Source organism: Scyliorhinus canicula, chromosome 2 (assembly GCF_902713615.1).
Source record: "Scyliorhinus canicula chromosome 2, sScyCan1.1, whole genome shotgun sequence".
NCBI classification, from domain to species: domain Eukaryota; kingdom Metazoa; phylum Chordata; class Chondrichthyes; order Carcharhiniformes; family Scyliorhinidae; genus Scyliorhinus; species Scyliorhinus canicula.
In genome coordinates, this window is record NC_052147.1 from 97613332 (window position 1) to 97685420 (window position 72089).

Consider the following 72089-nt stretch of genomic DNA (forward strand, 5'->3'; position numbering starts at 1 on the left):
TGGTTTGCTGGGTGGCACGTTTGTGTTCCAGTCGTGTCCTGGCATTCTGCGTGGATGGGTCCACCGTGCGGCGCGTTCGGGTCCTCGTGCGGTGTCTCCTCCATTTCGGGGATCTTGAATCCGGGATTGGTTCACAGGCAGGAGCTTCCTGGGTGAGGTTGGGCCAGGTCCCGTGTTCTGTTCCAGCGTTGGTGTTCTGGTCGGGCGCTCCTGGGATCGGGCCTTGGAGTAGGCCTGGTCAGGTCGCCACATGGATTCTTCCATCCATCCTCTGGCCATTTGGGTCACTGGGCGTCTCTGGGTCGGTCAGAGGGTGGGCCTCTCGGGTCGGGCCGGGTCTCGTGGTCGGGGGCCTGATCAGGTACTCTGCGGCTGGATTAGGCGGTCCGGGGGCTGCCGCTGGGTCGGGCGCTCTGAGGGCTAGGTCAGGTCCTATGCGAGGTCGGGGTCAGACTTCTGGTTTGGGCCTCTTCAACTTCCAGGTCGGGTCGTTGGAGTTCCGTCGGGTTGGGTCATCTGGGGCGGGATTCTCCGACCCCCCGCCGGGTCAGAGAATCGCTGGGGGCCGGCGTCAATCCCGCCCCTGCCATGTCCCGAAGTCTCGGGCACCGGAGATTCGGTGGGGGAGGGAATTGCGCCGCGCCGGTCAGCAGCCCCCCCCCCCCCCCCCCCCCCCCCCGGCGATTCTCCGGCCCACGATGGGCCGAAGTCCCGCCGCTGTCATGCTGGTCCCGCCGCCGTGGATCAAACCACCTACCTTACCGGCGGGACCAGGTGGCGCGAGCGGGCTCCAGGGTCCTGGGGGGCGGGGGGGGGGGGGGCGCGTGGGGCGATCATGACGCTCCGGCGCATGCGCGGACTTCCGCCAGCCAGCGAAGTCCCTTCAGCCCCGGCTGGCATGGCACCAAAGGCTGTTCCCGCCAACCGGCGGAGCGCCAACCACTCTGGCGCGGGCCTAGCCCCTCAATGTTAGGGCTTGGCCCCTTAAGATGCGGAGACTACCGCACCTTTGGGGCGGCCCGACGCCAGAGTGGTTCACGCCACTGCATCATGCCGGGACCCCCCTGCCCCGCCAGGTAGTGGTGTACCGCAAGGATCTGTTTTGGGGCCACTGCTGTTTGTCATTTTTATAAATGACCTGGAAGAGGGTGTAGAAGGATGGGTTAGTAAATTTGCAGATGACACGAAGGTCGGTGGAGTTGTGGATAGTGCTGAAGGATGTTATAGGATACAGAGGGACATAGATAAGCTGCAGAGCTGGGCTGAGAGGTGGCAGATGGAGTTTAATGCGGAAAAGTGTGAGGTGGTTCACTTTGGAAGGAGTAACAGGAATGCAGAGTACTGGGCTAATGGCAAGATTCTTGGTAGTGTAGATGAACAGAGAGATCTCGGCATCCAGGTACATAAATCCTTGAAAGTTGCCACCCAGGTTAATAGGGCTGTTAAGAAGGCATATGGTGTGCTAGCCTTTATAAGCAGGGGGATTGAGTTTCGGAACCACAGGGTCATGCTGCAGCTGTACATAACTCTGGTGCGGCCACACCTGGAGTACTGCGTGCAGTTCTGGTCACCACATTATAGGAAGGATGTGGAAGCTTTGGAAAGGGTTCAGAGGAGATTTACTAGGATGTTGCCTGGTATGGAGGGAAGGTCTTACGAGGAAAGGCTCAGGGAATTGAGGTTGTTTTCGTTAGAGAGGAGAAGGCTGAGAGGTGACTTAATAGAGACATATAAGATAGTCAGAGGGTTAGATAGAGTGGACAGTGAGAGTCTTTTTCCTCGGATGGTGATGACCAACACGAGGGGACATAGCTTTAAATTGAGGGGTGAGAGATATAGGACTGATGTCAGAGGCAGTTTCTTTACTCAGAGAGTAGTAGGGGTGTGGAACGCCCTGCCTGCAACAGTAGTAGACTCGCCAACTTTAAGGGCATTTAAGTGGTCACTGGATAGACATATGGATGAAAATGGAATAGTGTAGGTCAGATAGGCTTCAGATGGTTTCACAGGTCGGCGCAACATCGAGGGCCGAAGGGCCCGTACTGCGCTGTAGTGTTCTATGTTCTATGTTCTATGATCTTCAAACCTGCAAGAGAACATAAAAGAGAAAGGTTAGTGATAGTGTTAGTGTTAGAATTAAGTTTTAAGAGATTAGTACGGTTATAGGAGATGTAGGACGAGGATCTGTGTGAGAGCTCACAGAGAGTCACCACTCTCCGGCGCCATCTTGCTTGGAGTCCCACCATTGGCCTGCAGGGGGATCTTCTGGTCCCACTGTTGTCAATGGGGTTTCCCACTGAATGCATCCCTCGTCACCAGGAAACCCGCAGCGGAGGTGCGCCATCGGCGGGACCGGGACATCTCACCAGCGTAAACGACCGGAAAGCTCCGGCCTCTGTTACTCTCTCCACAGGTGCTTTCGGTGGGGGGTTCAGATTTCTAACATCTGCAGCATTTTGCTTTAATATGAATCTATTTGCTTGTCCTGTTGACTCGGGTGCCCAATGCCACATCCCTTATTGCGCCAGTGTCCCTTCAGCAAATTGATAGGCAAAACATTCAATGGCCCAAACTTACAAAGGTAAATCTGGTTAATGGCCAAGGCCATCAGGTGCCTTGCTGCACCAAAACCTGACCTAGTCAAAACTGAGATGTTCCGGCCTCTGTTTACTGGCTGCTGAGTCAGCTTGCCATTGGCTGCCGGCAGGATCTCCCAGTCCCACCAAGGTCTATGCCATTTTGTGTAGCTCGCCTATCCCACCGGGAACACTGGGGGGGATTGGCTTCATTGGGACCAAAAGATTCCGCCGGTGGGAAGGGCCAGGAAATCCCGCCCAATATCTACATCACTGCACAAACACTTCTTGGCAAAATCCCATCTTCCATCTGTGCCGTTAATGTAGGCTGAATTAGATAAGTTCCTGCATCCCATTCAAATCGGAGCTCAGCTTCCCATTCATAGAACCATAGAATTCAAACAGTGCAGAAGGAAGCCATTCGGCCCATCATGTCTGCGTGACCCTCTGAACGAGCACCCTACCAAGACGCACTCCACCACCCCACCCCCACAACACCACCTAACCTGCACACTAAAGGACAATTTAGCATGGCCAAGCCACCTAACCTTCACTTCTTTGGACAGTAGGAGGAAACCGGAGGAAATCTACGCAGACACGGGGAGAATGTGCAAACTCCACACAGTCACCCAGGCCGTAATCGAACCCGGGTCCCTGGTGCTGGGAGACAGCAGTTCTAACCACTGTGCCACCTTGCCGCCCCTTAGAGTGACAGTCCCTTAGAATACATATCCTCAGACACACACAGTCGTGCCAACTTCCAAGTATGTTAGATCTCCCTTCACTGTTAGTGCCTCAGCCCATCTTCTATTAAAACCTTCACCTATACCTTTGTCAGCTGCAGACCTGACTTCAGAAGCACAGAATGGTTACAGCACAGAGGGAGGCCAAACAGCCCATCGTGTTTGTGCTGGTTCTCCAGAGGACCATTTAATCTCATGCCTTTTTCCCACAACCCTGCATATTCATTATTTTCAGATAATAAACTAATTCCCACTTAAATTAATCAACTGAACCTGCCTTTACTACGCCCTCAGGTAATGCATTCCAGATCACAACTTCTCACTGTGGAAAATGTTCCTCCTCATGTCTCCAATTCTTCTTTTGCCAATAACCTTAAATCTGTGATCCTCCTGTTCTCAATTCCACCACCAATGGGATCAGAGTTTCCCTATCTGCCCTCTCCAGACCCCTCTTGATCTTGGATATCCCTTTCAGATATTCTGTCACCCTACTCTTCGTCAAGGATAACAGTGCCAACTTCTCCAATTTATGTACATAACTGAAGCACCTCACCCCGGAACCATTTTCATGAATGATTCCATTCTTCGATCTATGTCAACTTTACTCATCCAAAGTTATGCTGCCCATATCTTACCCCGCAGTAAGTGTCTTCTGTCCATTCTCATCATCCTTGCTGAACTCCTGGTACCTAAGTGCCTTAAGCTTAAATTTTGCATCTGTAAATCCCTTAAATATTGCTTACTTTGAATTCACATTCATTTATTGAGTACACTGTTGGAATGGATTTCTATACCGCTGACCTAACTTATCTGAACTCATTGTTTTTAATCATAGAGCCATTACCACACAGGACACCATTAAACCCATCAAGTCTATACCATATTCCTGTAGAGAAATCCCGTCAGTCCCATGCCCCTGCTCCATCTCCGCAGCCCTTGTAAGTTTACTTCCCTCAATTGCCCATCCAATTTCTTTTTGAACTTACTGAATGAAGTACTTTTAAACAACAAACATTCTTTTTCTAAATCCTTTCTGTGCAAACCGTTGCCAGAAATATGACATTGATCTGGCAATTGTATCCTCCAGTGGCTCAAAAAGATCCAATAGCATTTTAAGTTCAGTGATGTGGTCACCTTCACTCCTCTGGGAAGAGCTGTCCCTACTCCCAGATGTTTTGCGTAGACCAGCCTGCAGCAGATGTGACAGAACTCCGAGGGAGCCTCACTTGGGAAGTGAAGCCAGCACATAAAAGCATTCCCTGGTACATCCATGCACTATGTCTGGATCTATAAACATGCGTCATTCCCATAATGCTGGGTCTTTTTCACCGTCATGGCCTGGGTGGTAACCAAGCCATGCAGATCACCTGCCCATCATAGAAATCATGGGCGGAATTCTCTCACGCTCCCACTGGCGTGTTTGATGGCTGGCATGATGGGAGAATGTGATGGGTGGCCCAGAAATTGGTTTCACACGCCGTGATTTTACAGCGGAATTTTCCGCTGGTGCCTGTCATGGCGGGTCGGAAAACCTGCCAGAGGACGGCATGAACCTCTTTTGCATCCCGTTAATGGGATCTATGCAATCTAATAGAGATGTTCCAAATCACGCAGGATTTTAATTGGGAAAGCGAGGAGAACCCCGTTTCCAAGGGCTGAAGGGCCAATTGGCAAAAGAGTAGGCGGGCGCAGGGGGGGGAGTGGGGTGGGGGGGGGGGGTGCTGTGGGGAGATGAGGAGAAATAGTGGCTGGGAATCTTCGGCCGCTGTGATTCGCCTTTTCCGTCGGCAGTGTATCACCACCCGTGGATTTCCCAGCGGTGTGGTTTGACTTTAGTGGGAAATCCCATTGACAAGTACGGGAAGAGGGAATCCCGCTGCCAGTGAACAGCGCGCTGTCAAGAAACACGTGACTGGAGGACCAGAGATTCCCGCTCAGGTTTAAGCAGCAAGTTGTTATGATCTGGATTGCATACCCCGGGTCAAAATCCAAATTTTTGAAGGGTAAAGAGGGTAATCCCATTCCACTCCATCAAAAGCCTTTTCAATATTAGCAGCTCAGCTAGACAGATTGTTAAATGTGAAAAATAATATTGAATAGGGGCAGCACAGTGGCACAGTGGTTAGCTCTGTGCCTCACGGCGCTGTGGACCCAGGTTCGATCCCAGCCCTGGGTCACTGTCCGTGTGGAGTTTGCACATTCTCCCCATGTCTGCGTGGGTTTCACCCCCACAACCCAAAGATGTACAGGTTGGGTGGATTGGCCATGCTAAATTGCCCCTTAATTTGAAAAAAAAAGTTGGGAACTCTAAATTTATTTTTAAAAAGGGGAAAAAAAAGTCATATTGAAAAGGAGCCTTAAATTAGGGAAGGATTGCCTGCACTATATGACATCTGTCTGTTCAGGAGAGATAATAGATTGAGGAACAGGTTCAAGGCTTTAGCTAGTATCTTGACTTCCAAATTGAAAAGGGAAATAGGCCAGTGTGAACTGCAATACAGAGGATCCTTATCCCTCTTTAAAAGAGTTGACTGCAATATGTTGAAGGGAGGGCTTTGTGCTACAGTGCATTGTAAAGAAGCAAATTCACAATTTTAAAAACAGCCTTTTGAGCCATCACCAGACCATTGTGCACAGGCGTAGGTATAAAGCCACTCGGTATGTTTGTTTAGTGAGAGGGTGGCTAATGTGGCGCAGGGGGTAGCACTGGGACTGCGGCGCTGAGGACACCGCTTCGAATCCCGGCCCTGGGTCACTGTCCGTGTGGAGTTTGCACATTCTCCCCATGTTTGCGTGGGTCTCACCACCCAAAGATGTTCAGGGTAGATGGGGCCATGCTAAATTGCCCCTTCATTGGAAAAAAAATAATTGGGTGCTCTTAAAAAAAAGGATGTTTGGTTAGTGTTATTAATACTATATGTTTTCAAACGAAAATATGAAGCACTTTGAATTATTTGGACACTTTGTTGGGTTTCAAGTTCACTGTAGACTGTGAACAAGCTGCTTTTTCCAGTGTTATAACCTGCCTGCTTACCATTGGCTGGGGACTAATGACAATCCCACAATCCTGTGGGAGTATGAGCTTCCCCAATGAGGGGGGCGGAGAAATCATTAGCAGACTCCCTGCATAAATAGAGCTGGCCAGTTTGGAACCAGAGAGAGGGGAGTTTGGCAGCAAGAGAAGTTGTTGTTGTTGTTGTTGTTGTGTTGTTGTTGTTGTTGTTGTTGTTGTTGTTGTTGTTGTTGTTGTTGTTGTTGTTGTTGTTGTTGTTGTTGTTGTTGTTGTTGTTGTTGTTGTTGTTGTTGTTGTTGTTGTTGTTGTTGTTGTTGTTGTTGTTGTTGTTGTTGTTGTTGTTGTTGTTGTTGTTGTTGTTGTTGTTGTTGTTGTTGTTGTTGTTGTTGTTGTTGTTGTTGTTGTTGTTGTTGTTGTTGTTGTTGTTGTTGTTGTTGTTGTTGTTGTTGTTGTTGTTGTTGTTGTTGTTGTTGTTGTTGTTGTTGTTGTTGTTGTTTGTCTGTCTGTCTGTCTGTCTGTCTGTCTGTCTGTCTGTCTGTCTGTCTGTCTGTCTGTCTGTCTGTCTGTCTGTCTGTCTGTCTGTCTGTCTGTCTGTCTGTCTGTCTGTCTGTCTGTCTGTCTGTCTGTCTGTCTGTCTGTGCCAGTGCCAGTGCCAGGAAGTCACATGACTTCAGTGAAATTACCGGCAAGACATCTGAGGAGATAAGAACTATTCGATTATTTGAACTTTAATTGTGGGAGAAAATACAGTTACTTCTTTCAGAGGCTGTGAGGCCATGGCGATGTTTTGGAGACCGCCTCACTGAAATGTCTTTCTGTATTGAACTTGTTTTGGAACCCAGTTTTGGGAATAAATCGAAAAGAACAGGTTGGCCACTTCACTCTCACCCTGCCTTGTGTGAAATTCAGGGTAGTTATCGATATCAAGCCCTTGGGGGGGGATTTACCACGCAGCCCACCGCAGGCGGAGCGCCATTGGGCAGCAACTGGGCCTTCTGATTCTGCCATTGTCAATGGGGTTTCCTGTTGAATGCGCCCATCGTCACTGTGAAACAAGACCATCCCACTGGCAGGGAAGGCTGGAAAAGTTTGCCCGTTATTTCTTTAGTATCCTCAGGGCAAATTTAGCACTGGAAATAATTCTTACCATTCGACTTTCCCCAGATCACTTATCACTGCTTCCCTTTTTGATGCAGAGCTTGTGGTCCCGTCAAAGCTGTACTGAATTGACGGAACAAATGAACATTTCGTCTCCATTGATCTGCCAGGCCCATTGATTTCCATGCCAGGACCAGTGGTAGTTTTCTGACACAAGAACTGGAATGGCTGGAAGCCTTCGTCCCGCCCAACCTGGATGGGTACAGCTGCAACAACACATCGAGAAGCTTGACAAAGCAGTTGGCTTGATCGGCACCCCATCCTCAAACTGCCACCGTCTCCACCATCCGTGACTGCAGTGCGTCCTACCTACCAGATGCACTGCAAGAGATCATCAAGCTTCCTCCACCACCAAGAAGGACAAGGGAAGCAGCTTCATGGGAAGACCACCTTCTCCAAGTTACACAGCACCCTGACTTGGAAATGTAACTCTGTTCCTTCACTGTCATTGGATCGCAGTCCTGGAACTCCCTCTTGAACACTGTTGTTAGATCCTTAGCCTTCATATTGTTTGGGAAGCATACGGCTGTGAGCACTGCTGCCTCACAGCGCCAGGGACCTGGGTTTGATTCCGGCCTTGGGTCACTGTCTGTGTGGGGTCTGCCCGTTATCCCTGTGGCTGCATGGGTTTCCTGCCGGTGCTCCGGTTTCCTCGCACAAGTCCCGAAAGACGTGCTCGTTAGGTGAATTGGACATTCTGAATTCTCCCTCAGTGTACCCGAACAGATGCCGGAATATGGTGACTAGGGGATTTTCACAGTAACTTCATTGCCGTGCTAATGTTAGCCTACTTATGACACTAATAAAGATTATTATTATAAGATACGCAGGTTAGGTGGATTGGCCATGCTAGACAATTACCACTTAGTGTCCAAAGATGTGCAGATTGGTTCATAGATCATAGAAATTTCAGTGCAGAAGGACGCCATTCAGCCCATCAAGTCCACACCTGCCCTTGGAAAGAGCACCCGACCTAAGCCCACACCTCCACTCTGTCCCAGTAACCCAGTAATCCCACCTAACCTTTTTGGACACTAAGGGCAATTTAGCAGCAATCCCCCCTAACCTGCACATGTTTGGATGGTGGGAGGAAACCGGAGCACCCGGAGGAAACCCACGCAGACACGGGGAGAACGTGCAGACTCGGCACAGACAGTGACCCAAGCTGGGAATCGACACCGGGACCCTGGAGCTGTGAAGCAACTGCCCCCTTCTTGGGGGCTGTTTCAGAGGGTCGGTGCAGATTCGATGTGCCGAATGGTCTCCTTCTGCACTGCAGGGATTCTATGGTTCTATGGTATGGCTAGATAGGTGTCAGCCTGGCACAGTGGATGGCGCTTTTACCTCTAAGAGAGAAAGTATTGTTTCTAAACCCTAACCCGGAGACTTGGGCACAGAGTTGGCAATGTGATACAGTGCAGTGCCGAGGGAGCGTTGCACTGTCAGAAGTGCCATCTTTTCGATGAGACATCAAATTAAGAAACTAACTTTTAGGCCCCAATGCGGGCAAGTGGTGGTGTAGTGTCATTGGACTAGTAATCCTGAGACTCAGGTTAATGCTCTGGGGACGTGGCTTCAAATCCCACCATGGCAGCTGGTGGAATTTAAATTCAATTAATAAAATCTGGAATATAGATGCCAGTCACAGTAACGGTGACTGTGAGACTATCATTGTTGTGAAAACAAATCACTAATGCCCTTTAGGGAAGGGAACCCTCACAAGGCCTAAGTGTGACTTCAGACCCACAGCAATGTGGTTGATTCTTAACTAGCTTCTGAAATGGCCTAGCGAGCTATTGAGGTCAAAGGCAATTAGTGATGGCCAACATATTCTAGCCTTGCCAACATCCCAGGAATTTTTGTTTTAAAGGCCTGTAGTCAGGCAGGTGCAGAAACGTGTGCTGTTAATGGTATGGATGCCAGTTCCATCTCATCTCTGGGTCATTTTTCCCAGAGGTGTGATCTTAAAAACATAGAATCTCTAGAGTGCAGTTGGAGATCATTCGGCCCATCGAGTCTGCACCAACCATCCGAAAGAGAACACTAACTGCCCTATTCCCGTAACACCACCTAACCGTTAGCCACTAGGGGTAATTTAGCATAGCCAATCCACCTAACCTGCACATATTTGGACAGTGGGAGGAAACTGAAGCACACGGAGGAAACCCAGGTAGACATGGAGAGAACGTACAAACTCCACACAGTCACCCAAGGCCGGAATGGAACCCAGGTCCCTGTCGCTGTGAGGCAGCAGCCCTAATTACTGTGCCAACGTGCCACCCTACTGGAGGGACAGTAGGGCCATACAGCTGCAAAACAAATTCAGGCCGAATGTCAGAGTTCAAGTAGAATTTTCCATTCAGCCTCCATTTCTCCTGGGCTGTCAGGAACTAGGTCAGCTGTAGGTGGCACCCTGGCAAAAGGCCAGGGGAGCAACACTCCAGGAAGTCTTTGAGGCTCTCCCAACATGTCTATCTGCTTGGCCTCGGCTGCAGCCACAAGACGTCCTGTGGAGGGTATAACAGCTCAGGAGGCCCAAGAATGTAAGTTCAAACAAAGTTTAATTCAACAGCAAAAACAAAGGCTGCATCACGGCTTACAGTCCAAAGGTCGCTATGGGACTATCAATCGTGCCGGTTCCAGTCCGGACAGGCTTATTATAGATACATAGATACAGATAGGAACAGGAGGAGGCCTTTCGGCCCTTCAAGCCTGCTCTGCCATTCATCACGATCATGGCTGATCATCCAACTCAATAGCCTAATCCTGCTTTCGATTTTACAAGCCCCAGCTGGGGAAACTCATAATCCACGAGCCCCACAGGGAGATCAATTGAGGTGTCCCCTTGGGTTATTACAGAAGGGGTAAAACTATCCATTTTGGTGGCCTGGCTGCTGAAACAATTTTTTATTTTAAACTTTAAATGGTTGGAGAAAGGGCACCTCAAAAGATAGACACCTTCTCTTTCTCTCTCTCACGTTTATGCCACTAAGCTAGTGCTCCTTCCATATGCTGGTTGGCTACGCATTCAGCTTCAAGAGCTCATCTGCTGTTGGTCAGCTGGCCCGTGGATGCTGTGATGATATGCAGATAGACAAGGGGGGGGGTCACGTGTTGATAGTGCGTGAGTTCTCCCTGGAGCACGGGCAGAGACACAGCACATATCAGCTTCTCTCAGAGTACTTATTTTTCTAATAAATTTAGTGTACCAAATTGTTTTGTTTTCCAATTAAGGGGCAATTCAGCCTGGCCAATCCACCTACCCTGTACACCTTTAGGTCGTGGGGGTGAAACCCACGGGGAGAATGTGCAAACTCCACACAGACAGTGACCCGGGGCCGGGTCCTCAGCGCCGTGAGACAGCAGTGCTAACCACTGAGACACCGTGCTGCCCATTCTCTCAGAGCACTTGAGAAACTGTTATTGTTCTAAGTCTTCAGTCGCCAGTCATTGGAACCCAGCACTTCTACAGCGATCTTGCCATCTGACCACTAATTGACCAATTCGGGGAAAGTCGCAGCCAGGCGACTGTCGCACCACCGCCCCCCCCCCCCCCCCCCCCCCCCACTCCCACTGCCCCCCACCACAGCGCAGGCTTCAGACCTCCATTTGCCCTTGACAGCGGGATTCTGAAATTTGCACGGAAAATCCTGCCCGCCAGAGAATGGTGGCACGACTCCGAAGAACTGGAGTCTGTCCCCGGTATCCTGCCCAACATTCATCCCTCAAATAACAACATCACTAAAGCTGGTGGCCTGACCATTACCATATTTCTATTTCTGGTATCTTGCCGTGTGTTAAGTGGCTGCTGTGATTACAACAGTGAGTGCAGTTCAAAAGTACTTCATTGGCTGTACAAAGATTTGGGGCATCCTGAGATGGCAAAATGCGATAAATCAATATAAATTAGTTTGCTTATTTAAATATTAAAGACAATTATGGGAAATCTGGAATAAATTGAACTGTGGGAATAAGTCAAAGAGGCGATAGGTTCAAATGAGTAAAATGTATCTTTAGGAATGAAAACAGGAGGGTCGGTGATCAATCTTTGGAACAGAATCTCAGATAGAATCAAGAACATTGGGTCTGTATCTTTCACTGTAGATGAATTAATTTAATGATCACAGCTTCTCTGAAATATACTTGTGTTTCTGCACAACTTCATCTATTGCAATCTGCAAACTGATTTCTCATGGAAGGATAAACACTGCCACCTAGAGGACAGGCCTCACATTGTTTGAAACATTTGAGGGGATGTCAGTCACCGTGTATTTACCAACACGGCCATTTTGTTTTTTATTCAAAGGTCATTCCACCCGTTAAGTTGATTTTGAGTCTCAGACTATTTCACCACGAGTGATTTTGTCATCAATGGCCACGGGTAATTTGCAGGAGAATAGCTTTCTGACATTTCGGAAGGATTTGCTGAGTCAAGTTACAGAAACAAATGCGCAGTCCAAGGTGATAAACAAAGCTGCATTTGAAGAAAAGCCCATTTGAGATCTGAAACAGCCGAGCAGCCCCAACTTCCTGGATTGCCCTGGACTCACACAAACAATTGAAGACTGATGTACAGTGATGTGACCATCAATTCACTCGAGACACGATTGGAAGTAAACAGTGGTTTTAATAGACTTACAACTGAGCCTCCCTGCGGCCAGATGAAGAAAGGGCAGGCTCACAAGGCTGCAGTTCTTTATACTTCCGGTAGTGGGAGGGGCCATGGGCGGAGCCGAGGGTGGAGCCCTGTACAAGCTCCTCATCTCCCCTGTGGGCAGAGCCGCGCAACAGCTCACAGACAGAGCCTACAAGGACACAATACTATACAGTGTGAATTACATGAAGTACATTCACCACATTCACCCCCTGTAAATTAATCAAGTCTGGCGGGGTGATGGGTCTACAGGTTGAGCCGGTCCGGTGGCCAAGTCGTCCTTTGGGATCGGCGGAGCACCGGGATTGCAGCCTCTTCGGGTGGCTGGGTGGTGATGGTCGGTGTGGATATGAGGGTGGACTCCGGGGGTGTTTCGGTCCGAGCTCCATTCCTGACCGGTGCGATGGGAGAAGGGGGGCGCAGGAAACCTATAGGCGTGGGGGCGCAGGGCGTGGGGGGTTGGGTGGGGTGTAGTGTGAGGGGTACCCCGGCGGTGGTGGTGGATCCTGCAGGCGCTAGGTCCCGGAGGGAAACGGTGTCCTGACGGCCATCGAGGTATTCAATAAAGGCGTAGTGTGGGTTCGAGTGTAGCAGTAGTACCCTCTCTACTAGTGGGTCCGTTTTGTGTGTCCGGACGTGCTTCCGGAGGAGAACCGGGCCCGGTGTCCTCAACCAAGATGGGAGCGAAGCCCCCGTGATTGTGCCCCTAGGGAAAACAAATAATCGCTCATGAGGGGTTTGGTTGGTGGCTATGCATAGGAGGGACCTAATAGCATGGAGCGTGTCGGGGAGGACCTCCTGCCAATGGGAGGTCGGGAGATTCCTGGACCAGAGGGTCAGTAGGACGGTCTTCCAGACCGTCGCATTCTCCCTCTCCACCTGCCCATTCCCCCTGGGGTTGTAGCTGGTAGTCCTGCTCGAGGCGATGCCCTTGTCGAGCAGGTACTGACGCAGCTCGTCGCTCATGAAGGACGACCCCTGTCGCTGTGTACGTAGCTGGGGAAACCGAACAGAGTGAAGACATTGTGCAGGGCTCTGATGACTGTATGGGAGGTCATATCGGGGCACGGGATGGAAAAGGGGTAGCGGGAGAATTCGTCTATGATGTTGAGGAAGTACACATTTTGATTGGTCGAGGGGGGGCCCTTTGAAATCGATGCTCAGGCGTTCAAAGGGCCGGGATGCCTTTTCCAGGTGGGCCTTGTCTGGTCTATAGAAGTGCGGTTTGCACTCCGCGCAGATCGGGCAATCCCTGGTGATGGCTTTTACCTCCTCGGTGGAGAAAGGCTGATTTCAGGCTTTGACCTAGTGGGTGAGCCGGGTGACCCCCGGGTGGCAGAGGTCGTTGTGGATAGCCTTTAGACGGTCGTCTTGCACGCTGGCGCATGTACCGTGGGACAGGGCATCTGGAGGCTCATTGAGCTTCCCCGGTCGATATATGATGTCATAATTATAGGTGGAGAGTTCGATCCTCCACCTCAAGATTTTATCGTTTTTTATTTTGCCCCTTTGCGAGTTGTCGAACATGAAGGCAACCAATCTTTGGTCGGTGATGAGGGTAAACCTCCTACCTGCGAGGTAGTGCCTCCAGTGCCGTACGGCCTCCACAATGGTTTGAGCTTCTTTTTCGACTGAGGAGTGTCGAAGTTCCGAAGCAGAGAGGGTTCGGGAGAAAAAGGCAACTGGTCTCCCTGCCTGATTCAGAGTGGCGGCGATAGCGACAACTAAGGCGTCGCTCTCCACCTGAAAGGGGACGGATTCATCCACCGCCCGCATGGCAGCTTTGGCGATGTCTTCCTTGATGCAGTTGAAGGCCTGGCGGGCCTCTGCTGACAGTGGGAAGAGTGTGGTATTAAATAGTGGGCGGGCTTTGTCCGCATACTGGGGGACCCACTGGGCGTAATAAGAGAAGAATCCCAGGCACCTCTTGAGGGCCCAGGGACAATCAGGGAGAGGGAGTTGTAAGAGGGGGCGCATACGGTCCGGGTCGGGGCCCAGGACTCCGTTTTCCACGACATAGCCGAGGATGGCTAGTCTGGTAGTGTGGAAAACGCATTTCTCCTTATTGTAGGTGAGATTGAGTTTCTGGGCAGTTTGGAGAAATCGGTGGAGGTTGGCGTTGTGGTCCTGCATATCATGGCCGCAGATGGTGACATTGTCCAAGTACGGAAACATGGCCAGCATCCCGTACTGGTCCACCATTCGGTCCATTGCTCGTTGGAACACCGAGACCCCATTCGTGATGCCAAAGGGGACCCGGAGGAAATGGAAGAGGCGGCCATCTGCCTCGAACGCCGTGTAGTGGCGGTTCTCCGGGCAGATTGGGAGCTGGTGGTAAGCAGACTTCAGATCCACCGTGGAGAATATGCGGTACTGGGTGATCTGGTTGACCATGTCTGCAATTCTGGGGAGGGGGTACGCATCGAGGTGCATGAACCAGTTAATGGTTTGGCTGTAATCAACCACCATTTGGAACTTTTCCCCGGTCTTGACGACCACCACCTGAGCTCTCCAGGGGCTGTTATTGACCTCTATGACTCCCTCACGTAGGAGCCGCTGGACTTTGGCTCTGATGAATACTCTATCCTGCAGGCTGTACCGCCTGCTGCGGGTGGCTACTGGTTTACAGTTAACCGTTAGGTTAGCGAAGAGTGGAGGGGGGTCGATTTTTAGAGTCGCTAAGCTGCATATAGTGAGAGGAGGTAGGGGTCCGCCGAAGCTGAGTGTGAGGCTCTTGAGGTTGCATTGAAAGTCGAGCCCGATTAAAAGTGGGGCGCAGAGGTCGGGGTGTACGTACAGCTGGAAATTAGAGTAGCTGGCGCCCTGAATCGTTAGGATTGCAACGGTGCGCCCTTGTATTTGGACTGAGTGCGAGCCCGAGGCGAGGGAGATAGTTTGCCGTGCAGGGAAGATAGGAAGCGAACAGCGTTTTACCAGGTCAGGATGTACGAAGCTCTCAGTGCTCCCGGAGTCGAAGAGGCACGGTGTCTTGTATCCGTTGATATGAACGGACATCATCGAGCTCCTGAGGTGCTTCGGACGCGACTGGTCCAACGTGACTGCGTTGAGTTGCGGGTAGTCGGCGGCCCGATCAGCAGTGCTGGAGTGGCCCCGTGATGACTGTCCGCGGAGATCTTAGTCGTTGAGGTGACCATCGGGTGAAGGCCAAGATGGCGGCCCCCGTTGATCGCATGTGGCGGGTGATGAAGAAGATGGCCGCCCCTGTGGGTCGCACATGGCGGGCGGCGAGGAAGATGGCGCCCAAGATTCCGGCCCCCATGACTCGCACTGGGTAAGAGAGTGAGGTTTGTCATGTGAGAGTACCTTTAAGAAATGGGTGTTTATAAATAGGTGTGTATATAAATATCTGTAGTGAGAGTGCCTTTAAGAAATGGGTGTTTACTACTGCAGTGATGTCAGAGTGGGTGGAGCTGGCCTGTCTATCAGCTTTTTACTTTTGTTTTTGAGCAGGCTGCAGGGTGTGTTTTAGTTTCGTTTTCAGAGCTGGATAGCTGCAGTCACAGCCAGAAGGTGTATGAATCTCTCTCTGTAATCTAAAGACTGTAAATCGATCCGGGTGATTTAAAACTAATAACAGTAGTGACTTTAACCTGATGTGCTTCTGATAAAGGTTTTATTTCTAAGTCGTATGGATGTTAAAAAGGAAAGCTTAAAGGTTTAATTAGTGTTGTATTCTTTGGGGGTTGGATTTGAATTGATGGTTGCTAAGATGTTCACTGTCTGTTTTAAAAAGGTTAAATTAAATTGAGTTCATAGAATAAACATTGTTTTGCTTTAAAAAATATTTTTCCATTTCTGCTCGACCACACCTGTAGAGTGGGCCGTGTGCTCCCCATACCACAATCTATTAAAAGTTGTGGGTCAGGTGAACTCCATGATACACTTTGGGGTTCTCCAAAACCTGGCCCATAACAAATTGGGGGCTCGAGGGGGATAAAAGTCCATCTATTGGATTGGCTTCGTGAACTTAAAGACAGTGAGGTGTGAGCATATTGTATTTTCAAGTGTGGTATTCCAGGTAAAATAGCGAGTGTGTTGTGGACAATGGCTCTTTCAGAGGCTCTGAAGTTTTTGGGGGTGGAAACGGTCACACCGAGTACCTTACGGACAGAGACTAAAAGCAGACTGGTAGATTTGGAAAAAACATGTCACACATGTCAAGTGATAGGGAAACCTCAAGCAGTGATAAAACCAGCGCCCTTAATACCCATTCCAGCATTTGAGGAACCTTTTACAATGGTCCTAATTGATTGCACAGGACCACTTCCTAAAACAAAAAGTGAGAATCAATATCTTTTGACAATAATGGATGTGAACACTAGGTTTCCAGAGGCCATTCCAGTACATAATATTACAGCTAAAAAGATTGTGGAGGAGTTACTTAAATTCTTTACTAGATATGGACTAACCACAGAAACACAATTGGATCAAGGGTCAAATTTTACCTCAACGTTATTCAAAGAAGTTATGGATAGCTTAGGAATAAAACAATTTAAATCAACTGCATACCATCCATAATCGCAGGGAGCGTTAGAAAGGTGGCATCAGACATTAAAGACAATGTTGAGGGCTTTATTGTCACGATTATCTAGAGGATTGGGATAAAAGAATTCCATTCGTACTGTTTGCAATTAGGGATGCACCTAATGAGTCAACCAAATTTAGTCCTTTCAAACTTAAATTGATTGAGGAAAAATTGGTGAGTGAGAAATTTGAAATTACATTATTGGATTACGTGTCAAATTTCAGGGAACGACTAAATAGAGCAGGTGAATTGGCTAGACAACATTTAAAAGTTGCACAAAATGTGATGAAACGGGTAGCGGACAAGAAATCCAAAGTTCGTAGTTTTGCCAGTGGAGATAAAGTTTTAGTATTGTTACCAGTGGTTGGTGAACCTTTAAAAGCAAGGTTTTGTGGACCGTATCAGACTGAAAGGAAATTAAGTGAGGTGAATTATGTGGTAAAAACACCAGATAGAAGGAAGACTCACCGAGTGTGTCAAGTGAATATGCTTAAAAGGTACTTTGAAAGGGAAGGAGAAAAAAGGAGGAGGTTTTAGTGATTCTAACTCAAAGTGACGAACCAAATCGAGATGACTGTGAATTTGACTACCTCAAATTAAATTGGAAAACAAGGATGTTCTTAAAAATTGGGATAAATTGTTGAGTTACCTTCCAGAGAAAAAACAAACTGACCTGAAAGAATTATTGATATGACATGGGCAAATTTGTAGAGATAAATTGGGAAGTACTAAAATGGCTATACATGATGTAGATGTGGGAAATGCTGTTCCAATCAAACAACATCCATACAGACTTAACCCCTTAAAATTGGCACAGGCTAACAAAGATATTGAGAGTATGCTTAAAACTGGCATAATTGAAGTGGGTTGCAGCCAATGGAGCTCACCCATAGTGATGGTACCTAAACCAGACGGTACCCAATGGTTGTGTGTGGACTATAGAAAGGTTAATGCAGTTACAAGAACGGACTTTTATCCTATCCCACGTTTGGAGGATTGCATTGAGAAAGTGGGGCAATCAGCTGTTATTTCCAAACTGGATTTACTTAAAGGTTACTGGCAGGTACCTTTATCCGAAAGGGCAAAGGATATTTCAGCTTTTGTGACTCCAGATGGTATATACCAATTCAAAGTTGTCATTTGGCATGAAAAACGCACCAGCCACATTTCAATGGCTAACTAACAAAGTTGTTTCAGGATTACTCAATTGTGTGGTATACATCGACCATCTGATAATTTTCAGCCAGACATGGAAAGAACTTTTAAAACATCTTATGGAGTTATTTGATCGACTTCAGGAGGCGGGTTTGGTGGTAAACGTAGCCAAAAGTGAATTTGGAAAAGCCCAAGTCACTTAACTTGAGGAGTTTTTGATACCGTCAAGACGAAGGGAACTAATGCGATTTCTTGGCATGAGTGGATTTGATCGAACATTTGTGCAAAAGTTTTGTAGCGTGGTTGCTCCACTGATGGACTTGCTGAAGAAACGTCGAATATTTCAGTGGACAGCGGACTTTCAACAGGCATTTGACAGCCTGAAAGCTGTGATCACCAATGCTCCTGTGTTGGTGAATTACAAGGGGCTCTGTGATCAGATTGATCTAAAGTATCTGACTTTAAAGAGAAATGCCGAGGCGTAGAGAAATGGACGGATTGTGCAGAGACCTTCTTGTTCAAAGAAACTGTCAATTGAGAAGGATTTCGGTTGGAGGAAGAAAAATGAAAAAAAAATGGACTATATTATTATACCTGTTTGCGTGTTGTTTTTTTGAAACAAAAAAGTATATTTACTGTGTGCATTTCTTAAAGAATGGTGAAAAGGTGAAAAATGAAACCATCTTGAAGTTGATGGTTTATTTTTTTTTCTTGGGGGGAGGTGTCATGTGACACCTTTAAGAAATGCGTGTTTATAAATGGGTGTGTATATAAATATCTATAGTGAGAGTACCTTTAAGAAACGGGTGTTTACTACTGCAATGATGTCCGAGAGTGGGTGGAGCTGGGCTGTCTGTCAGCTTTTTACTTTCGTTTTTGAGCAGGCTGCAGGGTGTGTTTTAGTTTCATTTTCAAAGCTGGATAGCTGCGGTCACAGCCAGAAGGTGTATGAATCACTCTCTGTAACCTAAAGACTGTAAATCGATCCTGGTGATTTAAAACTGATAACAGTAGTGACTTTAACCTTACATGCTTCTGATAAAGGTTTTGTTTTTAAGTCGTATGGATGTTAAAAAGGAAAGCTTAAAGGACTACTTAATGCTGTATTTTTTGAGGGTTGTATTTGAATTAATGGTTGCTAAGATGGTCACTGTATGTTTTAAAAAGGTCGACTTGAGTTCATAGAATAAACATTGTTTTGCTTTAAAAATTACTTTTCCATTTCTGCGGTACCACACCTGTAGAGTGGGTCGTGTGCTCCCCATACCACAATCTATTAAAAGTTGTGGGCCAGTAAACTCCATGATACACTTTGTGGTTCTCTAAACCCTGGCCCATAACAGGTTTCAGATGGAGAAGGTGGTGGTTAGCGTTTATGGTGCTTTGGAGGGAGGTTGGTGGTGTTGGTCTGCGTTTATTCTCCAAATTGACATGATGTAGGGTTTACGAAGAGGATGATGGATGCCATACCGAATTGGGATATGTATCAGTTAATTCTAGGCGGGGATTTCAATATAGTGTTGAATCCGATGATAGATTGGTCTAGACCGTGCTCGCTGACGGGGGGGGGGGGGGGGGGGGGGGGGGGGGGGGGGGGTGCGGGATGTAAAGGTGTTTGCTGGGTTTATGAAGGAAATGTGGGGAGTGGATGAATGGCGGTTTTTGCATCCAAGGGGTAGGGAGTATTCCTCCTTTTCACCGGCGCATAATGTGTACTCGAGGATCGACTTCTTTATTATGAGGAAGTCGTTGTTGTTGGGGGTGGGAAGGGGGGAATACTCAGCAATTGTTATTTCAGACCATGCTTCGCATTTGGTTGACGTGGTCTTGGAGAAGGGGCCTGCACAGAGGCAAGCGTGGAGGTTAGATGTGGGGCTGGTAATGGATCTGAATTGTTGTGTAAAAATGAGAATGGTATCGATGACTTTGTTGGTTCAATAGGAATGGGAAGGTCTGGCGGAGATGCTGAAGGCAGTGGTAAGAGGCGAAGTTATCTCGTTTAAGACGAAGGTGGATAGGGAGCCAGGAGAGAATTGCAGTGGCTGGTAGAGGAAATCTTGGAAGTAGATGGGAAGTATGGGGAGGTTCCCACTCCAGAACCTTATAGAATTTCATAGAATTTACAGTGCAGAAAGAGGCCATTTCGCCCATCGAGTCTGCACCGGCTCTTGGAAGAACAGGGCTGGAGGAGCAAGTGGGGATTGAGGAGGTTCAGACAACACCTGGGGAAGATGCAAATGGGCAAGGCACAAGGGCCGGATGTAATCCTGGTGGAGTTTTATAAAAAGTGGAGTGTGAATCTTATCAGCCAACATCTCTGTTAAATGTAGATGCTAAGATTCTTGTCAAAGTGATGGCATTTAGGTTGGAGGAGTGCCTTCCGCAGGTGATTGGGGAAGATCAGACGGGGTTCGTAAAGGGAAGGCAGCTGTCTTCGAGCGGACAGTGTTTGTTGAATTTGGTGCTCTCCCCATCAGAAGGGAGGGAGCCGGAGGTAGCCGTGGAGCTGGATGCGGAGAAGGCATTTGACAGTGTAGAGTGGAGTCACTTGTTCACGGTGTGGAGAGGTTTGTGATGAGGCCTAAATTTGTGGCGTGGATTAAACTTTACAGAGGGAGCCGAAGCCAAGTGTGCACATGAATCAGGTGAATTTGGGGTATTAACATTTATATAGGGGAATGAGGCAAGGGTGTCCCATGTCCCCCCTCCTGCTTGCTTGGCGATAGAACCCTTGGCCATTGTGCTTGTGTTATTCCTCGTGTCTTAATAAAGCTCGTAGTCTCAAAGGTGGAGAAGATGCTTTATTGTGAATTTGTTCTCTCTTCAGAGCTTAACTTACGGCTACCTCAAATGCTGCCTGCTTGTGTCTGTGTCCTGCTACCAGCTCTGCCTTCCATGAAGTGTGTCCTCACTTCCTGTCCCTGTGTATTTATAGCTCTCCCGTGCTCCCTCTAGTGCTTGCTCAGTTGTATTGCATCTACTCAGATCTACAATCACCACATCCCCCCGTTTGTCTTTACATATTTTCTGTACATCGTTAAAGAAAATTGTACAAAACAGTTACTTATGATATGTGTATCTATACAAGTGATGGTGCTATTGCATATTTTACAAAGCCAATTTATATTTATGAGTCCAATCTTAATAAAAACATTTATGAGTCCAAACTTGATGAATTTGTTCACTGAGTTTTTTTTTTGTTGTTGACGTGGTGATATTGCAACTCCGTTGTGAATGTTGTCGGTGTTCTTGTTATTTTAAGTAACCAATACGTCATGCCATGGTGTTTGCATGGTCGAACCACTGATGTTGACTGACATGGACTTTTTTCTGTGCTTGTGGTATCGATTTAGTATGTCATCTGCCTTGAAAGCTGGTGTGCTTGCTTGTTCTGGAGCAGATGTGAGTTTGTGTGATTCGTTGTCATCCCATGGCATGTTTGTAGTCTTGTCATTGTTTTGCAGTGTGCTGTGGCATTGTCCTTCATGTGCAGAGTTGTACCATTTTGTACAAGTCGTAGTTTCATTGCTGTTGTTTCTGTCGTTCATGTCTTTGTTGTTTTCGTTGCCGTTCTTGTTGCTGTTTTTGTCATTTCTGCCTTTGTTGTTGTCGCTATCTTTGTTATGCTTCTTGTTGGTTTTGTTGTTCTTCTTGTAGTTTTTGTCGTTGTGCTTGTAGTTTTTGTTGGTGCTGTTGTTCTTGTTTCTGCAGTGCCTCTTGCGATTTTTGTTGTTCTTATCGCGCTTCATGTTGCTTTTGTTCTTGCTGTTGTTGTTCTCGTTTCTGCTGTGCTTCTTGTGGCTTTTGTTTCTCTGTCTATGCTCAATGAGTGTCCCGTGTGGATAATTTGAGTCATTGTCACAGTTATTGGTGCGAGTGTCCTTTGTGGAATCTGTTACATTGAACATTTCGTCTCGAGAATGGTGAGAATGATCTGATGTTGCATTGATGCTGGTGACATCAGTCATTTGTGGTGGATTTGATTCCTCGTCTTTGCTTTCTTGGTGCTCCTCTTCTGGAGTCAAATTCTTCACGATTTCATTTGACGCGGTCTCTCTGGACTCTTGGTGCTCCTCTTCCGGAGTCAAAATCTTCATGATTACAATTGACGTGGTCTCTCTGGACTCTTGGTGCTCCTCTTCTGGAGTCAAAATCTTCATGGTTTCTGTTGATGTGGTCTCACTGGACTCTTGGTGCTCCTCTTCAGTAGTCAAAATCTGCATGGTTTCTATTGGCGTGGTCTCTCTGGACTCTTGGGTGGCCCTACTCTGTGCTTCTGTACAGACAAGCTGAGAACTGTCAGTCTCATTGTGATCCTGTACCTCCTGTATGTCGAGTGTGATCACCTTGTCACTGTTTTCGCATGCAGTGGGTAGATTTACATTGTCTTCTTCTTGATTATGTGAGCTTGGTAGACTTTCATAGTCTCCTTGCGATTGCTCAGATACGGCGGGTTGACCTTCATGGTCTTGTTCATGCATGGTGTTCGCCAGGGTGTTTTTTCCTGCCTCCCTTTTGGAGTCTTTCATCACTCTCGCTGTGGAACCTGTCATCGCTCTCTCTGTGGAGTTTTTCTGTGCTCTCTGTGTGGCGTCGTCTTCGTCTTGGGTATTGCTGTCATCCAATGTATCGACGATCTGCCATGGCACCATGGTGTTGGATTCATCTACCACGAGTAGATTCGTGTTGAGCTTTGCGACCGTGTCGCTGATGCTGTGATCAGCATATCCGAATAACTCAGCCATGTCTGAGTAGTAATCTTCGAAAACCAAATCGTCTTTTTTTGCTTCGGATTTGGTATTGTTGTCTTCATCATTTTTTGCATATCCGAATAACTCAGCCATGTCTGAATAGTATTGTTCAAAAAACAAATCATCTTTTTTTGTTTCGGATTTCTTTTTGTTCTCTTCACTTTGGCAGACTGCTTTTTCCAGGGTGTTGTGAGAGTTATTTTCAACTGCTGGTTTAAGTTCAGGCGTTTTTCTGTGTTCTGAGGCAAGAAAATTTGGTTTTACAGCTTTAAATATCTTGTTTTCAATTTTCGGGCATTTCCCTTTTAAGTAGGCGTGGTCCGGATGCTCAGACATCATGACGCTCATGACGTCATGCGTAGGAATCAATTGCGCATACGCAAATCGGCCTTCCTTTACTGTGCGGTTTTGTATCCACTGCGCAAGCCGCGCATGCGCATAACGATCCACGACCAAAACGTTTTGAGACTGTGCATGCGCGGCTTGCGCATGCGCATAACAATCAGCAACAGAAACTTTTTTAAACTGCGCATGCGCAGCTTCTGTTTCCTGCGCATGCGCAGACGCAGATTTTAGTTTTGTGTCTCCCAGAGACTGTAAAATGTGCTCCAACGCCATTTTATCGCGGATTTCAGCATTTTCCCCCCTGAAAGTTGTAAGTTACCTTTTCCTTTCGATCTGTATTGGATTTCAGCGTTTTGGCTTTGTGGAAAATTCAAGTTATTTCTTCTTTTTGATCTGTACTTTTCACTCGCGATTTCTTGACTGAACCCTTTCTGTTCTGATTTTGATAGTTTGAGTTTTGCATCACTCAGTCTCTGTGCAGTTTGGCCTCTGAGCATACCGTGCTGTTCAAATTCCATACAGTACTCTTCAAATTTTTTTAGTATTACTTGTAAGTTGTTGCTGTCTTCATCTTTTGAGTATTTAAATCCATTATATACTTTCCTAGCTTCATGTCCTGCGATGAGCATTGCTATTTTAATTTCGTCTGAGGCTGCTGCTACATCATTAGCTATGATATAAAAATCGAACATTTGTTTAAATATTTTCCAGACATTTCTTACATTGCCGGTCATGTCCAGCTGAGGTGGGGTTCCAAGCCACATCCTCGAATAAGCGATGTCTTCCCAAGTCGAATGTCCAGTAGGAGTTTTTCTTGCCATTTTGTTCTTTCTGTGTCTGCAGCTGAGTTGTCTTGTAGTAAGCGTCTGAAGTGACTGCTGGTACCATGTGTTGTTCCTCGTGTCTTAATAAAGCTCGTAGTCTCAAAGGTGGAGAAGATGCTTTATTGTGAATTTGTTCTCTCTTCAGAGCTTAACTTACAGCTACCTCAAATGCTGCCTGCTTGTGTCTGTGTCCTGCTACCAGCTCTGCCTTCCGTGAAGTGTGTCCTCACTTCCTGTCCCTGTGTATTTATAGCTCTCCCATGCTCCCTCTAGTGCTTGCTCAGTTGTATTGTATCTACTCAGATCTACAATCACCACAGTGCTGAAGTGCTTGGATAAGTGGAGGGGGAAAGTGGGGGAAGGGGGCCCGAGGATGAAGCATAGTGTGCCTTTATATGCCGCTGATTTGTTGTTGTACACCTCCAACCTGGGTCCCACAGTGAGGGATATAATGGGGCTGCTCAGGAGATGTGGGACTTTTTCAGGTTAAAAGCTGAATCTGGAAAAGAGTGAGTGCTTTTTGGTGTCTTCTCCTGGGGTGACTAACTACTTGAGGTATTTGGTGGTGCAGATGGCTCGGGACTGGGCCTGGCTTTGTAAAGTGAATTTCACGAGCTTGATGGGTTGGGTCAAGGTGGATCTGTTGAGAGGGACCGCCTCCCCCTGTCATTGGCAGGTGGTAAAGACAAATATCTTGCCAGGATTTTTACTTTTATTTCCGTGCCTACTGATCTTCTTGCCCGAAGCGTTTCTTATGGGCGTGGAATAGTTAATTTTGTAATTTGTCTGGGCAGATAACGTAGCAAGGATTTGGAAGATGCTACCCCAGAGATGGCAGCAGTTAGGGGATCTGGTACTTCCAAATCTGTTTTATTATTATTGGGCGGTGAACGCTGAGAAGGGGAGAGGTTGGAGTAGGGAGCCGGAGGCTTTGTGGGTGAAGGTGGAGGCAGGTTCTTGGAGGCGGTCGGGGTTGTGGGCACTGGCAATGCTGCCAGTCTCGTTTACCCCAGAGAAATATTTGGGCAGTCCGGTAATTTCAGCGGCACTTTAGGTTAGGGGTGGGGTCGAAGTTGATGCCGATCCGAGGGAATCATGTGTTTGGGCCGGCGAGGCTGGATGCTAGGTTTCAGGGTTTAGGGGAGAGAAGGTGAAGGAAATGTTGCTCGTTTTACTGGAGTGTATTAACACGCCTCCGTTTAAAGGCCGTGTGCTTAACACTGCTATGGCTCTGTGTATGTAATTATGCTCAGGAGTCGCCAGGTGCCGTATTTAGACACCTCACAAGTATATCAAGGTCAGGTTCAAAGTAATAAATCTGTACACCGATTAGTAAGTCCAAACGATTGATATTTATTATGACAAATATAATAAATACACATGCATACGCTAAAGAGACTAACTTACTTCTAATACTAAACAACTAAAATACTTATCTAGACAGGAACAGTCAAGGTCAGGGAGCAAGGCCTTCGTCCCGTTCTTGGTCTGCAACTCTCAGGTACTTAAAGTTGTCAGGGTCTAGGAAAGTCTGGATCACGTAGCGATCGTTGTAGTGGCACTTACAGTTCGATGGCTGATGCTCAACGGCCGGTGCTGAAACTGGAGTCAGGATGCGATGTAACAAGTCTGGGCCGGAGTCTGGAAGCAACAGACTTGAGCCGGAGCAAAGCAGCAGTCAGAGCCAGAGCAAAACAGACCGAACCATGTGCGGGGTCTACTTTTATAGTCCCTAGAAGTCCGTGCCCCTTCGGGGCGGGTCTTTTACCTGCCATGTATCGATTGGGCCTTTCCCAATCGATATCTTCGAAACCCCCCAATCTGAGGGTCGTTTCTCGATGGGTGGGGCGGTCCCTATGGTTCTTTGTGTTGGATACAGTGGTGCCGTTCTGTCTGGGCGTCTACTCAAAAGTATCCATTCATACTTAAATGTTTCTATTGTGTGGGGTCTGGATCTGGATCACCTCATTACTATGTAGATCTTGTTGCCATTTACACCTCTGGCTGAGACTCTGCACCTGGCCACAAACTGGTTTCTGTACGTGCAGAATGCTAATTAGTCTTCTGCAAACTGCTTGTCCTTGCTAAGACTGTTTTCTCCCTGCAGCCTTAGCAGTTCTCCATTTTGTAGCCCAGTGTCCATCTTAGGTGGCTACAGAAATGAAGGACTTATTTCTAGAAGGGTGGTTCACAGGTTTGGAGGAGTTGACGGAGAACTTTGGGATTCTGCGGGGTGGGGGGGGGCCTTTAGGTATACGCAGGTGCAGGACTTTGCAAAAGACTTTTTCCAGTGGCACCGCCCTCCTCATTGTTGGAGAGGGTGCTGTCGGTGATGGGATTGGAGGAGTGGGATGTCATCTCAGCGATCAATGGGAGGATTTTGGATGAGGATAGAGCATCATTGGAGGGAGTGAAGGCTAAGTGGGAGGAGGAGCTGGGGATGGCGCTGGAGGAGGGGTTGTGGTGTGAGGTGTTGCGGAGGGTGAATGTCTCAACCTTCTGTGCACGCCTGGGGTTGATACAGCTAAAGGTGGTACATAGAGTTCATCTGATGAGGTCAAGGATGGACCAGTTGTTTGAAGGGGTGGAGGATACCTACTAGCAGTGTGAGAGAGATCCAGCCAATCATGTACACATGTTCTGGTCCTGCCCAAAATTTTTCAGCACCTTGTCACGGATCCTGCTCTTGGATTTGGAGTCCAGTCCCATGGAGGCCTTATTCGGGGTGTTGGACCTGCCGGAGTTGCAGATGGGAGTGGGGCAGATGTTCTAGTCTCACCTCACTGATTGCTTGCAGGCAGGTTCTGTTGGGGTGGAAGTCAGCTTCTCCACCCTGTGCCTCAGTATGGCTGGGGGTCTTGTTGGAGTTGAAAATGAAAATGAAATGAAAATCGCTTATTGTCACGAGTAGGCTTCAATGAAGTTACTGTGAAAAGCTCCTAGTTGCCACATTCTGGCGCCTGTCCAGGGAGGCTGGTACGGGAATCGAACCGTGCTGCTGGCCTGCTTGAAAAGCCAGCGATTTAGCTCAGTGAGCTAAACCAGCCCCTGCAGGAACCAGGAGTTCCTGCATTTGGAGAAGGTAAAGTTAATTTTGTGGGGGTAAGTGAGGGGTTCCACAAGAGATGGGGTCTGTTTACATTACACTTTAAAGAGTTGGCTACAGTCAGCTGCTAGGGTGGAATCGAGTGGGGGGGGAGTGGGGGAGGGACATTTGTTTTGAGTTACTACAGTGTTGGAGGATGACGGTGGTGTTTGTTTTTTTGTTTTTTATTGTGTTGTATATTTAAAATATAAAATTGTTAAAAATTGAATAAAAATACTTTTTTAAAAAGCTTCACCGATAGCAGCCATCATCTGTCGATGTGCACCGCATCGTCAGGGCGGGAAACCTCTTCAAGGCAGCTGTGCCACCAAAAACTAGGTCCCACCCCAACTCCCTCGAGCTGCCACAAATCAAAGAGGATTCAAACATATTGGGTGGGGTTCTCCAAAGCCCGACGCCAAAGTCATGTTTGATGATCAGGCGGAGAATGGGCTCTGCGGCGAAATCGGGGCCTTAGGCAGTTTGCTTCGCCCCCCCCCCCGAAATGGCATCATCGTGACGCGCGCTACGCGCAGTCACAATGCCGTTGGCGCCTCGTAAACTGGCCCACCCACAATGCTGTGCCTCCCGATGAGCTGAGTTCCCGAAGGCACGGGACACGTTTGGTCCCACATATCGTGTACCCGGCATGCCGGCTGCAGACTGTGCCCAGCACCGCCACACTCAGCCGGGATCCGTGTTGCTGGCCGTGAGGCTTTTGTGTGGGGTGGGGGGACTGGTGGGTGGTGGCCAGGGGAGGGCTGTGGGTTGGGTCCGCGCACGGCCGCCGTCATGTTGTACAGCGCGACCGCTGCAGGTCACCAGCTGTTCACACGCGTGGCCTGGGACCCAGACGGTTTTGGCGGAGGAGGCAAGAGTTTCAGTTGGCGACGGTGCTAGCCCCTCACCGGTGCTGGTATCGGTGAGGAGTTTGTGCCGATTTTTCAGTTGTAAAAGACCACACATTCTCCACTGCCGCCGGCACTTAGCCGCTGAAACGGAGAATCCAGCCCATTATCTCAACACAAAACTGCTGAAACATTGACCAACAAATCTCAGCACACAGTAGAACATAGAACATAGAACAGTACAGCACAGAACAGGCCCTTCGGCCCTCAATGTTGTGCCGAGCCATGATCACCCTACTCAACCCACGTATCCACCCTATACCCGTAACCCAACAACCCCCCCCTTAACCTTACTTTTATTAGGACACTACGGGCAATTTATCATGGCCAATCCACCTAACCCGCACATCTTTGGACTGTGGGAGGAAACCGGAGCACCCGGAGGAAACCCACGCACACACGGGGAGGATGTGCAGACTCCGCACAGACAGTGACCCAGCCGGGAATCGAACCTGGGACCCTGGAGCTGTGAGGCATTTATGCTAACCACCATGCTACCCTGCTGCCCCTAAAAGCCATGTAAACTGAAAAAAGACATAAAAGCGACATGCACCTGTCGTGCCCTCACGCTGACGTGAATGGATAATTTAGTTGCTGCCTGCTCGATTCTCCGTCCCCTCTGCCACACACACGCCCCTGAAATCAGGAGCGGAAAATCTCCCCCATGTCTCGCCAATGGAATTTGACTCCATGGTCTTTCAATTCTAAGATGAGAGTGCTACCAACTGAGCTCTCGGGAAAGAAGCCCAGAAACTAGTCAAGAAAAAATGTCTCTAAAAGCATCAGGTCTGTATCCATGGAGTGGACAGGGTGACCCTGATTTCCTCCTGCCAACAATTTTCAGGCAGCACGCTAGCATTGTGGATAGCACAATCGCTTCACAGCTCCAGGGTCCCAGGTTCGGTTCCCGGCTGGGTCACTGTCTGTGCTGAGTCTGCACGTCCTCCCCGTGTGTGCGTGGGTTTCCTCCGGGTGCTCCGGTTTCCTCCCACAGTCCAAAGATGTGCAGGTTAGGTGGATTGGCCATGCTAAATTGCCCTTAGGGCCCAAAATTGCCCTTAGTGTTGGGTGGGGTTATTGGGTTATAGGGATAGGGTGGAGGTGTTGACCTTGGGTAGGATGCTCTTTCCAAGAGCCGGTGCAGATTCGATGGGCCGAATGGCCTCCTTCTGCACTGTAAATTCTATGTATCTAAAATTCTATGTGATGTCTGAAGAGCTTCCTTTCAAGTCGCACTACTCACTGCCTGCCACCAGATGGCAGTAAATCTTTATTTAAGGATCTATCCACTGTTAGCCAGACAATGAACTTTATGAACTCTCCTCGGTGTAAGTTCACATCGTCGCAATATAAAGACATGGCATGTTAGAAAAGGAGAGAGTTCTGGTAAAAGGAAACAACAAAGCAAGCTCAGTACAGAAGCAAGCCCTGAAGCCACCAGTGGGAGTCAGTGAGAAGCAATGGGGATTCACTCTCTCAGGCAGGAATACTTCACCATCCCTGGGAGCAGATAGCAGGTGGGAGGGGCATTGAATTGGGTGGAATGGTGGGTGGGAGGTTACTGTGCCCCTCACCTACCTGCATCTGCTGGTATTTTACCAGTGGTAAGGTATGTCAGGAGGCCCACCTGCCCTTGGGCCAACTGAGGTCTTGAAGTGCCGAATTAATGGACTAATGCGGATGCTGGAATCTGAAACGAAAGAGAAAATGCCGGAAAATCTCAGCAGGTCTGGCAGCATTTGTTTTCCTCCCATTTCATCTTAACTGTCTTTTACCATTTCTTTTTTTCTTAATATATATTTAATTCCACCCCCTGCCAATCTTATCCACCTTTCCTTAACCTTTCTCCTCTTTGCTTCCCCCTTCCCCTCCCCCCACATCTACAGTTCATCCTCTGATGTTAGTTTCCCTGCTGTTTGACCTTTCACATCCTTTTGTCCTCTCTGGGGACTGCCATTAGCACTCTTTCCCCTTGGTTTCTGTGGCCATTAGCACCCGGTTTCCCTGGGTTTCTGTGGCTATGACTCATCTTTCATTCTCACTCCACAGTATAAATATTTCCCACTTTCTCTGTCTGTTAGCTTTGACAAAGAGTCATCGGACTCGAAACATTGGCTCTTTTCTCTCCCTACAGATGCTGCCAGACCTGCTAAGATTTTCCGGCATTTTCTCTCCAACTAATGGACTCTTCCACACCACATGCCAAGACCACCAGGTATAAGAGGCAGCCTGGCAGCAGGCTCAGGTGGTCAATGGGGAAACACCCATAAATGTTTGGCCAGCTCGTGCCCAACAAAGGAAACTCCCCAGCGAAATTGGCTGGCCCCATCCTTACCTTCCACACCAGCCTCCTCCATAGCTCGTGCCCGAGGACTGGCTGCAGTGTCGGCAGTGGCCATCACTCCCGGTAGCCATGGTGGGACTGGACGAGGACATACCTATTCCCCGCAATTGAGCTAACCAGATTGGGAGTGCAAGCTTTTGAATGCAGCCAGCCCGCACCCTCAAAAGTTGCTTCCAAAATTCAAAAACCCAGGAATGAGGTCGGGAATCCTGGAATTGGGACCCGCTGGCCATTTTTAAAGAGTTCCTGAGCATCCTGGGGTCAGCAAAACTCTAAGATGCAGTGCCAGCCCTTGTGCATACACAGAACACACTGGCTAAAATGGAAAGACTCGCTCCTGTCTGGTTAGTACAGATTGTTGATGTAAAATCTGGAGACAAGGAAATGACCTTGAGTCAGATAAAAGGTAGGATTTCAACCCCATGCGTCTGGTGAGCACGGGATGTGCAGGGATGTTAAAACATTGGCAGTGCAAGATAATTACAGTCCTCCTTCCTAATGAGAAGGCAGCAGAGGAGATTTAATGGAGGTTTTCAAAATGATGAGGGATCCTGACAGAGTAAATAGCGGGAAATTGTTCACATTGGTGGAAGGATTGAGGACCAAAGGACACAAATTTAAGATGAATGGCCAAAAAAACAGAGGTAAACTGAGGGAAATCAGTTCTAGACAGCAAAGATCTGGGGCGGAATTCTCCAAAAACCGGCGCAATGGCCGGTACCCGGCGCCAAAAACGGCACGGATCACTCCGGCGTCGGGCCCCCTCAAAGGTCGCGAAGTCTCCGGACCCGAATGGGCTAACAGCGGCGTGAAGGCACGCGGCTTCACAGCACCAAAGACGGTTCTCCCACCCCACCCCCCGAAGACCCGCAAAGACGGCCGGCGGCCGTGCTGCCCCGAGGTTCCAGGAGCGTGACATCGAGCCACTCCTGGATGCAGTACAGGAGAGGAGGGAGGCTCTGTACCCCGGACATGGCCGCAGGGTCGCCCCACGCCTCAGCCGGTGCCTGTGGAGGGAGGTGGCAGAGGCCGGCAGCGCTGTGGCTGTGACACCAAGTAAAGGCGCCCAGTGCCACAAGAAGGTCAAAGACCTCGTCAGGGCAGCCAGGGTGAGTCCCTCCCTAACCCACCCCCGCCAATGTGCACCACACCCCCACGTGCAACCAACCCTAACCCTAATGTGCTGCGCACCTCTGCCAATAGACACGCAACCGCTGGCGTGCATTCATATACCTGTCTAACACTGTTACCCTTTACCCCTGCCACCCACCCGCCCACCCCCTACAGGAGAAGCGCGCACACAACAACAGGGAGCGTGAGAGGACTGGAGGGGGCACAGCTTTTGAGAGGCCACTCACCGTCCATGAGGAAAGGGTCCTGGAACTGGCAGGCGGACCTGAGGACCGGGAGGTTTCCGATGCAAAGGTCGGGGGCCCATCAGCAAGTGAGCCACCCACGGCCCTTCCCCCTCCCCCATATCCCCCCTCCTCCATATTCCCTCTCCCCATACCTCCCCTCCCCATAACACCCTCCCCATATCCCCCTCCCCCATATCCCCCCTCCCGCATATCACCTCTCCCCATATCCCCCCTCCCCCATAACCCCCTCCCCATATCTCCTCTCCCCATATATCCCCTCCCCATACACCCTCCCCCATATCCCCCTCCCCCATATCCCCCACCCCCATATCCCCCTCCCCCATATCCCCTCTCCCCCATATCCCCCCTCCCTCATTTCCCCCGATCACCGCCCGCCTGTCGAACCATGCTGCTGTATTGTGTATTGCAGGACCAAACATCGAGGCACCTGGCCCCGCGGACGCCGACCGCCCGTAGGATGCCCCAGGGCGGCCACGAGAGAGGGAGAGACCCGGCCCCTGTGGCCTGCGACGCCCGCAAGACCCCCCAGGGCGGCCACAAGAGAGGGAGAGACCTGGAGCACCACGGAGACGATGCCCCCGACTCGTGCGGTGCGGCAAAGCAGGCGTGTAACACACAGCGAGGAGGGGAAGCAACCACAGGCCCCCGTCGCAGCTGAGCCAGGACACCCCTACCCAGGACACCCCTACCCAGGACACCCCTACCCAGGACAGCCCTACCCAGGACACCCCTACCCAGGACAGCCCTACCCAGGACACCCCTACCCAGGACAGCCCTACCCAGGACAGCCCTACCCAGGACAGCCCTACCCAGGACAGCCCTACCCAGGACAGCCCTACCCAGGACACCCCTACCCAGGACAGCCCTACCCAGGACACCCCTACCCAGGACACCCCTACCCAGGACAGCCCTACCCAGGACACCCCTACCCAGGACACCCCTACCCAGGATAGCCCTACCCAGGACACTCCTACCCAGGACACCCCTACCCAGGACACCCCTACCCAGGAAACCCCTAACCCAGGACACCCCTACCCAGGCACCCCTACCCAGGATAGCCCTACCCAGGACACCCCTACCCAGGACACCCCTACCCAGGACAGCCCTACCCAGGACAGCCCTACCCAGGACAGCCCTATCCAGGACAGCCGTACCCAGGACAGCCCTACCCAGGACAGCCCTACCCAGGACAGCCCTACCCAGGACAGCCCTACCCAGGACACCCCTACCCAGGACACTCCTACCCAGGACACCCCTACCCAGGACACCCCTACCCAGGACACCCCTACCCAGGGCAGCCCTACCCAGGACACCCCTACCCAGGACAGCCCTACCCAGGACACCCCTACCCAGGACACCGACACATGAGACTGGAAGACAGGGCAGTGACACACAGCAGACGAGGCGCCTCCCCAGTGTACCATGGACTCGGAGTCTGACGATGCGCACGACACAACGCCACTGCTTTCTCCAACACCCTTCGCCATCGCAGAGACACTCACCTCGGTTGGGCACTTTAGTGATGAGGCTTCTGGTACACTCACTGGTGCGCACAACACTGCTGTACAGGTACAGCAGGTTGAGGTAGGAGCATCAGAGGGGCCAGGAGGTCGGAGGGCATCCTGGTGCAAGCGAACATCTGCCGCCCAGACGGTCCCGGGTTCCTGGAGTTACCACACCCACCCATAGGCCCGATGCAGCCACCAAACCTGGGACGAAGGAAGAGGATGATGGCCGGCTTGCGGCGGCTGCAGACGCAGATGGAGGAGTGCACCCGCGTCCAGGAGCAGGGAGTGGTGCCGGTCATGCGTGCCACACAGGCCGAAACCGCACGGGTGGCGTCCTTGTGGAGGCAATGGGGGCGACGGTGTCAGACATGGGGAGCAGGATGCGAGGCCTGGAGCTTTCTGTGAGGGCGGCATGTGTGGCCCAGGACATGGCTGCCCTCTCACAGGCAGCCATGAGCCAGAGCCAGCGGAAGGTAGCAGAGGCGCTCAACGCCATGGCCCAGTCTCAGCAGGCCGCGGCCCAGTATCAGCAGGCCGTGGCCCAGTCTCAGCAGGCCGTGGCCCAGCAGGCCGTGGCCCAGTCTCAGCAGGCCGTGGCCCAGTCTCAGCAGGCCGTGGCCCAGTCTCAGCAGACCGTAGCCCAGTCTCAGCAGGCAGTGGCCCAGTCTCAGCAGGCCATGGCCCAGTCTCAGCAGGCCGTGGCCCAGTCTCAGCAGGCCGTGGCCCAGTCTCAGCAGGCTGTAGCCCAGTCTCAGCAGGCCATGGCCCAGTCTCAGCAGGCCATGGCCCAGTCTCAGCAGGCCGTGGCCCAGTCTCAGCAGGCTGTAGCCCAGTCTCAGCAGGCCATGGCCCAGTCTCAGCAGGCCGTGGCCCAGTCTCAGCAGGCCGTGGCCCAGTCTCAGCAGGCCGCGGCCCAGTCTCAGCAGGCAGTGGCCCAGTCTCAGCAGGCTATGGCCCAGTCTCAGCAGGCCGTGGCCCAGCAGGCCGTGGCCCAGTCTCAGCAGGCCGTGGCCCAGCAGGCCGTGGCCCAGTCTCAGCAGGCCGTGGCCCAGTCTCAGCAGGCCGAGGCCCAGTCTCAGCAGGCCGCGGCCCAGTCTCAGCAGGCCGCGGCCCAGTCTCAGCAGGCCGCGGCCCAGTCTCAGCAGGCCGCGGCCCAGTCTCAGCAGGCCGTGGCCCAGTCTCTGCAGGCCGTGGCCCAGTCTCTGCAGGCCATGGCCCAGTCTCAGCAGGCCGTGGCCCAGCAGGCCATGGCCCAGTCTCAGCAGGCCATGGCCCAGTCTCAGCAGGCCGCGGCCCAGTCTCAGCAGGCCGCGGCCCAGTCTCAGCAGGCCGCGGCCCAGTCTCAGCAGGCCGCGGCCCAGTCTCAGCAGGCCGTGGCCCAGTCTCAGCAGGCCGTGGCCCAGTCTCAGCAGGCCATCGCTGAGCGCATCGGCGCCATTGCCCATGTCCTGACCGGCTTCATCCAGACACAGACAGGGATGGCCAACTCCCTCAGCTCCATGGCTGCAAACCTGCAGACCCTTGTCGATACCAGCACGGGCCTCCAGAACTGTCAGCATCAGGTGTTGGGGGGAACGTCGGATGGCCGGTCCGTTTGCACCCCCGACCCATGTAGAGGCCCGGGGGCCATCAGGCTCAGCAGGGAGGGAGGAGGAGATGCTGGGGCCCGTCCCATGTCCCCCCGTAGGGGAGGTCCTGGACCACCGCGGCACCTCGAACTCCACCCTCCCCCTTCCATCCCAGGTGCATCTGGTGTGCAACAGGCAGGACAGGCTGGCAGCTCGCCATCCCAGTCGCCCAAGCCGTAGCCTGGCCCATCTAGGCCAGGCGCCCCAGGAAACGGCCGCCAAAGGGATCCCGAGTCACAGGGCAGGAATCACAGGAGTCCGCCTCCAGTTCTGTTGTACCGTCTGGGGAACCACCTAGACATAGTCAAAGGGCCCGTAAGGCCAAACAAATAGACACTGAGTAAGTTGGCATGGGTGCAGGGCACAGACAAGGTATAGGGGCTAGGGCACGTGTATGGACAGTTTGTTATTAAAATCACTTTCACACCTACAGAAGCTGCCTTTGTGTTCTGTCCAAAGCGTGCGGGGGTGTCATGTACGTTGAGCGCCAGTGTGTGTGTGTGTGAGGGGTGGTCTTACGCTGGCCCCAGGTGAGTGTTCCCCCCCTCCACCTGGGCCGCCCTCTCCATCCCCCCGGGCAGAGGACGGGACCGTGCGCTGCAGTGTCACGGCGCATGCAGGGATGGTCCGGGTGGATGGTGGTACTGTGGCCAGGAGCTAGGAGCTCTTCGCAGAGCTGGTCGTCATCATCCTCCATGGCCTGCAATAGACACGCTTCCACTGGTGACCGTGTGGGCCCGGCCCATTGAGCCGCAGGTGGATGTGCAATGGAGGGGTGGTGTGCATGCGGGTGGGGTGGGGGTGGTTGGTGGGGGTGGGGGTGGTTGGTGGTGGGTCGGGGGTTAGGGTGTTGGTGCTGGGTGGGTGAGGGGGGTGAGGGTGTTGGTGCTGGGTGCGTAAGGGGGGTGAGGGTGTTGGTGCTGGATGGGTGAGGGGGTGAGGGTGGTCGGATGTTGCCATGGTGTGCGATATGTGGCCATACTCGCCGATTCGCACGCCCCCTAGTCAGTGAACTGGGCAGCTATCAGCCTGTCCCGTGCCCACTGGCCCAGCCAGTAACGGTGGGCAGCCACCTGCCCATGTCCAGCCCCCATCTCCCTCATCTGGGGAGGACTGCGCCTCATCCTGCTGCTCCCCCACACCCCTCTCCTCTGCCTGCGGCACATTGCCTCTCTGCCTCTCTGCTGGGCGATGTTGTGCAGGACACAGCTCACCACAATGATGTGGCCGACCCTATCTGACGGGTACTGGAGGGCCCCCCCAGAGATGTCCAGGCACCTGAAACGCATCTTCAGCAGCCCAAAGCACCTCTCTATTACACCCCTAGTCGCTGCATGGGCATCGTTGTATAGGGTCTCCGCGTCAATCTGTGGCCTTCGTATAGGCGCCATCAGCCACGACCGCAACTGGTAACCCCTGTCGCCAAGCAACCAGCCCCTCAGCCGGGGGTGGCGTCCCTCGAACATGCCGGGGATGTAAGACCGCGGCAACACGGATGAGTCGTGAACACTTCCCGGGTACCGGTGGCAGACGTGCAGGATAATCATGCGGTGGTCACAGACCACCTGGATGTTCATGGAATAGGTCCCCTTGCTATTGGTGAACACGGCCCTGTTATCTGCAGGTGGCCGCATGGCGACGTGCATCCCATCGATCGCCCCCTGGACCATGGGAAACCCGGCCACGGCAGCGAAGCCCGCTGCCCGGGCATCCTGGCTCACCCACTCCACAGGGAACCGGATGTAGCGGTCCGCAATGGCACAAAGGGCGTCTGTCACTGCCCGGATGCACCGATGTCTGTGAGATGCCGGACAGGTCCCCACTTGGCGCCTGGAATGACCCCGTGGCATAAACGTTCAGGGCCACCGTAACCTTGACGGACACGGGGAGAGGGTGTCCTCCCCCAATGCCATGCGGTGCCAGGTGTGCCAGCAGGACACCTGGCTCATCCGGAGTCTCCTCCTGCATTCCCGGTCCGTGAGGTCCTGGAACGGCGAACGGGGCCGATAGACACGGGGCCTCCTCGGGCGTCTCCATCGCTGTGGCACCACGACGTCCTCCACCATCTCCTCGTGCTCCTCCTCTTCGTGCTCCTCCTCCTCCTTGTCCTGTCGGGCGAGCGGCCCTCCAGCCTGGGCGGCTGCAGCCTGCCCCTCTGAGGCATGCCCCCCTACGGCAGCCTGCGCCGCCACTCTGCCACGCGCCTCCTCCTCCTCCCCCAGGGCAACATGTAGAATAGCGGCTGCCGCCACGGTGGCCAACATTGCTGGCTGATCAGAAAATGTGATGGCTTGGGGGGGGGGGGGGGGGGGGGGAAATCGCCAACATGTCATCATTGCCCTTGCCCCACCCCTCAAGAAGCTAGGTGCCATGGGCTGTATGGGCGCGACTGTGGGAGGATGGCACCTGGCCAGGCGGACGACCTCGCTTTCCCCATCCCCCCCACTCCCCGGCACTCTTCCCCCCCCCCCCCCCGTCCCCGGCACTCTCCCCCCCCCCCCCCTCCCCGCACTCTCCCCCCCCCCCCCCCCCTCCCCGGCACTCCCCCCCCCCCCCCCCCCGGCCCCGGTACTCGCTCTCTCCCCCCCTCTCCGGTACTCGCTCTCTCCCCCCCCCCCCCCCCGCCCAGTACTCGCTCCCTCCCCCCCCTCCCCGGTACTCGCTCTCTCACCCCCCCCCCTCCTCCCACCCCCTCCCTGTCCGGCACTCGCTTCCCCCCCACCGCCACTCGCACCCTCCCCCCTCCCCGGTACTCGCTCTCTCCCTCCCCTCTCCAGCACTCGCTCTCTCCCCCCCCCCCCCGGAACTCGCTCCCTCCCCCACTCCCCGGTACTTCGCTCTCTTTCCCCCCCCCACCTCCCCGGTACTCGCTCTCTCCCCCCCCCCCCCCCTCCCCCGGGGTACACGCTCTCTCCCCCCCCTTCCCCGGTACTCGCTCAACCCCTCCCCCCCCGGTACTCGCTCCCTCACCCCCTCCCCGGTACTCGCTCTCTCCACCACCCCTCCCCCCCCTTCCTCTCCGGCACTCGCTCTCCCCCCCCCCCCGCCACTCGCTCCCTCCCCCCTCCCCGGTACTCGCTCCCCCCCCCCCGGTACTCGCGCCCCCCCCCCCCCCCACCCTCCCCAGTACTCGCTCTCCCTCCCCTCCCCGGTACTCGCTCTCCCTCCCCTCCCCGGTACTCGCTCTCTTCCCCCCCCCCGGTACTCGCTCTCCCCCTCCCTCCCCCCCCCCCTCCCCGGTACTCGCTCTCCCTCCCCTCCCCGTACTCACTCTCTCCCCCCTCCCCCGGTACTTCGCTCTCCCCCTCCCTCCCCCCCCCCCCCCCGCCCCCTCCCTGGTACTCGCTCTCTCTCCCTCCCCGGCACTCTGCCCCCCCCCCCCCTCCCCGTACTCGCTCTCTCCACCCCCTCCTCGGTACTCGCTCTCTCCCCCCCCCGGTACTCGCTCTCCCCCTCCGCCCACCCCCCCCCCCTCCCCAGTACTCACTCTCTCCCCCCTCCAAGGTACTCGCTCTCTCCCCCCCCCCCCCCCTCCCCGGTACTCGCTCTCTCCCCCCCCGGTACTCGCTCTCTCCCCCCCCCCCCCGCCACTCGCTCCCTCCCCCCATCCCCGGTACTCGCTCTCTCCCCCCCCCCTCCCCGGTACTCGCTCCCTCCCCCCATCCCCGTTACTCGCTCTCTCCCCCCCCCCCCCACCCCTCCCCGGTACTTCGCTCCCCCCCCCTTCCCCGGTACAACGCTCTCTCCCCCCCCCCCTTCCTCGGTACTCGCTCCCTCCCCCCCTCTCCGGCACTCGCTCTCTCCCCCCCCCCCCGCCACTCACTCCCTCCCCCCTCCCCGGTACTCGCTCTCTCCCCCCCTCCCCGGTACTCGCTCTCTGCCCCCCTCCCCGGTACTCGCTCTCCCCACCCCCCCGCCACTCGCTCCCTCCCCCCATCCCCGGTACTCGCTCTCTCCCCCCCTCCCCAGTACTCGGTCTCTCCACCCCCCCCCCCTCCCCCCCTCCCTCTCCGGCACTCGCTCTCCCCCCCCTCCCCCCACCACTCGCTCTCTTCCCCCCTCCCCGGTACGCGCTCTCCACCCCCCCTCCCCCCACCTCCCTCTCCGGCACTCGCTCTCTCCTCCCCCTCCCCGTTACTCGCTCTCTCCACCCCTCCCCCCCCCGGTACTCACTCTCCCCCCCCCCCCCTCCCCGGTACTCGCTCTCTCCCCCCACCCCGGTACTCGCTCTCCCCCTCCCTCTCACCCCCCCCCCCCCCCTCCCCGGTACTCGCTCTCTCTCCCCTCCCCGGCTCTCCACCCCCCCTCCCCCCCTCCCTCTCCGGCACTCGCTCCCCCCCCCCCCTCCCCCCACCACTCGCTCTCTTCCCCCCTCCCCGGTACGCGCTCTCCACCCCTCCCCCCACCTCCCTCTCCGGCACTCGCTCTCTCCCCCCCTCCCCGGTACTCGCTCTTTCCACCCCTCCCTCCCCGGTACTCGCTCCCTCCCCCCCCTCCCCAGTACTCGGTCTCTCCACCCCCCCCCTCCCCCCCTCCCTCTCCGGCACTCGCTCTCCCCCCCCCCCCCCCCACCACTCGCTCTCTTCCCCCCTCCCCGGTACGCGCTCTCCTCCCCCCTCCCCCCACCTCCCTCTCCGGCACTCGCTCTCTCCCCCCCTCCCCGGTACTCGCTCTCTCCACCCCTCCCCCCCCCCCGTACTCACTCTCCCCCCCCCCCCCTCCCCGGTACTCGCTCTCTCCCCCCACCCCGGTACTCGCTCTCCCCCTCCCTCCCACCCCCCCCCTCCCCGGTACTCGCTCTCTCTCCCCTCCCCGGCTCTTTCCCCCCCCCTCCCCGGTACTCGCTCCCCCCCCCTCCCCAGTACTCGCTCTCCCTCCCGTCCCCGGTACTCGCTCTCCCTCCCGTCCCCGGTACTCGCTCTCCCTCCCCTCCCCGGTACTCGCTCTCCCTCCCCTCCCCGGTACTCGCTCTCTCCCCCCCCCCTCCCCCCTCCGGTACTCGCTCTCCCCCTCCCTCGCCCCCCCCCTCCCCGGCACTCGCTCACTCCCCCCTCCCCGGCTCTCTCCCCCCCTCCCCCGGTACTCGCTCTCTCCACCCCCCCCCCCCCCCCGGTCCTCGCTCTCTCCCCCTCCCGGTACTTGCACTCCCCCTCCGCCCCCCCCCCTCCCCAGTACTCACTCTCTCCCCCCTCCACGGTACTCGCTCTCTCCACCCCCCCCCTCCCCGGTACTCGCTCTCTCCCCCCCCCCCCCCCGGTACTCGCTCTCCCCCCCCCTCCCCGGTACTCACTCTCTCCCCCCTCCACGGTACACGCTCTCTCCACCCCCCCCCCCCCCCCGGTACTCGCTCGCCCCCCCCGGTACTCGCTCGCCCCACCCCCGGTACTCGCTCGCCCCCTCCCCCCCTCCCCGGTACTCGCTCTCTCCCCCCCTCCCCGGCACTGGCTCTCACCCCCTCCCCGGCACTGTCCCCCCCCCTCCCCGGCACTGTCCCCCCCCCTCCCCGGTACTGTCCCCCCCTCCCCGGCACTGTCCCCCCCCCCTCCCCGGCACTGTTCCCCCCCCCCCCCCTCCCCGGCACTGTCCCCCCCCCCTCCCCGGCACTGTCCCCCCCTCCCCGGCACTGGCTCTCACCCCCCCCTTCATCGCCCCCCCCCCCATCCTCCCGCCCCCCACCCACAGACTGTAGCCATGCCGTCACTTCTCCTGCAGCCACCCCCCACACCGTGACCTACCTCCACGCTGAACGGCGTCGACGATCAGCACTGGTTGACGCCGTTAAATAGCTGTTTTGATTTGCGCCAATGTGACCACTTGGGCCCACCCGGCCGGGAGAATACGGGCAGCCCCGGGGTCCATAGCCTCCCGCCGGCCCCCGCCATTCTCCGAGGCGGGTGGCGGGATTGACGCCTCACCGGGGGCGCGATTCTCCCAGACAGGGAGAAATCGTAAGGCTGGCGTCAAATCCGGGCGGGTTTGACGCCAGCCTCCCCCTCCCCGACCGGGAACCGATTCTGGTCCCCGGTCGGGGCTAGCATGCCGCGGCCGTGAACTCCGGCATCGCGGGCTTAACGAATTTCGTTAAGCCCGCTTGCCAGAGTTTGCGCCGGCTGACGCGTCACATGACGTCAGCCGCTCATGCGCAGATTGGAAGACTCCAACCCGCGCATGCGCGGATGACGTCATCGCGCATTTGCGCGAAACCCGCGCAGGCGCGGGCCGGGATGCTCCTCAGCCGCCCCGCGAAGTGATACAGCGGGGCGGCGGAAGGACAAAGTGGGCGGGAATCGGACCCGCTGCCCGCGATCGGTGCCCACCGATCGCGGGCCCATGGCACCCTTGGCACGGCCATGGTACTGCCGTGCCAATCGGTGCCATGGTTTTCAAAATCGGGACATTACGGCCGTTTTTACGAACGGCCAGACCAGGTGTGTTTGCCGTTCGTAAAAACAGCCGTAAAGGGCTGGGAACTCGGCCCATCGGACAGCTGAGAATCGCTGCCGGCCGTAAAAAAACGGCGGCAGCGATTCGTGTCGGGAGTTGGGCGTGGGGGGGGGGGGTGGGGAGAATAGCGGGAGGGCGTCAGACTAGCGTGGCCGTAAAAATTTACGAACCCCGCTATTCTCCGCACCGTCGTGAGTGCGGAGAATTGCACCCCGGCTTTTTACCGGTCGGAGACTTCGGGACACAGCAGGGGCGGGATTGACGACGGCCCTCTGCGATTCTCCGACCCGGCGGAGGGTGGGGGGGGGGGGGTCGGAGAATCCCGCCCCTGGAATGCACTGCCTGAGATTCTGGTGGAGGCAGAATTGATCACGACTTTCATTGGATAATGAAGCCAGTATAGGGGGGAAAGGTGAGGCATTACGGACACAATGGGCCGAATGGCCTCTCTCTACCCCTCAGCCATTCTATGGTCCTGTCCCATTTATTGTCAGATGTCACATGGCCATACGTCATGCACTTAGAACGCACCATCTGTTCAAACCTCCAGGTACGCCCTCAACTTAGTTTGGGAGCCATGTACAGACTGTGGAAAAACAGGCGCACGGCGATTTCAAAAATGCTGCCTAAGGCCCACCGAGGTCAAACGGATTAAGCTATCTTTTTACGCAAAGAAGGAAAACAGCAAGCAGCCACATGTGTCCAGTCATTCTTGATTAGTGTCTTCATATTTTAAATCATCGAACCTTACTGCACCGACAGGCCATTGAGCCCAGCGCACCTGGCCCAGCAACCTGCGAGAGATATCCCCTCAGCCCCCGACATCCGAAGCCGTCGATAATTGGTCTTTCTTAAATGTTTCTGCTCTTCCTGTATGAAAGCTGTTTCTGGCTTGTGTTTGCAGCAGTGTTTCTCACGGAGCATTCCACACCCTGATAACACTCAGAGTTCAAACTGACAAGTGCAGATAGGAGACCTCACTGCAAAACATCTGTGTGTGATCGATTCAGAGATTACAGACACCGTCCTGATTCTCTTGGAGCTCCTGTGTTGAGTCACACTGGTAACGGCTTCGACTTTAAAGGCAGTGTCTGCGGCAGCAAGATTTAGAGAAACCTTCTGTTCGACAAAGTACAGGAGTCCACGGCTAATTATCACATCAATTCCCCATTAGTAGTGAAATGCATGAGTGCAGCTCATGGGGCTGGATTCTCCGTTTTGGAGACTAAGTCCCCACACCAGCGTGAAAACGGTGGTCTTTTATGCCAAGAAAACTGGCAGAACCCGGCCCCCGATTCGCCGTTTTGCTGGTGGCTAACAGGAAGGCAGCGTACAGCTCACAGCTTTAGCTGCCGATACGGCCCTGAGCACTTGCGGTTCCGAGGCTACGCATGTGCACGGTGGCGGCCTGCAGCGGCCACGCCGTGCTCCATGGCAGACTCAGCCTGCGAACCCAGACCGCAAAAATAGTTCTTTGGACTGAGAGTCCCACGCCGTCGGGAACTCGGCCGGTCGGGAACGGAGCAGGTGGGCCTCAGGCAATGACCTGAGGCCATGGATAATCGATGCGGCGTACTCCTAGGGAGCGGAGAATACAATACTTCAGGGAGCGGAGAATACAAAAACTGGCGCCGCTCCCGATATTGGCGCCAAAACGGATTCTTCGCACCGTCGCCGAACACGATTTTGGCGTCGGGGAACGGAGAATCCAGCCCATAATGTTTAGTGAAATGTGTCAGTGTAACTCACAATTCCCAGAGGAATTCATTAAAACAGCGAATTACATGAATGCTTTTAACTTGAAAGTGATAGACTACCAGGAATAAACTAGCTATGGAAACAAACAGAAGTCTGCCTTAGTGCACCGGGCAGTGCGGGAAGAGACTTGGAATTGTAACTTGTAATAGCGAGTTGCACATGCATTTCACTAAAAGTACTGAGTTACTGAAGCAGTTTACTACACAAAAACAATCATATAGCAACTGCAAGAAGTTGAATAAGATGATTCTATGGTTCGATGATAGGTGGCCAACTTGTAGCCACTGCTACACTAATAACAGCAACAACTTGCAACCATATAGCGCCTTTGGATATTTTACTGTGTCAACGGTCTTATGGTCTAATTGCACCTCGAACACATTGAATATCCAAATGTGCTTCATGGAAATGTTATCAAATAGAATTATGACACCGTACTATGTCTAAGTAGATGTGAAAGCAGGTGACTAAAAGCTTGGGCAAAGGAGCATCAGAAAGCAGGAGAACAAGGTAGAGAGGTTTGGGAAGGGAATTCCAGAGCCTCGGCTGCTGAAGGCAATGGCCACCAATGGTGAAGCAACTAAAATCAGGGATGCCACAAGTGGTCAGAATTGAAGGAGCGCAGGGCGGCAAGGTGGCGCAGTGGGTTAGCCCTGCAGCCTCACAGCGCCGAGGTCCCAGGTTCGATCCCGGCTCTGGGTCACTGTCTGTGTGGAGTTTGCGCATTACATAGAACATAGAACATAGAACGATACAGCGCAGTACAGGCCCTTCGGCCCTCGATGTTGCACCGACATGGAAAAAAAAAACTAAAGGCCATCTAACCTACACTATGCCCTTATCATCCATATGCTTATCCAATAAATTTTTTAATGCCCTCAATGTTGGCGAGTTCACTACTGTTGCAGGTAGGGCATTCCACGGCCTCACCACTCTTTGCGTAAAAAACCCACCTCTGACCTCTGTCCTATATCTATTACCCCTCAATTTAAGGCTATGTCCCCTCGTGCTAGCCACCTCCATCCGCGGGAGAAGGCTCTCGCTGTCCACCCTATCTAACCCTCTGATCATTTTGTATGCCTCTATTAAGTCACCTCTTAACGAGAAGAAGGTTAAGAGGTGACTTAATAGAGGCACCCGTTCCAAAGCTTCCACGTCCTTCCTATAATGAGGCGACCAGAACTGTACGCAATACTCCAAATGCGGCCGTACCAGAGTTTGGTACAGCTGCATCATGACCTCATGGCTCCGGAACTCAATCCCTCTACCAATAAAGGCCAACACACCATAGGCCTTCTTCACAACCCTATCAACCTGGGTGGCAACTTTCAGGGATCTATGTACATGGACACCGAGATCCCTCTGCTCATCCACACTACCAAGAATTTTACCATTAGCCAAATATTCCGCATTCCTGTTATTCTTTCCAAAGTGAATCACCTCACACTTCTCCACATTAAACTCCATTTGCCACCTCTCAGCCCAGCTCTGCAGCTTATCTATGTCCCTCTGTAACCTGCAACATCCTTCCGCACTGTCTACAACTCCACCGACTTTAGTGTCGTCTGCAAATTTACTCACCCATCCTTCTGCGCCCTCCTCTAGGTCATTTATAAAAATGACAAACAGCAACGGCCCCAGAACAGATCCTTGTGGTACGCCACTCGTAACTGAACTCCATTCTGAACATTTCCCATCAACTACCACTCTCTGTCTTCTTTCAACTAGCCAATTTCTGATCCACATCTCTAAATCACCCTCAATCCCCAGCCTCCGTATTTTCTGCAATAGCCGACCGTGGGGAACCTTATCAAACGCTTTACTGAAATCCATATACACCACATCAACTGCTCTACCCTCGTCTACCTGTTCAGTCACCTTCTCAAAGAACTCGATAAGGTTTGTGAGGCATGACCTACCCTTCACAAAACCATGCAACCTACCCTTCACAAAACCTACCCCACAACCCAAAGATGTGCAGGGTAAGTGGATTAGCCAGGCTAAATTGCCCCTTAATTGGAAAAAATGAATTGTGTACTCTAAATTTATTTTTAAAATAAGAATTGAAGGAGCGCAGAGATCTTGGAGGCATTGCGAAAATATCTGACTTCCTGATTCAGGTTTGAGGAATATAATTTCCATTTGAAGGATTGACGTTTTAAAAAATAACAGAGTGGAAGCACCAGATTTGGACGGTTGGTAAAGAAGCTTAAGGTGATTGCAATTCAAAGGAAGGTGTTTATTTAATAAGGTCAGAGTTGAAGTGGGAAAACACTGAACAAATGGGAAAACAATCTCTGAGTTCCTGCCCCAGCTCGTTCTGAATATGGAGCCTAAATGAAATGAAACTGCTGCGTTGTACAGCTTTCTCTTCCGGAGAAGGCAAGCCATGTTTACGGCATTAGTTGCCATATTCTATTGGTGAGGACACGCTGTCCTCCTACCGTCTTCATACTGGATTTAAGTTATTCATGTAATACCCCAGATCAAATAAAGATGGAAAAGAAACCAGTAAATAAAGGAAGTTTGTAAAGTATTTGTATACTTTTAAATCGAAGGACAGGCTTGGGAATTGAAGTTAATGAGTTAAAATCTCTATGCAGGAAATGCAAGTGTGCCTTGTTGCCATGGCGATACGTTCCAAGAGAGGTACACTTTTGTGGGAGTTTATCTGTGTCTTTCTTCACATATACATGCAATTTACATCTGGATCTGGAACAACTTGGATACAGGCAGAGAGAAAATGCCCCCAGGAGCTGTAGACCACGATGAAAGCAGGCGGTAAAGCCTGTGCTTGAACAGGGGTGTCCAAACACATGAGGAGCTAAGGAGAGTTAGCAAGTTTCCTAGTCAAATGCTGATGGAATGACCCCAAGTATTCTCATGTCTCAAGGAAAGCAGGAATATTGAAGAAAATCAAATGAATTCAAGATAGCTGTGGCACACCTTAGGTTACTCCCTAGAAAAGTGAAGGAGTCCTCAAGTTCCTGGAAAGTATAGGGAAACGCTTGGGTGGAAATAAAAGTAATTCAGGGAGTGACCCATTGAGATTTTTGAACTGAAGAATTACATGTGTATGAAATATACACCTGAATCCACTGAGGTGCGACAGACACTGTCTGATTTCCACTTTTCTACATCACACCAGAGCTCCACGTTCCTGGCCTTGAACCCCTGTCTCTTCTGAAATATGGAGCCGACATGAAATGAAACTAATTATTTGTAGAGATTGCTCTACAAAGGGGAAGACAACCCCTTTTTATGGCATTAGTTGTCAAATTATGTAAGGTAAAGAGTTTAAATGACCCAAAATGTCTTTGAAAAGCTATGGAGAGAAAGTAAGAGTATAAGGGGGTAAGGTAAGAGCTTAAGATAGCAAGTGGGCAGGGTGGCAGGCAGATAGGGTGGCAGGTGGGTGAAGTGGTAGGCTGATAGATGGGTAGGGTGGCAGATGGATAAGGTAGATAGGGTGGCAGTTGGGTGAGTGGGTCAAGGGTGAACCAGGTTAGTTTGGGGGAAGTTGGTGTGTCGGAGGGGTAGTCAGGTAGGATCGGGAGCTTGTCATGTCAGGTTGTGTGGGCTGTTGAGGGGTTGTGGGGTAGCAGGGTGGTGGGGGCTAATCAGATCAGGTCAGAGGGATAGTTGAGGGGTTGGGCTGTAGTCGGGTAGTGCAGCTAGTCAGGTCAGGAAGAGTTGGTGGGTGAGGGGGGGTTAATCTCGTCAGGTCGGGGTCTACTCTTTATGGTCAGAACATAAGAACATAAGAACTAGGAGCAGGAGTAGGCCATCTGGCCCCTCGAGCCTGCTCCGCCATTCAATTAGATCATGGCTGATCTTTTGTGGACTCAGCTCCACTTTCCGGCCCGAACACCATAACCCTTAATCCCTTTATTCTTCAAAAAACTATCTATCTTTACCTTAAAAACATGTAATGAAGGAGCCTCAACTGCTTCACTGGGCAAGGAATTCCATAGATTCACAACCCTTTGGGTGAAGAAGTTCCTCCTAAACTCAGTCCTAAATCTACTTCCCCTTATTTTGAGGCTATGCCCCCTAGTTCTGCTGTTACCCGCCAGTGGAAACAACCTGCCCGCATCTATCCTATCTATTCCCTTCATAATTTTAAATGTTTCTATAAGATCCCCCCTCCTCCTTCTAAATTCCAACGAGTACAGTCCCAGTCTACTCAACCTCTCCTCATAATCCAACCCCTTCAGCTCTGGGATTAACCTAGTGAATCTCCTCTGCACACCCTCCAGTGCCAGTACGTCCTTTCTCAAGTAAGGAGACCAAAACTGAACACAATACTCCAGGTGTGGCCGCACTAACATCTTATACAATTGCAACATAACCTCCCTAGTCTTAAACTCCATCCCTCTAGCAATGAAGGACAAAATTCCATTTGCCTTCTTAATCACCTGTTGCACTTGTAAACCAACCTTCTGTGACTCATGCACTAGCACACCCAAGTCTCTCTGAACAGCGGCATGCTTTAATATTTTATCGTTTAAATAATAATCCCGTTTGCTGTTATTCCTACCAAAATGGATAACCTCACATTTGTCAACATTGTATTCCATCTGCCAGACCCGAGCCCATTCACTTAACCTATCCAAATCCCTCTGCAGACTGCCAGTATCCTCTGCACTTTTCGCTTTACCACTCATCTTGGTGTCATCTGCAAACTTGGACACATTGCCCTTGGTCCCCAACTCCAAATCATCAATGTAAATTGTGAACAATTGTGGGCCCAACACGGATCCCTGAGGGACACCACTAGCTACTGATTGCCAACCAGAGAAACACCCATTTATCCCAACTCTTTGCTTTCTATTAATTAACCAATCCTCTATCCATGCTACTACTTTACCCTTAATGCCATGCATCTTTATCTTATGCAGCAACCTTTTGTGTGGCACCTTGTCAAAGGCTTTCTGGAAATCCAGATATACCACATCCATCGGCTCCCCGTTATCTACTGCACTGGTAATGTCCTCAAAAAATTCCACTAAATTAGTTAGGCACGACCTGCCTTTAACGAACCCATGCTGCGTCTGCCCAATGGGACAATTTCTATCCAGATGCCTCGCAATTTCTTCCTTGATGATAGATTCCAGCATCTTCCCTATTACCGAAGTTAAACTCACTGGCCTATAATTTCCTGCTTTCTGCCTACCTCCTTTTTTAAACAGTGGCGTCACGTTTGCTAATTTCCAATCCACCGGGACCACCCCAGAGTCTAGTGAATTTCGGTAAATTATCACTAGTGCATCTGCAATTTCCCTAGCCATCTCTTTTAGCACTCTGGGATGCATTCCATCAGGGCCAGGAGACTTGTCTACCTTTAGCCCCATTAGCTTGCCCATCACTCCCTCCTTAGTGATAACAATCCTCTCAAGGTCCTCACCTGTCATAGCCTCATTTCTATCAGTCGCTGGCATGTTATTTGTGTCTTCCACTGTGAAGACCGACCCAAAAAACCTGTTCAGTTCCTCAGCCATTTCCTCATTTCCCATTATTAAAACTCCCTTCTCATCCTCTAAAGGACCAATATTTACCTTAGCCACTCTTTTTTGTCTTATATATTTGTAAAAACTTTTACTATCTGTTTTTATATTCTGAGCAAGTTTACTCTCATACTCTATCTTACTCTTCTTTATAGCTTTTTTAGTAGCTTTCTGTTGCCCCCTAAAGATTTCCCAGTCCTCTAATCTCCCAGCACTCTTTGCCACTTTATATGCTTTTTCCTTCAATTTGATACTCTCCCTTATTTCCTTAGATATCCACGGTCGATTTTCCCTCTTTCTTCCGTCCTTCCTTTTTGTTGGTATAAACCTTTGCTGAGCACTGTGAAAAATCGCTTGGAAGGTTCTCCACTGTTCCTCAACTGTTCCAGGGTCACGGGGTTAGGGGAGTAGTTGGGAAGTGGGGGCTAGTCAGGTCAGGTCAGTGGGGACAGTGCAGGGGTCAGAGGAGATGAGGGTAATATCTGGAGGGGGAGAACGGTCAGTGTGAATGATTGGGGGGGTTCAATTGTGTAGTTACCCAGAAGTTAGACTAGGTTTTGTCTGTCTAATATTTCCTGGGAAACTATCCAGGTAGTTAAGTCAAAATTATCCTAAGTCTCTGGTTCTTTGCAGACTTTATCGGAGGGTCCCGGGGAGCAGAGGAATTGCGCACCTGGAGTACAAACTTCCCAGGCAATTCCCACCGAGTTCTTACATTGGGATCTCCGAGGGGTCCAGTACTGTATCTTCCGTATACGTCCAGACTCTGACAACCCGGAAAGCTGAAGCTCTGCATCACAGTTTTACGTTAGTAGTAGTTGCTATGAATTAATGTTTGTACAGGAGGAGCTGTTGTTTAAACTGTGAAATCTTGTGTCAAATTTCTTTCTTAATTTATTTGCAAAGTTAATGACCCCCCTCAAGATTGTGACAGAGGATTGGAGGAGTGAAGGAGATTACAGTGAAAAGGAGGGGTGAGGCTGTAGAGGCCTATAAGTCACAATAAGTCTCATCCTACAATGAAATAAGAAATAAAACTAGAATATGCACAGCAGCTTGATCAGTGTCTACAGGAGAAGGTGATGGGGGCCATGTTGACACCAATGGAAATCGAAAGGGGAGATATATATTGGATGGTTGATCGAATATTGTTGATTTTATACAATCACCACCCCCCCCCCACCCCCCCCCCCCCCCCCCCCCCCCCCCCCCCCCCCCCCCCCCCCCCCCCCCCCCCCCCCCCCCCCCCCCCCCCCCCCCCCCCAAGTCTAAATAGCTGCCAGAGACTCCTGATGAATGCCTGTATCTGAAATATTAAATTAACGTTAGTTTTTCAATGTTTTATAGTCTAAAAACAGCTCTGGTAATTTCTTACACGGTCGAGAGTTAAGTTTTACTCTTTGGAGTTTTCCATAACACAGCACACAATCACTCTGGACTGAGTTCGCAGAGGGAGTAAGCGAGGGAGGGGTGGGGTGTATGGTCAGGGAAGAGATAGCTGAACTACTGTCCCCTGAAACTGGTGCAAAACTCCAACCCTCTGCTTTCCTTTACATCTGACAGGTTACTGCACCCAGAATACTGAGCAGCATGTGTTTTCTATTTACAAAGGCCATTTGGAGACATTCTTCAACTGACAAGCTATTTGCCTCGTTTCCATATCAAGGTCGTACCAGCAAGGGCCTGGTGAAGTTTTAATTTTTCTCGAATATGTGAGATAAAAAGTTCTGAATGCGTCCCTCCGAGTGCTTTGCGTCCTGTTCCTGAAAGGAGCTGCCTTGTGTCAAGTTCCGTGAGCTCTGATAGCCTTCCATTACATCGACCAAGTGATTACACCTCATGTGCTGGCTGTTAATGAGCTATTCCATCGCAAGACATGTTGCTGATCACCCCAATTTCTAATTGAGTAAGTAAAGTCGCCATAGGCCAGATGGCCACAGGCTGCTTTCCCCTTTGAGGGGGAGAGCTGATTGGTGGATATTTAACCTGAGGATCACCACACCTCAGGCGAGGGGCATGGTTGAGAAAGCAGGGCCTTCATGGATAACCTCAGCAGGTACTGGAGTTGAACCAGCACTGCTGGCTTTGCTCTGCATCTCAAATCAGCTGTCCAGCCCACTGAGCTAATTGAGTGTAACCTGGATGATGATCAGGAATAACTGTTTACTTTAATCTCTCTTCTCTAAACCAGCAGGAAATAGCCTCGAGATTATACCCCTTCCTCCAATTCTGGCCTCTTCAACATCCCAGATTTCAATCCTTCCACCATTGCCATCATGCCTTTAGCTACTGAGACCTTTATCTTTGAGATTCCCTCCCTAAACCTCTCTACTACATTTCCTCCATTAAGGTATTCTTTAAACCCATCTCTTTGACCAAGCTGGTGGTCACCTGCCTTCTCAACCCAGCGACTGAACATCCATCAATGATCTCCCGGTCTTCGGAACAACTCAAGCACCATGATGGCCGTTGGAAGCATCCTCCAAGTCCACATTGATGGACTTTGCAGAGTGAATTGTGCATATCTTGCAAACGTGTTGAAGGCCCATGACTTCAATGTCCTTCCGCTCGAAGAAACCCACGTTTCCAATGGCTGACAGGACAGATGCTACCTTGGCCAACCTCACAACTAGCCTTCACTACCAGGAATATGGCCATGTACATGAAGAATAGCATCACAGGTTTCAAAGTCTTTCATCGCATCTGATGAAGCAGCTTCACAGGACGTCACCCATTGCACATTACCAACATGTATGCAGCCCCTGATTTTAGATGCTGAAGTCAATGCACCCAAATGCCGAAATCCCCAGCCTTATACTTTGGTAACTATGTGGGGCCGTGAAATGAATGCTCCAACACCGAAGATCTCACAGGCTAGGTTTCTGCAAAAGATCTGTAACTGGTGTTCAATCCCAAGCAGGGGGCAACTTTCCATGCTGATCGTTGGCAATGGGACTACAATCTTGGACCCCACTGCCATTTCCAACAATCAAAGCAGAAACACGCTCCATACAAGTGGCAAAATATTCCCCAACTTCCCCAAAGAGCCAACATTGACCATCATCACCCACAATGACATCAAAATCCCTCAGTTACCAGGCCAAAGACGTTTGTGAGAGGGAAGCTATTGACTAAATGGTGACTTGAATCCCTGCCACATCGGAATGCTATCATTGATATCCTTCCCATTGCCACCAGGAAAGGTACCTCCATGGGATACTGTGAAAAGTACACCCCATGCTGGAGAGTCCCACCACATATTTTTATCAAAAAAATCATTCATACTATTTGTAAAAGTAACAATTCAAATGTGTGACACAGTTTAATTTCCTTCTATATGGTGCATGGGGCATCTTGGTACACATATTTGTTTTATGTATTGGATGTGGGCATCACTGTAGTTTGCTCAGCCATTTCAGGGTCAACCACATTGCTGTGGATCTGAAGTCACATGTAGGCCAGACCAGGTAAGGATGGCAGATTTCCTAAAGGACATTAGTGAACCTGACGGGTTTTCGCAACAAACGACAATGGTTTCATGGTCATCATAGATTTTTAATTCCAAAGTTTTATTGAATTCAAATTTCATCATTTCCCGTAGTGGGATTCAAACCCGGGTCCCCAGAGCATTACCCTGCGTCTCATAATTTCTAATCCAGGGCAGCACAGTGGCGCAGTGGGTTAGCCCTCCCGCTCATGGCGCTGATGTCCCAGGTTCGATCCTGGCCCTGGGTCACTGTCCGTGTGGAGTTTGTACATTCTCCCCGTGTCTGTGTGGGTTTCGCCCCCACAATCCAAAGATGTGCAGGGTAGGTGGATTGGCCACACTAAATTGCCTCGTAATTGGAAAAAAAAAATCAGGTACTCTAAATTTATTTTTAAAATAATCATTTTAAATCAAATAATCAGGGCAGCACGGTAGCATAGTGGTTAGCATCAATGCTTCACAGCTCCAGGGTCCCAGGTTCGATTCCCAGCTGGGTCACTGTCTGTGTGGAGTCTGCACGTCCTCCCCGTGTGTGCGTGGGTTTCCTCCGGGTGCTCCGGTTTCCTCCCACAGTCCAAAGATGTGCGGGTTAGGTGGATTGGCCATGCTAAATTGCCCGTAGTGTCCTAAAAAGTAAGGTTCAGGGGGAGTTGTTGGGTTACGGGTATAGGGTGGATACGTGAGTTTGAGTAGGGTGATCATTGCTCGGCACAACATCGAGGGCCGAAGGGCCTGTTCTGTGCTGTACTGTTCTAAATTCTAAATTTCTAACCCAACGGCAAGATCACTGTGCCACCACCTCCCCAGGGATTGACTGCAATATACAATATACATTGCACGTCAAACATTCTCTGGCGCAAACAGCCTGAGGAGTTTTACATGTGTTCCAGCCTCAGTATACTACAACGGGAGGACCTTAGACAGTGGCCTTTCCCCATTCAGCCTTTGTGGAAGTTCCCTCAGTTTTAGTCTGTCCCTCAGCAATGTAGTGCTGGACATTGGCATGTGCCAGTCTGAATGACTCGGTCATCGACAACTCTTTGCACTGGAAAGCCAAGGCATCTTTTACCGAATTGATGGTCCTCCAACAGTATTTATGTTTATCTCAGTCCGTGTCCCTGGGAACAAATCATAGCGTGCAAAGACCCGTGTCATGGAGCTGCTCAGGATGAACCTGAACAAAAACCACTGCGTCTCTTTCCAAATTTGCGTTGCAAAGGAGGTAGGTGATGATCACTTCCCCACCACAGTGGGCCTCAATAGCAGCACACAGAGATGCTGAGACTCCAGGCATGCAGGAAGGAGGAGAACCTTCTCATCATCAGCCAAGTTACGTCTTGGTACTTGGTACTGTGGCAATGAGGCATTCTGCGAAAGGACTTTGACGGTCAGGCAGGTACACATTGCCAAGGCCCCAGCTGCTAAAGTCTCTGAACTCAACCAAACACCAGCCATGGATTGAGCGTGTTGAAGGTCTGGAAGCCAACGGCAAGGTTTTGGAGCCACTAATCCAACAAAATATCAGGTCTCAACTCTACAGTTCACCAAGAACGCCAAGCATGAGAGCAATCATCAACTACACGTGACAACGAGCACAATCCATCCACAAAATCCCGTCAGCACAGAAGGAGTGAAGGAGTGTTACAATGCAGTGAAGGAAAGGAGAGCAGCCGGCAAAGATGTATCACCTCGGATACATAGGCCACCTGCGACTCCAATATCTAGAGTAACTAAGTCAATATCATGGAAACTGGATGCAGCCCAAAAGCATGCTGAGAGGCGATGGTCTAAAACCAAACTGGTTAGCAGAAAAGCTATTTGCCCTGACCTACAAACTCCTAAAGTATATCATCCCTCAGAGAAACAGCTCTCTCACCGGGTAAGTGACCCCTGGGGATTGTGATGCCTGGAGAATAGAGAGATTCTGGCGTAATCTCCGCTGGTGCCATCAAGTTTTGACCCCCATAACACGCCTGGAGGCCAGATTCCAGAAAACCCCCCAGACAGGTACAGCCTTTGCAGACCTATATTATCAGCTCCTGATATGCTTGGCCTTAAAGGACTGATGCTGAAACTTTCAACGGTCACCCCCTCACCCAAAACAATATCTTCATTCTCAGTTAAACTAAGTCGGAATGGTCAGCTCTGCCTTGTTGTAGTCTCACTGGGGATTGATGGTTGGCTATTTTGATACAAGTGAAACATCTTTCTATTCTTCCGAAAACCATAGTTGTGCAGGCGCACAGACATTAACTCTTTGACCAACAGTGTCTCAATACTATTGCAAGTAAGTCTATTTTTGTAAACTTTGATCAGATTCCTGCCCCACCTTCTTGCTGTCAATTGCACTCACCCAGTTTATTGCCTCTCCCTCAACCATGCATTTGTCAACTCCACACTTGGCTAATGGCTAGTCCAGTAATCTCCTGGCTTGGCATCCCATTTTTCATAAATGTGAGCCCATTCAAACCTCTGTTGGCAGTCTGTTAACTTGCATCAAGCCCCATTCGCCCATCATCCCTGTACTCTGCAACATACATCAACCCCCAGTTCCTTAACACCCCCAGCTTAAAATTTATCGTCCTTGAGTTGGACTCCCTCCATTAGCTCTCCCCTTCCTATCTTGGTAACCTACTCCAGCCCGACAGACCTCTTGATATCTCCGTGTTCCTCTGACTCTAGCCTCTTGGTGTCCCTGATTTCCTGCTCCACTTTATAATAATCTTTATTGTCACAAGTAGGCTTACATTAACACTGCAATGGCGTTACTGTGAAAAGCCCCTAGTCGCCACATTCCGGCACCTGTTGGGGTACACGGAGGGAGAATTCAGAATGTCCAAATTACCTAACAGCACGTCTTTCGGGACTTGTGGGAGGAAACCGGAGCACCCGGACGAAACCCACGCAGACACGGAGAGAACATGCAGACTCCGCACAGACAGTGACCCAAGCCGGGATTCAAACCTGGGACCCTGGCGCTGTGAAGCAACAATGCTAACCACTGTGCTACCGTGCAGTCCTTCAGCAGCCTGGACCCTAAACTCTGGAATTCCTCACCTAAAACTCTTTATTTCTGTCTTACTTCCCTCAAAATCTTTCTTTAAACGTATCCACTTTTTGACCAAGCTTTTGCTCTCTGCCTCAATGTTTCCTTATGGGTCAAATTGTGTCCAAGCAAATTTTCCCACTGCAAAGGGGAAGATGTTCATGTTTACACCTGCTTACACTGTCAGGTGACTAGGGTCACTCACTGCCCCTTGTTTTAAGAGATCATCCCGTGTCTGAGTCCCGCATCCCAGGCTGCATGGTGCCGGAATTCTGATCTCTAAATTCCACACATATGCATCACCAGCTCTCCTCTTGTTTTTGTGCTCTCAGTCAGCAACTCACCCAAACCTCTACAGCTCTGGCAGCAACGCCTTCCTCCCCCTCCCTGCAACCATCACAGCAGAAGCCCCCCCCCCCCCTTCCCCTACCACCGCCCTTCCAACTGCAAATGGGGTGGCACAGTGGTTGACACTGCTGCCTCACAATGCCAGGGACCCGGGTTAAATTCCGGCCTCGGGTGACGGTCTGTGTGGAGTTACACTTTCTCCCTGTGTCTGCATGGGTTTCCTCCGGGTGCTCCGGTTTCCTCCCGCAGCGCAATGATGTGCAGGTTTGGTGGATTGGCCATGCTAAATTGCCCCTGTTGCTCGTTCTGGGTGAGTGTGTTTAACACTCAATTTGGCTCTGTTTCGTTCGTTTGCTTTGGAGTCGCCAGGTATCGTTAAGATACCGCCACAAGTTTCAAGGTCAAGTTCAAAGCAATAAAACCATACACCAATTAGTAAGTTCAAACAAGACACGTTTATTATATTACAGTAATCTACTAATCATGCATATAAAACTATAAGACTAGGCTAATCCTACCACTAATATGCCAAATACTTATCTGGATAAGGGGACTGCCGGATCAGGGAACAACAGCCTCTAGCTTGTCCTGGGTCCGCAGGCTTCCAGTAGTTATGGACTACAGGGGGTCAGGAGTGTCTATCTTGTAGCGTGCGTTGTGACTTACTTGCTGGCGGCTTCTGTCCAGACCTCTCCTCCTCAAGGTTCTTCTGCTGCAACGGAGTTCTGCTGGGAGGGCTGGTTGGTCAAGGAGAGGCTGGCAGAAAGAGAGAGCTGGGGTCGCGGTCTCTGTCTTATACTCCTCTCAGGGTCTTTCGCCCACCTGGGTGGACCCTCTATACACTCGCAATCGATCGGGTCTCTTCCCAATCGATTGATTTGAATTCCCCAATAACAGGGCAGTATCTCGGTCACTGGGGCGGTTCTTAGGACTTATTGTTTTGGGCTTCTTTGGCGCCAAAAAGTCTGGCCTTCCATTGAATGTATCGATTAGTGTTAACTTGTTTCTTTTGTGCCTGGGGATCACCCAGTATCACCTCATTAATATGTTAACTTGTTTCTGTCATAGTGCTGTCTGGTTTCAGCAACAGTCAAACTAGTTTCTGCAGCAGTCCAATATACAAGCGCTTTGCAAGCTGCTTGCTTTTTACAACATGTCCATTTTCCCTGCATTCCTTGCAATCTTCCATTTTGTGTTTGGGCAGTGGTCACCCCAGGTGGCTACACCCCTTAGTGCCCAAAGATATGTACGTTAGGTTATGGGGTCATGGGGATGGGGCAGGAGAGTGGGCCTAGGTAGAGTGCTCTTTTGGAGGGTTGGTGCAAACTCGATGGGCCAAATGGTCTTCTTCTGTACTGTAGGGATTCTATGATTCTATAATGGAAAACTACATGTTAGGCAGTGGTCCTGACTGCCCTCCTAAGTGGGCATAAATATGCCATGGCACTATTCCAAGGAAGAGAGGAGTGTAGTGGTAATGTCTGGATAGTAATCCAGAGGCCCAGGCTAATGCTCTGGGGACATAGGCTCAATTCCCAACCTGGTGGAATTTAACAAAATTAATAGCATCTGGAATCAGAAGCTAACCTCGGTAATGATGACCATGAAATTAGCATTTGTCAAAGATCCAAAAACTGAAAATGGAGTGAGATTTATATTGTTGGGGGCGTGGGAGGGGGGGGGGGGGGGCATGGAGGAGTGCGGCTGGATAGAGGGCCAGAGATAGGTGGAGATTGACAAAGGCAGAGTGGACAAAAGGACAAAGGAGATATAAATGGTGGTGCTCAAGGCTACGAAGGGTGCTGATATTGGTACATTAAAAGACCTGGATGTGTTAATGGCAAAACAGGGGTGAGCAATGTGTCAACGGTCACCTTGGAACAGGGAACAGATGGCCAAAGTGGGATGGGGTGGGGGGAAGTGGGAGAGGGGAGACAATCGTGAGGGAAAAACGGATCGATGGAAGAAATGAAAATAAGTTGACAGAAATAAAAATAGGGATGAAGGTGGAGGAGAGAGTTCACCGTCTGAAGCTGTTGAACTCAATGTTAAGTCCGGAACATGCCTAATTGGAACTGGAGGTGCTGTTCCTCCAGTTTGTGCTGGGCTTCACTGGAACATTGCAGCAGGCCAAGGATGGACATGTGGACATGAGAGCAGGACGGTGAGTTGAAATGGCGAGCGACTGGAAGGTCTGGGTCCAGCTTGCGGATGAACCGAAGGTGATGGAGGAGTGGATCAGGGTAACCCAGAGGGAATGGTCCCTGCAGAATGCTGACAAGGGGAGTGATGTGTTTGGCAGTGGAATCATGCTGGAATTGGTGGAACTTGTGGAGGATGGTTGTTTGAATGCGGAGGCTGGTGGGGTGAAAAGTGAGGACAAGGGGTTATGGGAGGGAGGGGAAGGGGTGACAGCATAGGTGTGGGAGATGGGTCAGACACGGTTGAGAACCCTGTCGACCACAGTGGGTGGGAAACCATGATTAAGGAAGAAAGTAGACATGTCAGCAGCACCGTTTTGGAAAATGGCATCATCAGAACAGATGTGACAGAGGTGAATGAATTGGGAGAGTGGTATGGAGTCCTTCCAGGATGTGGGGTGTGAAGAGTTGTAGTTGAGGTAGCCGTGGGAGTCAGTGGGTTTGTAATGGATATTAGTGGACAATCTATCCCCAAAATTGGAGACAGAGAGGTCTGATTTCTGATCTCTTAGTGTACCACGACAGCACACTTCTTAGTCATTATCACCACCATTTACATTCCCTTTGTCTTTTTGTCCAAGGCATCTTTGTCCTGCGATGCCCACATGCACATGAGAGAATAAAGAGGAGGGAAGTTCTCCCTGTTGTTCTGGCCAATGTTTATCCTTCAACCAACATCACTTAAACATGATCTGGTCATTATGAAGTTGCTGTTTGCGGGGCCCATGCTGTGCACAAATTGGCTGCACTGTTTCCTACATCAAAACCGCCGGAACAATCAGCTGGATCTTTTGATCCCACCATTGGCCAATGGCAAGCCACCTCCATTGTTGGAAAAAACACTGTGGGGAAGGGGTCGAGGGGCCGGAAAATCCCACCTGTGTTTCTCTCTTCACTGAAGGATAAAAGTTAAGCTTCAGGCAAGCGCAGATCTGATGACGTAGCTCTCTCAGGTATCTCTTGTTACGCACATGGGTCAATGAGGTCATCTCTATCAATGCAACAAGGTGGTGTGATTGTAAATCATCCTTGGATTGGATTGGATTTGTTTAATGTCACGTGTACTGAGGTACAGTGAAAAGTATTTTTCTGCGAGCAGCTCAACAGATCATTCAGTACATGGAAGAAAAGGGAAGAAAAGAAAATACATAATAGGGCAACACAAGGTATTCAATGTAACTACATAAGCACCGGCATTGGATGAAGCATACAGGGGGGTAGCGTTAATCAGGTCAGTCCATAAGAGGGTCGTTTAGGAGTCTGGTGACAGTGGGGAAGAAGCTGTTTTTGAGTCTGTTTGTGCGTGTTCTCAAACTTCTGTATCTCCTGCCCGATGGAAGAAGTTGGAAGAGTGAGTAAGCCGGGGTGGGAGGGGTCTTTGATTATGCTGCCCGCTTTCCCCAGGCAGAGGGAGGTGTAGATGGAGTCAATGGATGGGAGACAGGTTTGTGTGATGGACTGGGCTGTGTTCACGACTCTCTGAAGTTCCTTGCAGTCCTGGGCCGAGCAGTTGCCATACCAGGCTGTGATGCAGCCAGATAGAATGCTTTCTATGGTGCTTCTGTAAAAGTTGGTAAGAGTTAATGAGGACATGCTGAATTTCCTTAGTTTCCTGAGGAAGTATAGGCGCTGTTGTGCTTTCTTGCTGGTAGCGTCGACATGGGTGGACCAGGACAGATTTTTGCAGATGTGCACCCCTAGGAATTTGAAACTGCTAACCATTTCCACCTCGGCCCCGTTGATGCTGACAGGGGTGTGTACAGTACTTTGCTTCCTGAAGTCAATGACCAGCTCTTTAGTTTTGCTGGCATTGAGGGAGAGATTGCACCACTCCACTAGGTTCTCTATCTCCCTCCTGTATTCTGACTCGTCGTTATTCGAGATCTAGCCCACTATGGTTGTATTGTAGGGTGACTATGGTCCTTGGGGTGATTAATCAGTTATACCCGGAACAGTATCAAAGGGGCTATGTTAATTTTACAAGTGGGGAACAAAGCTGTGTGGAGGACACAAAGAGACTGCAAAGGGATACCGACTGGTTAAGATCATTGAGAAAGAATATGGATGATGGAATATAATATGGGGAAGGGTGAAGTCATCCACTTTGGAAGGAAAAATAGAAAAGCAGAATATTTTTTAAACAGTGAGAGAGTGGGAAATGTTGGAGTTCAGTGTCTTTGTACATGAATTGCAGTTTACTTGCAAGTACAAGGAATGTAAATGATTTGTCATCTTTTGTTACAAAAGGATTGGACTATGAGAGTTACGAAATCGTGCTGTAATCGTTGCTTTGTCCTGTATGGTGTCCTAGATGCTGCTTGAGTGTTGATGGAGCTGCACTCATCCAGGCAAGTGGATCATGACCCTGACATGTGTCTTGTAGGTGGTGGACACGCTTAAGGGAGTCAGGGGCTGAGTTATTTGGTGCAGGATTCCTAGCCTTTGACCTGCTCTGGTAGCCACAGTATTTATATGGTTAATCCAGTTCAGTTTCTGGTCAACCCCTGATGTTGATTGTGGGGGATTCAGTGATGGTAATGTTATTGAGTGTCAAGGGGTGATGATGAACATTTGAGTAGGCTTGGCCTCTATTCAATGGAATTTAGAAAAATGAGGAGTGATCTATTGAACTCCATAAATTGAATGCAGCTCCAACAACACTTAGGAGGATCCACACCATCCAGAATAAAGCAGCCTGTGACAAATGTACAGCATTTAAAGAGTTAATGTTATATTAAGCCTAGACACTAGAGGGACCTAAGGGACAGTGCTATATATTGCACAGACAATCACCAGGCAGGAATGTTCCCTTCCAGTTGGGGAACACTTCAGCAGTCAAGGGCATTCAGCCTCTGATCTCCGGGTAAATGTTCTCCAAGGCGGCCTTCAAGACGCGCGACAATGCAGAATCGCTGAGCAGAAATTTATAGCCAAGTTCCGCACACATGAGTACGGCCTCAACCGGGATCTTGGATTCATGTTGCATTACATTCACCCCCCACCATCTGGACTGGGCTTGTGAAATCCTACCAACTGTCCTGGCTTGAGACAATTCACACCTCTTTAACCTAGGATTATCCCTCTCTCCAGTCACTCCGTCTGGACCTGGAAAGACTTAATTACCTGCAAAGACTCACATTCAAAGTATCGTCTTGCATCATTGCAATTGTCTATATATATGTTTCTGGAACCCACCTCTTCATTCACCTGAGGAAGGAGCTGCGCTCTGAAAGCTAGTGATTCAAAACAAACCAGGTGGACTTTAACCTGGTGTTGTAAGACTTGTAACTGTATATTGCACAGGTTCTTGGACTTCTGGGTCAGATAGGTTGGAGCTTCAGAAGATTAGATTCAGTGTATTGCAGAGTTAGTGAAAAAATATTTGTCATAGTTAATAGATATAGATAGTGTTAGTGAGCGTAGTTTAATTCTTATATGTATGTTTGCTATTTGGAATAAGTGTCAAACTCACATTTAGTAGTGTTAAAATAAAGTTAGTTTAGTACTTTAAAAAGAGCTTTGTGTCTCTTTGTGATCATTACATCTATCATCCTGGAAACCCATCACAAAGATCACCACATGGTACCAGGTTTGGTATTCCAGAAAAGCAAGCAATAAGAAAGAAGAAAGAAAATAAATCAGCGCATCGCTACACATCTGAAAATCTACAAAGAAAAAAAGAAAGAGCAAATGCGGGAACATTTACTAAGAAAACCAAACTTAACTTTAGAAGACGCCATCAACCTCTGTAAAGTGAGTGAGCAAGCCGCCAATGAATATGCTGAATCAATATCTCAGGAAAGAGACGCGAACTTCAGCAACGTCGGCGCCATTGCCTCTGGGGCGCAGTTTAAAACAAATCATGCTGCAGCAGCTAGCTGTTTTGCGCAGGCATGGGTGACAAAAAAATGCGAAACAGACTTTTGACGTTCTGCGCATGTGCAAGATCAGTTTGCACACGCGCACTTTGAAAATGGCCGCGAACCAGAAGTTGACCGATTTGCGCATGCGCACGAGAGGTTTAGAACATAGAACATAGAACAGTACAGCACAGAACAGGCCCTTCGATGTTGCGCCGAGCAATGATCACCCTACTCAAACCCACGTATCCACCCTATACCCGTAACCCAACAACCCCCCCCCTTAACCTTACTTTTTAGGACACCACGGGCAATTTAGCATGGCCAATCCACCTAACCCGCACATCTTTGGACTGTGGGAGGAAACCGGAGCACAGGGAGGAAACCCACACACACACGGGGAGGACGTGCAGACTCCGCACAGACAGTGACCCGAGCCGGGAATCGAACCTGGGACCCTGGAGCTGTGAAGCATTTATGCTAACCACCATGCTACCATGCTGCCACCATGATGTCACCAACGTGATGACATGTAAACGCTGTGGTCACTCCCACTTAAAGCAACACTGTCCCGCATTTGTAAAAAGGTGTACAACATGTAATAAATTCAATCATTTTGCCACACAATGCAGATTTAACGCAACAACACAACAGAATAAATTTAAAAAGGCATTTCAACAGTATAAAAAAGTCAACACCATACAAAACAAAGAAGAAGGAAAAAAAATAAATCAAAGATTGATTTAACTAAGCCTTCTTCATTGGACAACTTCATAATAGAAGTCATCACTAAAACAAATGGAAACGATACTGCTGATAAACAAATCAGGCAGCTATCTGATAGAACTAGAGATTGGATAGAAACCTTGATCATAATTGGATCAGAAGTACAATTTAAATTGGACACTGGCACACACACCAATCTGATCACAGATTGAGATTTGGGCAATGTGGGGACCCGTCCAAAATATATAAAGTCACATTGTAGATTAACAGACTACAATGGAAATGAAATAGCAACAAAGGTTCATGCTACTTCATAGTTCAGAGCGGTGACATCAAAATTCCACTTGATTTAGAAATTGGGGATGACACAAAATCCTCACTTATTGGAGCAGAGGCATGTCTAAAATTAAAACTGCTGAAATTAACTAAGCATGTCAAAGCACCTCAGCAAAGAAAAATTTAGTACTTTGAGGATACGTTATCCAGATCCACAATGCACGAGGAGGACAAAGTTGTTAATGGTGTACTCAGTAATGAAGAACAAGCCAACTTCATCACAGCAATGCTACCTGCCACAGATGCTAAACTACAAATAATCAAGGCAGCAACTCTACGAGATACGACACTTCAGCAAGTGATAGAATGTTTATGTACTGACTGGCCCAAAGGAAAATGTGCAAACTTTCTCAACGTCAGAGAGGACTTGACAATCAGAGACGAGTTTCTATAGTAATTTCATGATGTCTGAGACAACACATTCTCACACACATCCACGAAGGATATCAAGGCATTGAGAAATGAAGAAGACGAGCATGGCAATCAGTGTATTGGCCTGGCATCAACAAGGATACAGACAACTACATTCAACTGTGTCGGATATGTCAAACACACCAACCGGCACAATGTAAGCAGACCTTAGTGGAAAGTGAACTAGTTACTCAACCATGTACTAAAGTCGCAATGGACATTTTTACTTGCAAGGCTGTGATTATTTGATAATCATTGACCATTACTCAAATTTTCTGGAAGTTGACCCTTGGAGGTTCATACACCCGGGGGAGCTTTTTCCTCTTTGGTTCATAAGGCCTACTCGCAGATAGATTTTTTTGTGGTGGGGAAGTCACTGTTGGCTGGGGTCAAGGGGTCAGAATATTCGGCTATTGCGATATCGGGCCATGCACCACACTGGGTGGACATGGTGTTGGAGAAGGGAATAGTGCAGAGGCTGGAGTGGAGATTAGATGTTGGGCTGTTGGGGTTCCAAAGGTTTTGTGATAAGATTGGAAAAGTGATTGAGGAATGTGTGCGGTTTAATTGTACGGGTGAGGTCTCGCAGGCGGTTATGTGGGAATCTTTGAAGGCAGTGGTGAGGGGGGGAGGTGATATCGTTTAAGGCAAAGGTGGACAAGGAAGAGAGGGCGGAATGGCAAAGGTTAATAGACGAGATGTTGGACGTGGACAGGAGGTATGCAGAGGGTGTGGACCCAGCACTGTTGGAAAAGAGGAAGGAGTTGCAGGTGAGTTTTGACCGCTGTCCACAAGGAAGGCAGTGTGCCAATTGAGGCAGGTGATATGTTCGATGTGGACCGCACGTGATGCAGGGAAGCTAGAAGCAGACGTCTAACACTGGAGAAGACCCAACACTGTTTTACTCAACCATAGAACTGCTATATATATTCAGCTGTGGGTCGACACTGTACTGAACTGACTGGAGACCTAGTAGTAGCTTGACCAGACTTACTAGCTACTGCGTGGTGTTTGCACTTGCCAGCTCGTGGACTCTGACTGTCTCAGTGGCTGTGTCCAGAGAGAGCGGGAAACCTAGTGCCCTCTGGCTTTATAGTAGTAGTGTTCTGTCTGGTGATTGGCTGCACTGTTTTGTGTGCTTACTGGTCGTCCTGTATGTCAATCACTGCCTGTCTGCACCTCATTATATACATGAGTGGATATTATGACAGCGGGCTAGGGGGCGGTCTACGTGTCGGGAGAGAAGGCAGGGCACATGTTGGCAGGCCAGCTTCGAAGGGAGGCAGCGGCGAAGGAAATCGTTCAGGTTCGGGATGGGACAGGGAAGTTGATGGTGGCTCCGGATGAGATTAATTGGTGTTTTGAGGAGTTCTATGAGAGGTTGTATAGGTCCGAACCATCGGGTGAGGATTGGGGAATGCATGAATTCCTGGATGGTTTGGAATATCCACGGTTGGGGAAGGAGGATAGGATCACATTGGAGGGGGTGATAGGGGAGCAGGAGATAAAGACGCGATTGGGAAGATGCAGTCAGGGAAGGTAGCAGGGCCGGATGGCTTCCCGGTGTAGTACTACAAAAAATAAGTTGGAGCCGCTGATGATGGGGATGTTTGAGGAGGTGATAGGGGAGGGGGTGCTGCCACAGACTTTGAGGCAGGTATTGATATCCTTGTTGCTCAAGAAGGATAAGCCTCCGACAGAGTGTGGGTCGTATAGGCCCCATATCACTCTTGAGTGTGAATGCAAAGGTACTGGCAAAGGTGTTAGTGGGGAGGTAAGAGAAGTGTCTCCCGAAAGTAATAGGCGAAGATCAGACGGGGTTTGTCAGAGGGAGGCAGCTTTTTTCAAACATTAGGAGTGTTCTGAATGTAGTTATGGCACCGGCGGAGGGGAGGGAGTCAGAGGTAGTCGTGGCGCTGGATGCCGAGAAGGCGTTTGACCGGATAGAGTGGGGGTATTTGATTGCGGTTTTGGAGCGGTTTGGGATTGGGACACGGTTTAGGGATTGGGTAAAATTATTTTACAGGGAGCCGAGGGCGAGTGTCTGCACGAATAATATGAATTGTGGGTATTTTCTCTACATCGAGGGACCAGGCAGGGGTGTCCTCTGTCCCCCCCCTATTGTTCACACTTGGAATTGAGCCGGTGGCCATCACACTGAGAAATTCGGGGATGTGGAGGGGGATTGTGGGGCTGGAGCATAGGGCATCCTTGAACGCAGACAAATTGCTACTATATGTGTCGGAACCGAGAGCGTCGATGGGTGGTGTACTGGAGCTGCTTCGAGTGTTTGGGTCTTTTCGGGGTATAAACTAAATTTGGATAAAAGTGAATATTTTGTGGTGTCCCGGCCAGGGGTGGGAGCAGGGGTGGGGGGGGGGGGGGGGGGGGGGGGGGGGGGGGGGGGGCTGCCATTCTGTAGGGATGCAGGTGGCATGGGATTGGGGGGAGCTCCGTAGATATAACATCACTAGTCTGAGGGGAGGGTAAGATGGGATTGTCCTTCTCTGTCGCTGGCAGGTCGGGTGCAGGTAATTAAGATGAATGTATTGCCGCGGTTTCTGTTCATTTTTCAGGGCCTGCCGATCTTTTTATCAAAGGTGTTCTTTAAGGAAGTAGAAAAGATGATTACCTTGTTCATTTGTGGGGGGGAAGGTGGCGAGGATTAAGAAGGTGCTGTTGCAAAGAGGACGACAGTCAGCGGGGTTGGGTCTCCCGAATTTATTGTATTATTACTGGGCGGCGAATGCTGAGAAGGTGAGGGGCTGAGTTAGAGTGGGGGGACTCCCAGTGGGTTAGATTGGAGGAGAGTCTATGCAGGGGGTCGGGGTTAAGGGCATTGGCAACAGCACCGCTCCCCATGACCCCGGGAAATATTCAGGGAGTCCGGTAATAATAGCAACGCTGATGATCTGGAGGCAGCTGCGCCAGCACTTTAGGTCATGGGCGGGGTCAAGGGTGTTAAGTAATGGGTTAAGAGACATTGCAATTAGTTGTCTCATTTATGTTAAGTGTTCAATGATTGACACTGATATGTAAAGGGGCTTCAGGTGGACTCTGGAGCTTGTGATGATCTGTAGAGTTCTGTGCAGAGTGAGTTTGAACCATTAAAGGTGTGTTGGTGAAAAAGGAGCTGAACTCTTGCCTCTTCATACCACAGCATCTAGTACATGTTAACAAAGGGAAATGCCGATTCGAGGGAATCATAGATTTGAGCTAGGAAGGTGGGATGGGAAAGAGAGGGGAGTTAGGGTATTAAAGGATTTGTTTCTGGGAGGCCGGTTTGCGAAGCAGGGGGAGCTGGGGGAGAAATATGGGTTGGGGCAGGGGGAGATGTTTAGGTATATACAGGTCCGAAATTTTGCCAGGAAAGAGGTACAGAGCTTTCCGATGGAGCCGGCTGTTGGAAGAGATATTGGCAACAGGGGGAATGGAGAAGAGGGTGGTGTTGGCGATTTGTGGGGTGATTCTAGGGGAAAATAAGGTATCGCTAGAAAGGATTAAGGAAAAGTGGGAGGAAGAGTTGGAGGAGGATATTGAGGAGGGGTCATGGTGTGAGGTGCTCCGGAGGGAGAATGTGTCAACCTCTTGTGCAGGGTTAGGGCTGATACAGTTGAAGGTGGTGTATAGGCGCGCACCTCACGAGGGCGAGGATGAATCGACTTTTTGAGGGGGTGGAGGATGTTTGTGAACGGTGTGGGGGGGAGGGGCCCCACACTAATGACATTCTTATGTTTTGGTCCTGTCCAAAATTGGAGGGGTATTGAAAGGAGGTCTTTAAGGTAATCTCAAAGATGGTGCATGTGACATTCAAACCGGGTCCCCTAGACTCCATATTTGGGGTGCGTCAGATCGGCCGGGGTTGGAAGCGGGTGCAGAGGCAGATGTTTGGCCTTCGCCTTGCTGATCGCCCGAAGGCGAGTCCTGTTGGGGTGGAGGTCGGCTTCTCCACCCTGTGCCTCAGCGTGGCAGGGGATCTGCTGGGGTTCTTAACGCCCGAGAAAGTAAAGTTCGAGTTGAGGGGGAGGATAGAAGGGTTCCACAACTCATGGGGCTTGTTCATCATGCATTTTCATAACTTGGATGACATCGAACATTAGTGGGGGGTCGGGGGGGGGGGGGGGTCGGGGGGGGGTGGTTTGGAATGTATAAGTTATTGATGATTCTTTTTCATTGGTGTTTTGTATTTGAAATGTTGGGAGCTGTTTGAGGGTGGGTGGGATAAGGGGATTGTTGGCTGGGGGATTGCCATTGCATTCGTTGTTATTGTTGATTATCTGTTGTTGTAAATTTTGATGAAACTGTGAAAAAGGAGAATAAAAATATGTATTAAAGAAAAGTCCAAGTGATCACAGGGGTGCTCCCGTGATGACGGGCAAACACGGACCAGGCATATCATGTTCATGGACACCCTAGTTAAACCTGTTATATTGCTTATGCATATTACCAACGTATAAAGTAAAGATAGTAATCATGTTTGTACATAAACATCAATATTTTCCTATGGAAGGGGGATGTGGTGATATGCCTGTAGACAATATTACATGTATTGAGCAGTGCGACCTCCCACCAGCAGGTGGCATCAGATATACGTCGGGGCATATCCGCTGTCTTCAGAATGTTGTAAGGCGTACATGAGGGCAGTCGTGCATAGGGGTAGTTCCAGGGGAGTCTAAAGGAACTCTATGATAACTTGCTCTGTATCTGATTGCACCCTTACCATGTGTACATAATAAATCCTAGTTCTGGCCAAGTCACCAGCAGTTCTGTAGATTAATTACTGGCCAAGAACACCGTTTACAACAACCCGCAGTTGTGTCTCCTGCAGAAAGACCACAGCTGCCTTCAAGGTCCTCAAGTGCGCAAATACCCAAGACCTCTGAGCCGGCCTGTTCAGCCCCAGTACATTACAGGTTATGATCTTTACAGGAGGCTTGTTCCTCCATTTGCCTCTACTATCCGCCACCCTCCCCTTCCATTTCTGTCCCCCTTTAATTACACCCTAAACCGGGCCCATCCAAGATGGCCGCTCTTCTCCATCCATGACCCCGCTCCTACTCCAACACTGCCACATCGGATCCACCCTCCCTCTCCCCCCTGCCCCCCCCCCACCCTCCTCCACGCACCCCACCTCCCTCCCCGATGGCCGACCCCCATGGGCACCTCCCCCACCTCACTTCCGTTCACCAGCATTATCTGCCAGTGTGGCAGCTCCTGGCCGAAGGCTCCTCCTATCTATCCCTCCACCCCTCCCCCAACCCTTCCCTCCCTGGTCTATGCAAATGACCCACTGTGGACTTCCACCTCCCCCACCCAACCAAACACAGATCCAAATCCACAGGTCACCTCCAAAAAATAAAAACCAGTACAGGCGGATTTGCGCGGGGCGGGGCGGGGGGGGGGGGGGGGGGCTGCCTACAAACATATTGCCTCTTAGCAAACAATCACAACAACAAAATCACCATACCCGAGAAGAAAAAAAGGATACACCCTCCAGCCCCCTGTGGTGAACGTAGTATGGTAACCATTCACCACTGTATTACATTGTACCACGCTGTTGCCCATGTGGGCTCCACCTATGGGCCATTGTACTGTACTACACTGAGTGTATCATGTTGGTGCCCTTTTGGGCTCCGCCCCCTTGAGGGGAGGTATATAGATCTGCTGCCCTGTGGGCGGCTCTCATTGCAGAGCAGTCGCAGGCAGGCACTATTCTAGTTGATTAAAGCCACAGTTCACTTCCATTCTCTGTCTCGTGTGAATTGATGGTCGCATCAATTTCGTCAACCACAACAGCGCGATGGAAGCAGCCCTCAATCCTGACCGACTGGAACTCAACCCACAGGCCGCGGAAGCCAAAGGGATTTTTTAACACTGGCTCCGATGTTTCGAGGCCTACCTCGCCACCTCCTCCTCGCCCTCTGTCACCGACGACCAGAAGCTAAGCCTCCTCCACGCCCGGGTGAGACATCGAATCTCCGTACAACTCGAGGAAGCGACCACATACGCAGACACCCTCGCGATGCTGAAACGCCAATACGTGAGGCTGGTGAACGAAGTGTACGCACAGTATCTCCTCACCACTCACCGCCAACGCCCCGGGGAATCGCTGGAGGAGTACCTACGCCACCTGAAAGTCCTCGCGCGAAGCTGCAACTACAAGGCCGTGACGGCCTCACAACATATGGAACTCGCCGTCCGGGAAGCCTACGTGGCTGGGGTCCAGTCCAACTACATCAGACAGCGCCTGCTCGAGAAGGGCGCCCTCGACCTAGAAGAGACGGTAAAACTAGCCACCTCCCTAGATGTAGCGTTCCAAACCCTCAACGTTTTCCCTTCCGACCATGCGACCCCCTCGTGAACTCCCGACCAGAGAATACCCCAGGCCTATGCCGCGCAGCTGCCCGCCCAACCCGGGGCGCTACCCTGCTATTTCTGCGGCCAGCACAAGCACCCCAGGTAGTGTTGCCCCGCTCGAAACACAAACTGTAGCGACTGTGGCAAGAAATGACGCTGTGCCAAAGTTTGCCTGGCCAAGTCCAAGTCCTCCAAATCACTGGCCTGACTCTCAGACTCACAGTCCCGCAGACCCCGCAGCGTGGCCGCGTGCCTGCCGGCTCCACCCCCTCTGGACGCGTCACCCGCCTCGTGTTGTCTGTGGGGGCAGCCATCTTCGACTCCGCACAACACGTGCGAGTCACGGTGGCCGCCATCTTGGCCACCGTCTCCCACGCGGCCCGCCATGTGCAAATCATGGGGGCCACCATCTTGGACGCCATATTATCGCCGCCCAACACGTGCGACCGACGGGGTCCGCCACCTTGGCCGCCATCTGCAACACTGCCTGACACATGCGACGGACAGGGGCCGCCATCTTGGGACCACACTATCTCCTCTGACCACGCCGGCTACCCGCAACTCAGCGCGGTCACTCTAGACCACTCACGCCCAAAGCACCTCCGGAAATCCATGATGACCGTCCATGTCAATGGACACGATACGCCTTGCCTGTTTGACTCTGGGGGCACGTAGAGCTTCATTCACCCAGACACGGTAAGGCCCTGCACTTCAAACAATCTCCCTCGCTTCCGGATCGCACTCAGTGCAGATCTGGGGTACACTGTCGGGTCCCTGGCGATACAAGGCGCCGAATACGCAAACTTTAAGCTATACGTACTCCCCGATCTCTGCGCTCCTCTCCTGTTGGGAATAGACTTCCAGTGCAACCTCAGGAGCCTGACCCTGAAGTTCAGCGGGCCCCGACCCCCTCTCACCGTTTGTAGCCTCACGACCCTGAAGGTCGACCCTCCCCCGCTCTTCACAAATCTCACCGCCGACTGTAAATCCGTCACCACCAGGAGCAGGCAGTACAGTATCCAGGACAGGACTTTTATCAGGTCCAAGGTCCAGCAACTCTTGCGGGAAGGGATCATCGAGGCCCGTATTAGCCCCTGGAGAGCTCAGGGGGTGGTCGTCAGGACCGGGGAAAAGATCCAATGGTTGTAGACTACAGCCAAACCATAAACCGGTTCACGCACCGCGATGCGTACCCACTCCCCCGGATAGCGGACATGGTTAATCAGATCGCACACTACCGGGTGTTCTCCAGGGTGGATCTGAAGTCTGCATATCACCAGTTCCCAATCTGTCCAGAGGACCACCACTACACGGCCTTTGAGGCAGACGGCCGCCTCTTCCACTTCCTCCGGGTCCCCTTCGGCGTCACCAACGGGGTCTCGGTCTTCCAAAGGACAATGGACCGAATGGTGGACCAGTTCAGGCTGTGGGCCACTTTTCCGTACCTGGACAACGTCACCATCTGCGGCCACGACCAGCAGGACCACGACGCCAACCTCCAGAAGTTTCTCCAAACCACCCAAGCCCTCAACCTCACCTATAACAAAGAGAAATGTGTTTTCCACAAAACCAGACTAGCCATCCTCGGCTATGTCATGGAAAACAGAGTTCTAGGGCCCGACCCCGACCGTAAGCGCCCCCTCCTGCAACTCCCCCTTCCCCACTGCCCCAAGGCCCTAAAAATGTGCCTCGGTTCTTTTCCTATTACGCCCAGTGGGTCCCCAACTATGCAGACAAAGTCCGCCCACTGATCAAAGCTACCATCTTCCCACCGGCGGCTGAGGCCCGCTCGGCCTTCAGCCGCATCAAGGCAGATATTGCCAAAACCACGATGAGCGCGGTGGATGAGTCCATCCCCTTCCAGGTGGAGAGCGACACGTCAGATGTCACCCTCGCCGCCACCCTTAACCAGGTGGGCAGGCCAGTAGCATTTTTCTCCCGTACCCTCAACGCCTCCAAAATTCGACACTCCTCAGTCGAAAAACAAGCTGAAGCCATCGCGGAAGCTGTACGGCACCGGAGGTACTACCTCGCTGGTATGAGGTTTACCTCGTCACCGACCAACGATCGGTAGCCTTCATGTTCGACAATACACAGCGGGGCAAGATCAAGAACGATAAGATCTTGAGGTGGATGATGGAACTCTCCACCTACAATTACGATATAGTATATCGTCCTGGGAAGCTCAACGAGCCCCCAGATACCCTGTCCCGCGGCACATGTGCCAGCGCGCAAGATGACCGACTCCGGGCCATCCACGATGACCTCTGCCACCCGGGGGTCACCCGGCTTCTCCACTACATCAAGGCCCGCAACCTGCCCTACTCCACCGAGGAGGTCAGAGCCATGACCAGGGACTGCCAAATCTGCGTGGAGTGTAAGCCCACCTGGTGAAGGCATCCTGGCCCTTTGAGTGCTTCAGTATCGACTTCAAAGGGCCCCTCCCCTCTATCAACCACAACATGTATTTCCTCAATGTCGTTGACGAGTTCTCCCGCATCCCCTTTGCAATCCCCTGCCCCGGCATGACCACAGCCACCGTCATTAAGGCCCTACATAGTATCTTCACCTTGTTCGGTTTCCCCACTTACATCCACAGTGACCGGGGCTCCTCGTTTATGAGTGACGTACTGCATCAGGACCTGCTCGGTAAGGACATCGCCTCGAGCAGGACTACCAGTTACAACCCCCGGGGAAATGGACAGGTGGTGAGGGAGAATGTGACAGTATGGAAGGCTGTCCTCCTGGCCTTGCGGTCTAGAAATCTCCCAGTTTCCCACTGGCAGGAGGTCCTCCCCGACGCGCTTCACTCCATTAGGTCACTCCTTTGCACAACCATGAACGAGACCCCTCATGACCGCCTGTTTGTTTTGCCCAGGAAATCCACCTCAGGGGCCTCGCTTCCGTCCTGGCTGAAAACACCGGGGCCCGTCCTACTCCGCAAACATGTCAGGAGCCATAAGTCCGACCCCCTGGTCGAGAGGGTCCAGC